The sequence below is a fragment of the Pelophylax lessonae genome (genome assembly GCF_965119305.1).
Source record: "Pelophylax lessonae genome assembly, chromosome: 8".
Classification (NCBI taxonomy): Eukaryota; Metazoa; Chordata; class Amphibia; order Anura; family Ranidae; genus Pelophylax; species Pelophylax lessonae.
In genome coordinates, this window is record NC_138775.1 from 30,050,914 (window position 1) to 30,123,002 (window position 72,089).

General features: G+C 44.5%; 1 protein-coding gene across 1 annotated transcript; it reads left to right on the forward strand.

The window, feature by feature from the left end:
- Positions 1-7,172: 7,172 nt before the first annotated feature.
- On the forward strand, positions 7,173-56,280 carry TPRA1 (transmembrane protein adipocyte associated 1; the record flags this gene model as incomplete). Its single annotated transcript, XM_082265953.1, is given in 13 exon segments — positions 7,173-7,302; positions 7,305-7,352; positions 24,867-24,890; positions 24,893-25,106; positions 27,109-27,241; positions 30,645-30,731; positions 32,414-32,486; positions 35,635-35,714; positions 43,444-43,554; positions 45,883-45,943; positions 46,504-46,606; positions 52,879-52,959; positions 55,297-56,280. Coding segments are annotated over 13 exon segments (1,374 nt in total). The 3' UTR covers positions 55,526-56,280.
- Positions 56,281-72,089: the final 15,809 nt, after the last annotated feature.

The window sequence follows — 72,089 nt, forward strand, 5'->3', positions numbered from 1 at the left end:
CTGGTCAGGAAGGGAGTAAAATCTTCCGGGGCTTAAGTGGTTAAAAAACTGCTGATCTACTGGGATTCTCACACACAACCATCTCTCGGGTTTACAGAGAATGGTCCGGAAAAAAAAAAACAGTGAGCGGCAGTTGTGTGGAAGAAAATGCCTTGTTGATGTCAGAGGTTAGAGGAGAATGAGCACACTGTTTGAGATTATAGAAAGGCAACAGTAACTCAAATAACCACTCGTTACAACTAAGGTATGGAGAATACCATCTCTGAATGCACAACACCTGGAACCTTGCAGAAGATGGGCTACAGCCAGGGCCGGACTGGCCTACCGGGATACCGGGAAATTTCCCGGTGGGCCGCTTTAAGATGCGGCCGCTTTAAGCATTGGGGCCACCCGGCCGCTTTAAGCATTGGCCGCTGTGATGGTCGCTGCAGCCCCGGCCCCGATGCGCTCCAATGACGGATGGATACACTTTCCTACATCAGCCGCTATGAGCGGCATGACGTCACATCCGGCAGGATCGGCTGCGCAGCGGTGGACCATCTGACTGCAAGCAAGATGGTCACGGCGCCGATCCCTCTCACACAGACACCACTCCAGCAGCAGCATGATCGAAGGTCACAAGTCTGTCTGAGACTGACTGAAGGAGCGGAGCAGAGCCTGACAGCAAGGCAAGAGTAAATGGGCAGGGGGGGACCTCGTCCTTTTGCATTGGGGGGGGGGGGGAATCAGCATATTATGGCCCCTACTACAATGCTAACCTACCACCTCCCCCTAATACAATGCGGACCCGCCCCCCTCATACATTGCTTATCTGCCACCCCCCCCCGGGGCCCCCTCCCCCTAATGCAATGCTGATTCCCCCCCCAAATTTAGGGGGAGGGGGGGAAACAGCATTGTATTAGGGGGAGGGGGCCGGGGGGTTAGCATTTTATTAGGGGGAGGGGGGTTAGCATTGTATTAGGAGGAGGGGAACAGCATTGTATTAGGGAGAGGGGGGATCAGTTTTGTATTAGGGGGAGGGGGCCAGGGGGGTCAGCAGTGTGTTAGGAGGAGGGGAAGGGGGCCAGCAATGTGTTAGGAGGAGGGGGGAGTCAGCATTGTATTAGGGACGGCGGGGGGGATCAGCATTGTATTGGAGGGGGTCAGCAGTATATTAGGGGGGTGGGAGGGGGATCAGCGGTGCATTAGGGGGAAGGGGCCGGGGGGGTCAGCATTGTATTAGGGGGAGAGGGCCTGGGGGGGGGACTGCATTGTATTAGGGCCCCTAATATTTCTGACATCTCCTGTACCATGTTCGCAAAGCCTCTGACATCTCCTGTACCATGTCCACACAGCCCCTGACATCTCCTGTACCATCTCCGCACAGCCCCTGACATCTCCTGTACCATGTCCACACAGCCCCTGACATCTCCTGTACCATGTCCGCACAGCCCCTGACATCTCCTGTACCATGTCCTCACAGCCCCTGACATCTCCTGTACCATGTCTGCACAGCCCCTGACATCTCCTGTACCATGTCCGCACACCCCCTGACATGTCCTGTACCATGTCCGCACAGCGTATGACATGTCCTGTACCATGTCCGCACAGCCCCTGACATGTCCTGTACCATGTCCGCACAGCCCCTGACATGTCCTGTACCATGTCCGCACAGCCCCTGACATGTCCTGTACCATGTCCGCACAGCCCCTGACAGCCCCTGACATCTCCTGTAACATGTCCACACAGCCCCTGACATCTCCTGTACCATGTCCACACAGCCTATGACATCTCCTGTACCATGTCCACACAGCCTATGACATCTCCTTTACCATGTCCGCACTTTTACCACTTTTAACTAGAATTTGCTCTTTTATACAGTATATAAAGCCCTATATGCTTTCATATCTATCCTATCTATGTACAGTACACTCTTCAAATTTGCTTTAAAATGCATGGTTTTCCCTTTTATGAACAAGAAAATAATGGCGTTATGCTGTTGGGCCGTTATAATAATGCTATGGGGCTGGTATGAAATTTTTTCCAGGGCTAAATTTTATTCCCAGTCCGGCCCTGGCTACAGCAGCAGAGGACCACAGTGGGTGCCACTCCTCTCATCTAAGAACAGGAAACTGAGGCTACCATGTACACATGCGACGTCTTTTGATGACGAAACGTTGGCGACTCCAGACGCAACGTCCACACGCCCCTTCTACGAGCCGGCTACTATTGTATGTGCTGACTAGGATACATGCGGGACGCCGCGATCGAATCCCTAGCCACTCTTTTATCCGTGCCTGTTTGTTTGCATCCATGTGAGTATTTCTTTTAATAAATCTTACCATTGTTTTATACGGAACTACGCTATGGTCCTGTGTGCTGCTTTCTTTCATACTCCCATCTGATCACTATGGAGCTGCATTGAGGAACCTTATCATTCTTTGGCACTACCTATAGTCTTTTGGAGGTCCTGAGATATATGCTCTGTCTGGCGAGGCTGTCTCATTCATTTGAGTAGCCATCGCTTTCTGGTAAGCTGCTTCTCTTACTAGTACACTGTGGTGTCCCCACTTTGCACATTTCCCGGGTGTCACAGGAAGAAAAGATCATTGTTACATCCATTTCCCTGGATTGGTTTATATTGGACTTTTCTGTGGGTTCACATTTACTTTTCTGGATTTGCTTTATATTGGACTTTTTTGGGTCACCCCCTTTTTTTCCACGTTTTTACATCTTTTTAATGAATTCCTTTTCATTGTATTCATTATTATTTATATTTAGCGCTGCACTTTTTGTTATTATTGTTAGTCTTTGATCGCTGTCTGTGGATCATGTGCTAGCTGCTTTATACACATTATCACAATTTATTCATTATTATCATTTTTTAGCGCAGAAATTACCCCCAAGTTTTTACACAGGCTCACCAAAATTGGACAATAGAAGAATGGAAAAATGTTGCCCGGTCTGATGAGTCTCCATTTCAGCTGCAACATTCAGATGGTGGGGTCAGAATTCGGTGTAAACATCATGAAAGCATGGATCCATCCTGCCTTGTATCAATGGTTCAGGCTGGTGGTGGTGGTGTAATAGTGTGGGGGATATTTTCTTTGCACACTTTGGACCCCTTAGTACCAATTGAGCATCGTTTATGCTATGGGGCTAGTATGAAATTATTTCCAGGGTTGAATTTTATTCCCAGTCCGGCCCTGGGTCTTACACCCTAGCCCAGGAGAGGCTAAAAAGCGCTTATTGACCAAACATAAATGCAAGATGACATTGTATAAGGTGAGAGGATACCCATAAGGGAGAGCACAATTATACCACAGTTTTTTTGCCGCAATTTTGTCTGGACTTGAAGCAATGCCTATTTCTATGGACCTCAAAATGCATCAAAGTCGGACCAAAGTATTGCAGGGACTACTTTGAAGTCGCTGAGACTTGAAGTCACACAGATATGACTGATACTCATTGGAAATCATGGGGTATGACTTGTCATGCAACTTTGCAGTCCCAAGTCGCAGGACAAGTTGCACAAGTGTGAAAAGGGCCTCAACATTTAATATATTTTCTATTGTAAATAAAATACACGTTAATGAGAGTTTCAAATATTTGCATTCTGTTTTTATGTAGAATTTACACAGTGACCCAACTTTTTCTTTTTGGGAAATGTAAAGTGTGAAATTGTAATATAAAAATAAGAAGAAAAACAAAACGTGTGCAATAGTATGTCTACATGGCCAAAAATATCTATATTCAGTGCTGTTTCTTGGCCCAGGCCTAGGGCGGCACTTTGCAGGGGGGGCAGCAAAAAAGCTGCACCCGCACCAAAAGGGTCCCCACAGGCTTGCGCTACACTTGTAGTATAGGGCCAGTCTTATGGGGCAAATTGGGCTGGAGGGCCGGGTCCAGGAGGCAAATCAGTCTGGTACCCCCATAAAGCGGTCGCACTACTACCTGCCGGTATGATAATACCGGTCAGTCAGGACATTCGGACAGACCGCAGGCCGCCGATCACACTTAATACAACTGGCCTGACGGCCACCAATACTAATAAGTGTGGCACTGCAGCATAATGCTCCGCCTACTTTCCTCTGCCCCCCCAGGTATGGCAGGCATCGTGTCAATAATATAATTTTATTTCTTTAACCACTTTACCACCGGAGGATTTTGCTGTCTTACGTCTGGGCCACTTTTTGCGATTCGGCACTGTGCGACTTTAACTGACAATTGCGCGGTCGTGCGATGCCGTACCCAAAGAAAATTTACATCCTTTTTTTCCCCATAAACAGAGCTTTCTTTTGGTGGTATTTGATCACCTGTGTGAATTTTACTTTTTGCGCTATAAACAAAAAAATAAAAGCGTAAATTTTTAAAAAATAACAATATTTTTCACATTTTTTTATATGAAATTCCCCCCAAAAAAATGTAAAAATCAAAATATTTTTACATTTTTGGCCAATTTGTTTTCTGCTACATATGTTTGGTAAAAAAAAAAATCACAATAAGCGTATTTTGATTGATTTGCGCAAAAGTTATTGCGTTTACTAAAGCCCCGTACACACGTACCGATCGTCGGCCGAACGATCGGCCGTCTTTTGTCCGAGGGCTGTCTTCTCTGTTGAAGACTGCACACGAATTTTGTCGGCCAACAACAGCCGCCTGCAGAAGTGATGTCATGTGATGGTTAACTTTCCTTGTCTTTTTTCTTTTCTGAGCATTCCCAGTCTTGCAAATCTGCTGTCTGTCGGCCGAAATCTGTACTGACTGGCGAACAATCGGCCGTTCTGGTGTTGGCCAACAAAAATTTTAATGCTTGCACGACAGATTCTGTTCGGCCGAAAATGCGCTGTCGGCTGTTGGAAGCATCATACTAACAAGCCTACAATCGGCCGATCGGTCGTCGGCCGAATCTTTACGGCTGACAATCGGTACGTGTGTACGGGCCTTAACTAAGGGAAAGATTTCTGTCATTTTTGGTGTTTAACGAGTAATGGCGGCGATCTGCGATTTTTTTTGCGGGACTGCTACATTGCGGTGGACAGATCGGACCCTTGACTGACATTTTTGACACTTTTGGGGGTACCAGTGACATTACTGCAGTAATCAGTGCTATAAATATGTTATTGTAAAATGACACTAGCAGGGAAGGGGTTAATTTTATTGGAGAGGGAGGGGTTAATGTATGCCTGGTGCTTACTGACGTGTGTGGGGGGGAGGTGACTGAGTGACACAGGGACAGATCGCAGGTTCAGCTATTGCTGCTATGCTGAACCCTGCAATCTGTCACTGTCTGTCACTTAGGAGATCCGCCCGCTTTGTTTACACAAGCGGGTGGATCTCCAGACTCGATTCCCCGACGATCAGGGAAGAGCAGCGGCGATCGCCGCCGCTCCTCCCCTGGCCCGACTCCCGCTCTGACTGAAAACAGCGGGAGCGAGCCTCCGGCGGCGTGCGAGCGCCGCCCACAAGGGGAGGAGTCCAGCGACGTAGGTCTACGTCGCTGGACAGAATCGAGCCACTTTGCCGCAGTACGGTCCCAGTGACTGGTCGGCAAGTGGTTAAACATCCTTGTCCGTGAGTGAGAATATTGAATTGCATCAGATACAATTAAGACTTTCATTTGTATATGATTGCAATAATATTTTGGACCTGCTCACCTCATATGTCCTATCGCAATATATCACTGGATTAGTAAGATCTCTCCGATCTTATCAGATATTTGGACTTGTGTTTCCTTCCACTGATTATTTATTTTATTTGTATAATGACTCTGGACTTCCTAATCATTAGCCAAATAAGTGAAATAATCCTAAAATTACAATCAGTGGCAGCAAACACATGTCCAAATATCTGAAAATAAAGGAGTAATCTTACTAATCCAGTGACATAAGGCTGTACTAATGGGCACTGATACAGCTGCACTGATAAGCTACACTGATAGGGCTGCACTGATATGCTGCATTGATGGGCGCTAATAGGCTGCACTGATGGGCACTAATATGCTGCTCTAATGGCCACTGATGAGGCGGCAATGGTGGGTACTGATAAATGGCACTGATGGGCACTAATGAGGCTGCACTGATAAGGCAGCACTGATATGCTGCACTGATGGGCACGAGGCAGCACTGATAAGCTTCACTGATGGGGCTGCACTGATAGGCTGCCCTGGTGGGAACTGATGGCCACTGATGAGGGGGCACCGATAAGCTGTACTGATGGGGCTGCACGGATCCGGCAGCACTGATATGATGCACTGAAAGGCTCCACTAATGGGCACTGATAGGCTGCACTGGTGGCCACTGATGGGGCTGTAAAGATGGCCACTGATGAACTGACGTTTATCAGTGCTTCTCGGCTCATTCTGTCAGAGTGTGTGGGGAGGAGATCTGGTCAGCGGCTCCTCCTTGAAGGGGTGAACAGGACAGGTAATCAGGGCACTTACAGTAAAGCCCCAGCAGTGCCAACAGTGACACCAATCAGTGCACATCAGTGACCCCAATTAATGCCCATTAGTGACACCAATTAGTGCCCATTAGTGATGCCAGTCAGCGTTCGTCAGTGCGGTGCCTGCTCATATGTGCTGCCCATCAGTGCCACCCATCAGTGCAGGATTTTAGTGCCTCCTCCTTAGTGCCACCTAATCAGTGCCCATCAGTGCCGCCTATCAGTGCTCATAGTGCTGCATATCAGTGCCACCTATCACTGCAGGATGTTAGTGCCTCCTCCTCAGTGCCACCTAATCAGTGCCGCCTCATCAGTGCCCATAAGTGCCACCTCATCAGTGCAGCCTATTAGTGCCCATCAGCGAAGGAGAAAAATTACTTATTTACAAAATTTACTGACAGAAACTAAGAAAAACTTTTTATTTTTTAAAAATTTCCAGTTTAAAAAATAGAAAATGGATTAAATACCACCAAAATAAAGCTCTATGTGTGTGAAAAAATGATAAAAATGTCATATGGGTACAGCATTGCATGACCGCGCAATTGTCATTCAAAGTGCGACATCGCTGAAAGCTGAAAATTGCTGTGGCAGGAAGGGGGTAAAAGTGCCCAGTAAGCAAGTGGTTAAATGAAAGAGACGATCTGAGATCCTCTGGCTGCCCTGTCACATGATCAGAGCTCTGGGATCGGATGGAATGAGCTCGGCGGTTACATTGTATCAGTTTGTATCCTGTCATCACCGGAGGGAGGATGTTTGTGCTGGTCACGTGTCCTGCTCTGGGTTCTGTCATCCGGAAGCGGCCTCATCCATCGGTCGGAGATCGGCAGGGCTGTTGGAGGAGCGCCGAGTCATCGATCAGCGCCGAGAGAAGATCCCAGGGATAAACAGACGAGGGGGGCGGATACCGGGGGAAGACCCCGGACTAACAGGTGGGTCAAATCGGGAATTTGGGGGATTATATGTCCACCAGGGAGAGGAAAAACGGGGACATGAGAGGGGCGGGGTGACATAGGGGAGTTCTGGGGTCTCATTGTATATTGGGGGGGGTAGAGAGGCTCTAGGAGAGGTCAGAGGGATATCTGGGGGTGGAGGGGAGGTCAGGGATATCTGGCGGTGTAGAGGGAGTCTGAGGCTGTAGAGGAGGTCAGGGATGTCAGGGGGTGTAGAGGAGATCAGGGGTTTGGGGGCTTAGAGGAGATCAGGGGGCTCTGGGGGTGTAGAAGAGATCTGGGGGTGTAGAAGAGATCAGGGGGCTCTGGGGGTGTAGAAGAGATCTGGGGGTGTAGAGGAGATCAGGGGGCTCTGGGGGTGTAGAGGAGATCTGGGGGTGTAGAAGAGATCAGGGGGCTCTGGGGATGTAGAAGAGATCAGGGGGCTCTGGGGATGTAGAAGAGATCAGGGGGCTCTGGGGATGTAGAAGAGATCAGGGGGCTCTGGGGGTGTAGAAGAGATCTGGGGGTGTAGAAGAGATCAGGGGGCTCTGGGGGTGTAGAAGAGATCTGGGGGTGTAGAGGAGATCAGGGGGCTCTGGGGGTGTAGAGGAGATCTGGGGGTGTAGAAGAGATCAGGGGGCTCTGGGGATGTAGAAGAGATCAGGGGGCTCTGGGGATGTAGAAGAGATCAGGGGGCTCTGGGGATGTAGAAGAGATCAGGGGGCTCTGGGGGTGTAGAAGAGATCAGGGGGCTCTGGGGGTGTAGAAGAGATCAGGGGGCTCTGGGGGTGTAGAAGAGATCAGGGGGCTCTGGGGGTGTAGAAGAGATCAGGGGGCTCTGGGGGTGTAGAAGAGATCAGGGGGCTCTGGGGGTGTAGAAGAGATCTGGGGGTGTAGAGGAGATCAGAAAAAAAAGAAAATATCAGGGGGCTCTGGGGGTGTAGAAGAGATCTGGGGGTGTAGAAGAGATCAGGGGGCTCTGGGGGTGTAGAAGATATCAGGGGGCTCTGGGGGTGTAGAAGAGATCAGGGGGTGTAGAGGAGATCAGGGGGTGTAGAGGAGATCAGGGGGCTCTGGGGGTGTAGAGGAGATCTGGGGGTGTAGAAGAGATCAGGGGGCTCTGGGGATGTAGAAGAGATCAGGGGGCTCTGGGGATGTAGAAGAGATCAGGGGGCTCTGGGGGTGTAGAAGAGATCAGGGGGCTCTGGGGGTGTAGAAGAGATCAGGGGGCTCTGGGGGTGTAGAAGAGATCAGGGGGCTCTGGGGGTGTAGAAGAGATCAGGGGGCTCTGGGGGTGTAGAAGAGATCAGGGGGCTCTGGGGGTGTAGAGGGGATCTTGGGGTGTAGAGGAGGTCTGAGGGGAATAGAGGAGGTGGGGGGGTGTGTCTGGGGGCTTAGATTAGGTCAGGGATATCTGGGGGTGTAGAGGGGATCAGGGGGGTGTAGAGGAGGTCAGGGGGATCTGGGGGTGTAGAGTAGATCAGGGGTGTCTGGGCAGTAGAGGTACAGCATAGACTAGTGAGGGACTGAGAAGAGGGGAAAAGAAGAAAAGGCTGTGGGACTGAGTGGGCCATGGATCAGACTAGTGAGGGACTGGGGGAAGATATAGAGAAGACTAGTGTGGGAATAGTCTATTAGGCTGCCCTTTCATTAATTTTTTCATTCAACCAGCAGATCGATCTTCCAATCCACACATTCGATGTGTTATTGTATTCTGCGGGCAGGGAGCCTTCCTCGCCGCCATAATACAACGATCAGTGCTGCTGGCTATAGCCAGCGGGATGGATTGATCGGGAAAAACCCAACAAGCTGATTGTACAGATTACAGAAATCTATTGATAGATCGACTTTTGTACAACCTGGGCACCCATACATGGATGGAAAGGAACCAGCTGAATTTTGATCCATGTATGGCCGGTTATAGAGCGTAGAGAAGTGTAATGTAGAGGAGTGGAGGTCTGGTGGCCCCCCTATAAAGTATATTGTCTATGGGGTGGGGGGATGGGAGTGTAGGAGGAGAATCTTGTGTCTCCGGGATTCTAGGTGAGATGATTTATATTTCATTCTCTTCCTGGTTATCATCCACCTTGTATCCAGCCCTCATCATTCCAGGTTATGGTGTGCTATTATATCAGTGATGGATGTGTTGTCAGACAATGGAACGTTGTTTTTCTTATTTCCTGTTTACTTGAATTACCTGTTTTATATGAAAGGGGGTTTTCACGACACAAAGCCGTTTCTCTTTCAGTTCTCTGATGACTTCTGCTTTCACTCTTCATCCCAGACTAAAGTACAATAATAACGGAGGGGAATCCCATCATCTGCATATGGAAGTTCTAAGTTTAGAAATCAGTCCCCATGTAAAATAGTTTTATTTTTATCCTGAGAAAAACCTATTTATAATTGTTTTCACATACGATTTACACCGTTTTCCAGTTAATAAAATGTGTGAATCCTGGGTGAACACCGAAACTTGTGTGAAAACATTAATAAATAGACAGCACAGTGTCAGTTGATGTGTATTTGGATTTCAAAAGTTGAAGAGCAACTCCTGATTTTTAAATGCTTTCTGCAGTCAGTGAGATTTGCTCTGACTTCCTGTCATATGATTATGGTCAGTAGAACAGGAAATTATAAATCCCCCCCCCCCCCAGCGAGGTCACAGACAATGAAATAGAAACCATTCCAGTGTACATCGCCTGATGACTGTTTACTGCCATGTTTTATCTCAACTGAAACGTAAAACCCAGGAGCCTGCATTCACTATATCTGGTCTCCCCAGGAGCCTGCATTCACTATATCTGGTCTCCCCAGGAGCCTGCATTCACTATATCTGGTCTCCCCAGGAGCCTGCATTCACTATATCTGCTCTCCCCAGGAGCCTGCATTCACTATATCTGCTCTCCCCAGGAGCCTGCATTTACTATATCTGGTCTCCCCAGGAGCCTGCATTCACTATATCTGCTCTCCCCAGGAGCCTGCATTCACTATATCTGCTCTCCCCAGGAGCCTGCATTCACTATATCTGCTCTCCCCAGGAGCCTGCATTCACTATATCTGCTCTCCCCAGGAGCCTGCATTCACTATATCTGCTCTCCCCAGGAGCCTGCATTCACTATATCTGCTCTCCCCAGGAGCCTGCATTCACTATATCTGCTCTCCCCAGGAGCCTGCATTCACTATATCTGCTCTCCCCAGGAGCCTGCATTCACTATATCTGCTCTCCCCAGGAGCCTGCATTCACTATATCTGCTCTCCCCAGGAGCCTGCATTCACTATATCTGCTCTCCCCAGGAGCCTGCATTCACTATATCTGCTCTCCCCAGGAGCCTGCAGTCACTATATCTGCTCTCCCCAGGAGCCTGCATTCACTATATCTGCTCTCCCCAGGAGCCTGCATTCACTATATCTGCTCTCCCCAGGAGCCTGCATTCACTATATCTGCTCTCCCCAGGAGCCTGCATTCACTATATCTGCTCTCCCCAGGAGCCTGCATTCACTATATCTGCTCTCGCCAGGAGACTGCAGTCACTATATCTGGTCTTCCCAGGAGCCTGCATTCACTATATCTGCTCTCCCCAGGAGACTGCAGTCACTATATCTGGTCTTCCCAGGAGACTGCAGTCACTATATCTGGTCTCCCCAGGAGCCAGCAGTCACTATATCTGGTCTCCCCAGGACTCTGCATTCACTATATCTGGTCTCCCCAGGACTCTGCATTCATTATATCTGGTCTCCCCAGGAGCCTGCATTCATTATATCTGGTCTCCTCAGGAGCCAGCATTCACTATATCTGGTCTCCCCAGGAGCCAGCATTCACTATATCTGGTCTCCCCAGGAGCCAGCATTCACTATATCTGGTCTCCCCAGGAGCCAGCATTCACTATATCTGGTCTCCCCAGGAGCCTGCATTCACTATATCTGGTCTCCCCAGGAGCCTGCATTCACTATATCTGGTCTCCCCAGGAGCCTGCATTCACTATATCTGCTCTCCCCAGGAGCCTGCATTCACTATATCTGCTCTCCCACAGTACACAGAACATGGAAATGCAATTATTTTAGCAAATCAAAGCTGCTTTAGTATATAGCAGTCTTGTGACTTCTATCAGTGTCTGGTTAAAGCTTGTAGGAGGAGTTTTTTCATTCTCCTCTGACTGTCCTTTGAGGCTACATGACCCCTGACCCTCTGTCTGGACAGTGCTGATTGCCCTGTGCTGATCACAAGCACTTTCACATGAAAAAAAAAAAAAAAAAACTCTTTATTAATACACACCAAACTGAGCATGTGCAGCCTGACTCTACTAACTCTGCCTTATCTGGGCATGTTATGGGGACAGTGAAAGAAGGGGAGGATCAGAGGAGACAGGATTAATCAGCCTTTTTTTTTACACTATGCAGAGGATTAACCCCTTGGGTTCCACAGCGAGGTATAACAAGCATGCTTTACTGCATATACGCACTGATTTTACTATGGTGGGTTTAGTCACACTTTATAGCTGAACTCTAAAGGCCAAAAATGAATTCAGTTCTGTCATTATTATGTCATTAAGGCTAAGTTCACATGTAGGCGTTTTGGGGCGTTTTTCTGCTCTAGGATCAGCTCAAAATACGCCCAACAAGATAAATCCTAATCATTTCAATGGCCCCTGTTCACATCTGAGCGTTTTGACGTTTTAAGCAAAACGCCCAACGCTCAAAAAAGTACATGAGCTTCTTTTTGGGCAGATTACAGGCGTTTTTCTTTTTTTCCATTGGTCACTTGTCAACCTAAAAACTCCTGAAAAACGCCTAAAAAACGCCTGTAAATAGCAACGCCAAGATGTGAACGTAGCCTAAATGTATTTTTACAAGCAGTGTAAGTACCTGAATCGGACCTGGTATCAGCTCCTGTACAAAAAACAGTATCTCTCCTGCGCTCAAGTGGTGTGCGGAAAGGTAAACGATCTGGGTGGTTTTTGGGACAAATGGAGCGGTCTTTGGGGGGCGGGGTGGTGTGGGCGGTGCATACTGGCTGTATAACTTCCTGAGAGAGTATGGTGGGTCAGTGGCAACTTTGGCTCTGAGGAAGAGGGTCCTCCCTCGAAACGCGTAAGCCATACAAGGTTGTGAGGGCGCCATCACACTACCCAACAGTAGAGAAGTGTCCTGGAAGCGAGCAGTTCCCATTTCCTACATGCTTGTACATATCCTATGTTTGTGAGTATATTGTACGCTACCTTCTTTGATTGTAATAAACTTTTTTAGTAGTAATGCACAAGGTCGGTGCGCCCTTCTCTTGTCGTTTTCTTCATCAGCTCCTGTACAGCAGGGCTGGAGTGTGAGAAAAAGAAGCAGGACAAGCTGCCAATCAGATCATGTGCTGTCAAGAAGTATGCTGTTAGGAGAGAGTAGTGTGACAAAGAGGTTTATAAGGAGCGCACTGCTCCTAAATGACATGTGATCTCTGTGCGGTACAAATTCAGCCATACAGTTTGTATGGCTGAATTCGCACCACAATCACACTAAAAGACGCACGGGACCCTTTTTTTGGTCCGCAGCAGAATCAGATCGCATGGTGGTTCACACTAGTGCGATCTGCTTCTGTGCGAACTTTTAGATCGCACTGCGATATGCGATCTGATCTGGGGGTGTCCACTTTCAATTGACACCCCCAGCGTATCACTTATGGCAGTGTGAACTGCCAGGGGTGCGGATGCGATGCGGGAACACGCTGTATATTTGCAGCGTTCCTGCATTGCACAAATGTGAACCGGCACTTAGAGCTTTTTACATCCTTTGCATCTTGACACTGTGATACCCTGCAGTCTCTTTGCCACCACTTCAGCCAGGGCCAGGACAAGGGGTGGGCAGGAGGGTCGGCTTCCTTGGGTGCAATGATTTTTTGCAGGGATGTGGGCGCCCTGACCTTAACTCTTAGGTAAGGGGGGTGAGTGCAGTTTGGCATCTTTGCCCTGGGCGCTGGATGGCCTTGTCCCAGCACCGATTTTAGCGATGGCTGCATGACCATTCTAAGGTTTCCTAATAGTGAAAACAGTGGACCATGGCTGCATACTGTTTTTTTGGAAACCCCTGTGACAGGATGACAACACAGGCGCAGAATTGGGAGACAGAGACTGGACGTTGTCAGCCTTTACCAGGAAGTGCCTAAACAAGGACCTCCATGGTGGGATCACCAAGGATTACTTAAAGCGGAGTTCCAGCCTTTTCACTCACCTGTCCCACGGTCCAGCGATGCGGCCGCCCGAAGCCTCGATCCTCTTCCCTCTGGTCTCGGCGGCGCCGGCATCACTGGTGTGGGCACTGGCTGTGACAGTTTGCGGCTTCACAGCCGGGTACGCACTGCGCATGCGCGAGTTGCGCTGCGTGTCTTGATTGGCCGGCAATCTTCTGGGACCTCTGACATGTCCCAGAAGACTGCAGGGAGGGAGGGGGAGAGGAGAACTTCCGTTCAGGGTGCTGCGGCGATCCGAGCGGAAGTGGGAGGAGCGGGTACCTGTCAAAACTAGGTACCCGCTCCCCCCCCCTCCCCAAAAAAAATGACATGCCAAATGTGGCATGTCAGGGGGTTATTAGTACCTAAAACGGAAGTTCCACTTTTGGGTGGAACTCCACTTTAAAATATTGCAAATATTAAAAACACAGATTTTAGTGATTTTAGTTTACATCTACATTAAAGTTGAGCTCGACCCAAAAGGGGAAGCTCCGCTTGATTGCACCCTACACTTCCTGTTCCCCTTAGTGAAGATGCCGGAGCGCCCGGAGCCAATGGACGGATCAGCTAGGGGTGCTGACATCGACATCGCAGGATCCCTGGACTTATATTAAAAGTCAATAGCTACGGTATTTGTAGCTTCTGACTTTTAATTTTCTTTTTTACAGACTTTAAGGTGTATTTTCAGAATACAGTAAAACCTTGGTTTGAGAGTAACTTGGTTTAAGAGCGCTTTGCAAGACAAGCAAAATTTTCAAATAAATTTTGACTTGATATACAAGCGATGTCTTGATATACAAGTAGCCTCAAGTCACAGCTGAGTATAAAATAGAAGAGAGGCGCCTCTAAGTGTAGCAATATGGTTACATTTAATGAAGGTACAACATTTAGCAACTCACATGGTTGATGATTGGAACAGGCACATCTAAGGATGCCGGCATCAGGGGTAAAGCTGTCCACATAGACCATCCTCTGCACAGCCATCTACGTCATCCCTTCCATGCTGCCCCTCGCTTTCAGATCGCTTTACTGCAGGGTGGTCTTCCCGGTCAGGATTACAGATTGGCAGCCGGCGGTGCAGAAGATAGTCTTTGTGGACAGCTTTACCCCGGATGCCTGCATACTTAGATGTGCCTGTTTTATTCATCAACCATGTGAGTTGCTAAATGTTGTACCTTCATTAAATGGAACCATTTTGCTACACTTAGAGGCGCCTCTCTTCTCTTTGATACTCTATAGCTCCTGCTGGATTTTGCTTCTAATCCCCTTATGGAAGCGGCTATTTATGGATGGACGTTTTATGGTTACACAACCTATCGCAATGCTATAATCTTTTTATATGGACTATAAACTGAAGGACTTATGAATAAATTGTTGTGGAACGAATCATCTGAGTTTCCATGATTTCTTATGGGGAAATTTGCTTTGATATAAGAGTGCTTTGGATTACAAGCATGTTTCCGGAACGAATTATGCTCGCAATCCAAGGTTTTACTGTATTATATAATTATGCGTAAATTTTTGTTTTACGTGTAACGAGCCGTCTCATCATTCTAGGACCTCGATAATATTTGTAACTGTTTGGGAACCAACCCAGAATGCAATGCACCCATACATTATGCATGTGAGGGTGACATCAAGCCTACTGTTATCACGAAGAAGCTCCTGCTTCCTTTCCTATCTGTTGGTATTGCCCTTTGGGGTTCTGGCAGACTTCCACCCCTCTGCACCTGATCCTATCCGGCTCTGGGATGACTACAACGAATACAACCTTTGTTTATTCAAATCATGAGGATGTGGATCTCTTTCCTCCCGTTGGAAGAGCTATAAACTTTGTACCCTTCTTCTTTGTTACTCTAAAGCTGGATACATACTATACAACTTTTGTTGGTAGATTTCCTTTAGATTTACCTTCAGCTGTAGAGCAAGGGCATGTCTGATTGCATACAGATTGAAAGTTGTTCAGATTTGACCTCATATTCTATGGTTTTGGTAAATCTAAAGAAAATTGTATAGTGTGTATCCAGCTTAAGGCTGGGACGGGAGACCCAGGCGAGGCGCCGAAGGCTGTGGGGGGGGGGGACGTCCCCTCCCACTCCTTGTAATGACAGCCGAGCGGCTTCTCATAGAAACATAGAATGTGTCGGCAGATAAGAACCATTTGGCCCATCTAGTCTGCCCAATATATCTGAATCCTATGAATAGTCCCTGGCCCTATCTTATATGAAGGATAGCCTTATGCCTATCCCATGCATGCTTAAACTCCTTCACTGTGTTTGCAGCTACCACTTCTGCAGGAAGGTTATTCCATGCATCCACTACTCTCTCAGTAAAGTAATACTTCCTCATATTACTTTTAAACCTTTGCCCCTCTAATTTAAAACGGTGTCCTCTTGTGGTAGTTTTTCTTCTTTTAAATATGCTCTCCTCCTTTACCCAGTTGATTCCCTTTATGTATTTAAAAGTTTCTATCAGCCACATTGGTTGTCATTACAAGACAGCCAACCATCGGCTATGGACGCCGGTACCGGGGTGATGCCTCTAGCTGCAGCCATCACTCCGGTACAAGCACTTTCCGCAATATCGGTAACTTTAGAGGCCGATTCCGATATTTTGGGGAAAGTGCATATCGCCCCCCCCCCCCCCCAATATATCAGTGTTGCCGATATTCGGTCGATCTCTACAATATACACTTATTGTTTTTTTTTACCAAAAATATGTAGCAGAATACACATTGGCCTAAATTGATAAAAACAATTCATTTTTTCCATTTTTTTTATTGGATATATTTTATAGCAAAAAGTAAAAAAAAAACTTTGTTTTCAGTATTATCGTTCTTCTTTTTTTGTTTTATAGCACAAAAATAAAATAAAAAACAGAGGTGATCAAATACCACCAAAAGAAAGCTCTATTTGTGAGGAAAAAAGGGCATCAATTTAATTTGGGTACAGCGTTGCAAAACTGCACATTTGTCAGTTAAAATAGGGTATATTTTCCGGAGGTTAAGTGGTTAATAGAGTTAAAAATAAAAATGTGAAAAAGTGTGGAAAATTTTTTTTTGTTTTTTTATACCCTCGTATATTGTTTTCTGTAAGGGCTCTTTCACACGGTCCGCCTCTGTAGGCGGATCCGTGCTGCTCAGCGGGGATCGATCTACGATCCCTGCTGAGCCGGCGGATGACAGCAGTGCGGAAAGGGAGTTGTCACAGCCCCCGCTGCTCTCTATGGGGGATCGGATGAGAGCGGACCACCTGTCCGCTCTCATCCAATCCCATCCCATCCGATCCGATCCCCAGGACGGATGGAAAATAGGGTTTCCATCCGTCCGGATTTCACGGACAGGATCGGATGCGGATGGCAGCGGGTGTCAGCGGACATGTCACCGCTGATATCCGCTGCTCCATAGGGCTGAATGAGGCATCCGATCAGATTCTCCTAAAAAACTGACAGGCGGATCTGATGGGACCGCCCGTGTGAAAGAGCCCTAAGTCACCTTAGTAATTTGTGCTTAGCGACTTGTAAGATAATTACTAAACCAAGAGCGAAGAGATGTATAAAAAGATCTAAAATTTGCTACTTTTTACATAAATCCTCAAACCTCTCCCTGACTTTTGCCTCACTGTGCTCTGCAGCCTGTTGCTGTTATCTTTGGCAGACAGTGGCACAAGAATGGCAGTTGTCAGCTTTGATCGGTGTGATCAGGAAAGGAAGTCGGCTGAGTACTGGAGAATATACATTCCTCTCCTCTCTGCCAACTATGCAGCTTCATTGTGATGTTAAACTGCAGGCAAACGGCTAAATACACCGATAAAATATACATGAGAGCTGTTTACCTGCCATTGAGCTGTATTTCTGTCCATCCTGTCCTGAAATTGAAATTGCTTTGCTCCACAGCACAGTTCTGTTTGGCATTGCATTGGGACCTGATTTTTTTTTTTTTTTTTTTTCTTTCTACTGAAACTAAAGATGAAGTTCTGGTTTAAAAAAAAAACAAAAACATTTATGCTCACCTAAGTGGGTGCACCATTGGTGTGATTCTGCATCTGTCCTCCTCTACCTGTACACTGAGAACTGACTGATCAAAGACTGCTGATCGATCAGGTATCTGTCTGGTGAGCAGAGAGCCGATGATTGTCAGTCATTACCTCTCTGCTTTGCCCCTCCAGCGCTCACTGGAGTGCTGGGCTGTGGAGGGGAGGGAGTGGCTGACTCAGGCTCTTAGAAGCTTGCTGACAGGCTGAGCCATCTACCGATCCAGGCATCTGGGGGGATCGTTCCTGACATGAAAGTCTGGATCTCTCCAGAGCCTGGACTGGGGAGTGATGCTGCTTTAGCCCGCTGTCGGCTGAATACACGTCACAGGAGTGCAGAGTGAAGTGCACTCCTTTCATATCCTCCTATCGTAAATAACTTTTTTTTTTCTCCTTTTTTAATAAGTGATCACAAAACCTCTGTTCTCAGGTGCATAAGGTGTCTAGAGAGCTAGGGGTGAAGAAACACAGTACACTAATCTTCCTAGTAAATGGCAATGCTTTTGGGTGGGGAGGGGGGGGGGGATGATAATTTCAGCACAAGTCTGACCATTGGAGGACAGGCAAGCTGTTCTCCAAGCAAAACCAGAAAACTGACCACACTGGCATGGATGTGCTTTCATGCCTAACGTGGTCAGTTTGCAAAAACAATGAGCACAGGATACTTTTTAACACAGGTACATAGTACAACAAACACATATCAAGAATATGAAATTCAGATAGTTCAGGGTAGTTACTGTTACTCTATATTGGGCTGTAGCGTGTAAAACCAGTAACTTGCTGGAGCAGTTTAGCCTTGTTCCAAATTTTATGAATGAGATTTAGAGTGGGTAATAAGTGATTAGATTAATTAGATGTAGCGAAGGCTCCTACCTCCAAGCCCATACAGTGCCTTGCAAAAGTATTCTGGCATTTTCCGTGTTTTGTTGCCTCACAATCTGGAATTACCATGGATTGTTATAGGATTTGCATCATTTCATTTACAAAGCATGCCCACAACTTTGTAGATTTTTTTTTTTTATTGTGAAGCAAACAAATAGGACAACATAACAGAAAACGTCAATGTTCATAACTATTCACCCCCCTGAAGTCAATACTTTGTAGAGCCACCTTTTGCGAAAATCGCAGCTCCAAGTCGCTTTAGATAAGCCTCTATGAGCTTGCCAAATCTTACCACTGGGATTTTTGCCCATTCCTCCTTTCAAAACTGCTCCAGCTCCTTCAAGTTGGATGGTTTGCGCTTGTGAACAGCAATTTTTAAGTCTGACCACAGATTTTCTATTGGATTGAGGTCTGGGCTTTGATTAGGCCATTGCAACACATTTACATGTTTTGCCTTAAATCACTAAAGTGTTGCTTTAGCAGTGTTTTTGGGGTTCCTGCTGGAAGGTGAGCATCCATCCTTGCCTCAAATCACGCACAGAGTGGTACAGGTTTTGCTCAAGAATATCCCTGTATTTAGCACCATCCATCTTTCCCTCAACTCTGACCAGTTTCCCAGTCCCGGCTGCTGAAAAACATCCCAACAGCATGATGCTACTGCCACTACCATGTTTCACTGTGGGGATGGTGTTCTTCGGGTGATGTGATGTGTTGGGTTTGCGACCGACATAGCGTTTTCTTTAATGGCCGAAAAGTTCAATTTTAGTCTCATCAGACCAGAGCACCTTCCTCCATACATTTTGGGAGTCTCCCACATGCCTTTTCGCAAACTCAAAACGTGCCATTTTGTTTTTTGCTGAAAGTAATGGCTTTCTTCTGGCCACTCTGCCATAAAGCCCAACTCTATGGAGCGTACGGCTTATTTGCGTCCTATGTACAGATACTCCAGTCTCTGCTATGGAACTCTGCAGCTCCTCCAGGGTTACCTTAGGTATCTGTGCTGCCTCTCTGATTAATGCCCTCCTTGCCCGGTCCGTGGGTTTTGGTGGGCAGCCGTCTCTTGGCAGGTTTGCTGTTGTGCCATGTTCTTTCCATTTGGTTATGATAGATTCGATGGTTCTCCTGGGGATCATCAAAGATTTGGATATTTTTTTTTTGTAACGAAACCCTGACTTGTAATTCTCAACAATATTGTCCCTTACTTGTTTGGAGAGTTCCTTGGTCTTCATGGCAGTGTTTGGTTAGTGGTGCCTCTTGGTTAGGTGTTGCAGCCTCTGGGGCCTTTCAAAAAAGGTGTGTGTATATGTAATGACAGATCATGTGACACTTAGATTGCACAGGTGGACATCATTTCACTAATTATGTGACTTCTGAAGGTAATTGGTTGCACCAGAGCTTTTTATGGGCTTCATAACAAAGGGGGTGAATACATAAGCACATGGCAATTTTCTGTTTTCTATTTCTAAAAAATTGTTTTATGCGTACATTTTTCTCATTTCACTTCACCAATTTCGACTATTGTGTTCTGATCCATCACATAAAATTCAGATTAACAAAACATTGAATTTAAGGCTGTAATGTAACAAAATAGGTAAAAAGTCAAGGGGGGGTGAATACTTTTTCAAGGCACTGTAGGTAGGTCCTGCACCTCAGCAGCATGCAAAAGCATACATAAAGAAGAGTCTATATTAAGTGAAGGGGAAGTAGCAGCAGGCCCCAAACCCAAACATTAGTGTTGCAGCTGTGAGGCCAGGTAGTACAGCCAGGGGTTGGGCATGGCCAGCCCTCCACCAACCCAGTAGCAGCATGGTGTCATCTGCGTAGAGCATGATGTTTTCCTGTAAGTCTCCAAATTGATATTGCATTATTTTAGGGTTTTTCCCTAATAGAAGCAGCCAGAGGTTCTATCGCTAACACAAATAATAGTGGGGATAATGGGCACCCCTGGCAACGTACCTCTACCTAGAGAGAATGGGTCAGAGATCTGTCCTACTGCTCTTATGGGCTGCCAGTGGGTGACTGTACAATAATTGAACCCATGATGTAAATATGGGTCCAAAGCCAAACTTTGCAAGGACTGCCCAAAAGGCTGTGGCTTCATCTAAGGACAGCAAAGCCCTGTTGCCCTGTTACCTCCTCAAGTTAACAGCTGTGGTCTTCTGAGACATGAAACTGGATTGAGCCGGGTGTATTATTGAGGCAATGGCCTTATTAAGATGGATGGCAAGTACCTTAGCTAAGTATTTTATATCACTTTAAAGTAGCGAGATCGGCCTATAAGAGCCCGGGTCAGTGGGATCCTTGCCCGGCTTCAGTAACAGAATATTAGCTTTTGTCATAGAAAATGGCAAAGTGCCACATTCCCTAGCCTTATTAACACCTTTAGCAGGTAGGGCAGTATTTTCTCTCCATATTGTTTATATACCGCTATAGGCACTAGGCAGGCCATCATCCCCCGGTGCCTTGCAATTGGGAAATGCAGCAACCACCAGTTGCATCTCCTCCAATGTAATTGGGTAGTCGCGCATGCTCCTATTTAGAGCTGGTAATGTCGGTAGTTGAATGCTGCTCAGATAGGACTGGATATCCGCAAATGTGAAGATATGTTTCGATTGATAAAGGGTATGGTAGAAGGATACTAATTTATTCATAATAGAATCAGTTGTAGTAGCAAGTCCCCCCACCTCCCTTTTGCAAGGCACCAATGGATCCCCCCAGAGTTTGCGATTTTAGCTATCCTTGGCAGTAGTCTCCCTGTTTGTTCACCCGCCTCATAAAATGCAAGTTTGGAAAAAAAACGTTTCTTATCTGCTGAAGATGTCACTACACGGTCCACTGTGCAGACAACCAGGCACCTCTGTTGGAATCTGTGGGATCATCAATGTATGACTGCTCCAAACGACGCACCTGCTGCTCCAGTTCCACCCGCATGCCCCGAGAGTTTCGTTTAACGGCGTTCATCTGGCCAATAAATATACCACATAGAAACGCTTTAAATTCATCCCATGTGTGCAGTAAGTCCTCCTGGCCTGGATGGGCCAACAGAAATTATGTGAACTAGACCTTTAAAGGGGTTGTAAAGTCAGACGTTTTGTTAACTTATTGCAGTCTATGCATTAGGATAAAAATCCTTCTGTGCGCAGAAGTCCCCCCAGCACCCCCTAATACTTTACCTGAGGTTTCTCTTTGTCCAGCGATGTCCATGAGTGTCTCAGTAGTCCAAGAGCCTCCCTTCTGATTGGAGACACCGCAGCAGCGCCATTGGCTCCCGCTGCTGTCAATTAAAGTCAGCTAGCCAATCAGGAAAGAGAGGGAGCTGTGGCTTGTCTCAGGTGCCCCCATAGCAAGCTGCTTGCTGTGGGGGCACCCAGCAGGAGGGAGGGGCTAGGATCATAGAAGAGGGACCCGAGAGGAGGATCCAGGCTTCTCTATGCAAAACCATTACAACAGACGAGGTAAGTTTAACATGTTTGTTATTTTTGTAGGGAAAAAAACGAGACTTTACAATCACTTTAAAATGCTTGCTTAAAAAAAAAAAAAGATATATTAATGAGAAGGTAGCTGCTTTAATTTGTGCATTTTATATCTGCCAGCTTTAAATCTTCTCTCTGATTTGAATTCTACCCCCATGAAAGTTATAAGAAACTCTTTTTATGTCCAGCTGCTTGTATGTTTGGCCGGCCTTTTGAGTGGCAAAAAGAACGTCAAACACTTAACAATTGAGCAATGAGTCAAACCTTGGAATATTGCACCTACCTTGTGTCATTCTTATGTGTACACAGAGTGAGTATTGCTGGATAGAAGCCATAGACAAGGTTTTAGTGTTTTATTTCAAACTTTGAAAAATATGAGCGCACGCGTCATGTTTTGGACTGTACTGGGGAGTCCTGCCCAACACCGTCCGAATGCAAAGCCTTGAGTCCTAGGTGTTACGTTTGAACATGCAGTGTTTTTTTTTTTGCGCCTGTTACGGCACATACCAACTGCCGCTGTAGAAACTGCAGTCAGCCAGTCATTTATAATTAGTGTGTGTGTGTGTGTGTGTGTGTGTGTGTGTGTGTGTGTGTGTGTGTGTGTGTGTGTGTGTGTGTGTGTGCATATACACTATATTACCAAAAGTATTGGGACACCTGCCTTTACACGCACATAAAATTTAATGACATCCCAGTCTTAGTCCGTAGGGTTCAATATTGAGTTGGCCCACCCTTTGCTGCTATAACAGCTTCAACTCTTCTGGGAAGGCTATCTACAAGGTTTAGGAGTGTGTCTATGGGAATGTTTGAATATTCTTCCAGAAGCACATTTGTGAGGTCAGGCACTGATGCCATTAAAGTTCATGTGGGTGTAAAGGAAGGTGTCCCAATACTTTTGTTAATATAGGGTGTGTATGTATATGTGTGCGTGTGTGTAATATATATTGTGCACAATTAGCCATTTTCCTTCCCTGATGTCATGTGACTTGTTAGTGTTACAAGGTCTCAGGTGTGAATGGGGAGCAGGTGTGTTAAATTTGGTGTTATCGGTCTCACTCTCTCATACTGGTCACTGGAAGTTTAACATGGCAAAGAACTCTCTGAGGATCTGAAAAAAAAAGAATTGTTGCTCTACATAAAGATGACCTAAGTTTTATAAGAAGAAAGCCAAGACCCTGAAACTGAGCTGCAGCATGGTGGCCAAGACCATACAGCAGTTTAACGGGACAGGTTCCACTCAGAACAGGCCTCACCATGGTCGACCAAAGAAGTTGAGTGCACGTGCTCAGTGTCATATCTGGAGGTTGTCTTTGGGAAATAGACGTATGAGTGCTGCCAGCATTGCTGCAGAGGTTGAAGGGGGGGTCAGCCTGCCAGTGATCAGAGGATATGCCGCACACTGCATCAAATTGGTCTGCATGGCTGTCGTCCCAGAAAAAAAATCATCTTCTAAAGATGATGCACAAGAAAGCACGCAAACAGTTTGCTGAAGACAAGCAGATTAAGGACATGGATTACTGGAACCATGTCCTGTGGTCTGATGAGATTAGGATAAATTTATTGGGTTCAGTTGGTGTCAAGAATGTGTGACGGCAACAAGATGAAGAGTACAAAGACAAGTGTGTCTTGCCTACAGTCAAGCATGGTGGTGGGGGTGTCATGGTCTGGGGCTGTATGAGTGCTGCCGGCACTGGGGAGCTACAGTTCATTGAGGGAACCATGAATGCCAACATGTACTGTGACATACTGAAGCAGAGCATGATCCCCTCCCTTCGGAGACTGGGCCACAGGGCAGTATTCCAACATAACGACCCCCAAACATGAAAAGATATAATACCTCTCCATTTATCCTTATCCATTTAAATCTTTTATTAAAAATATTTAATAACATATTTACAAAAATGTGAGGGGTGTAATCACTTTTGTGAGATTGTGTGTGTGTGTGTGTGTCAACTTCGGGGCAACATATTCACTTGCTGCCTAATACATCTAACCCCCTTTCAGGTTATGTCTGCTTCTATATTGCAGTCCCGCTATAAGTCACTGATCGCGTGCAATTACTAGTATAAAAAACAAAAAAAAACGTAATTATTATATACCATAGTTTGTAGACGCTATAACATCTGCACAAACCAATCTATTTTACCAAAAAAGTAGCAGAACACATATTGACCTAAATTTTGAAGAAATCTGACTTTTTATTTATTTATTCATTTTTTTATATGTTTTATAGCAGAAAGTAAAAAAATATATATATATTTTTTCAGAGTGGTCGGTCTTTTTTGTTTTAGAGTGCAAATAATTAAAAATCCAGAGGTGATCAAATATCAGCAAAAAAATGGCATCAATTTTTATTTGGGTACGGCGTTGCATGACCGCGCAATTGTCAAAGAAATTAAAGCGGAGTTCCAGCCTAAAAATAAACTTTGCACCATCAAGTATTTATGTTTATTTAGTAAATGTAATGCACTGTAATGTGGGGTTAGTGTTAGGGTAATTGGGGATAGCTTAGGATTAGGGGGGTATTTTTAGCTCAAAAATGTGTATGATCCCCGAACTCCACTTTAACACTGTGCCGTATCACAAAAAATGGCCTGGTCATAAAAATGGGGGGGGGGGGGGGGCGATAAATCTTCCTGAGGTCAAGAAGATACATTAAAAAAAAAAAAAAAATTTGAAAGAGTTTTTATTTTAGATACACTTTGGACTGTAGGAATCTCAGTATCTAGAGAGGAAAAAAAAAGGATGTGTAGTGGAGCTTCTTGAAATGTATAGTGAAAGGCAGAGCGAAGTCATTGTGGCTTTGAAGACCGTTGCTAGCACCCGAAGAAGTCCACAGTGGTTGCGGTGAAGGGTTAACTGTCTTGTGATTGGTCAGCTTATCTCTTGTGCATTGAATCTTATATCTCCCCAGGAAGTGAAGACCAGCAGATCTCTCTGTTTATGCCTATACAGCGTGTCCTGCTCCTATCAATATCAGGATGTCCTCCGTTACCGAGAACAGCTCGTCCTTTTTCAACGTGACCTCCGCCTCCTCTACGCTATCCTTCAGCACATCCATACACCCAACATCGGACTCTGGGATCATCAGCCCCAATGTCACCATTCCACATGTGTGCCTGGTCATCTTATATGAAGATATCCGAAGTTCCAGGTATGTGACTTTTAAAGAGCGAGAGACCAGCATAAAGGCTAAGAATGTAGTTATATATTTTTGGATGCGCTCTGTGTGCGACTTCTGCTGATCTGTGCTGTGATTGGCCAAAGCAATGATTTTGATTTTTTTTTTTTTTTTTTTGTTTCTTCCCTGAGCTCCTTTCTTTCATTGAGAGAAGCTAGCCAGATTCTGTGTGAGCACAAGCAGCACATTTACACTTGCATACACTTGCTAGGCACATTGATTGCCATTTACAATTACCCTTTGATTGCCCTGTCACCCAGCCAGTGTCATAAGTACAGTGACAGTGAACAGTATTATCACTGATCACTCTATTAGAGTCACTAGCAACTTCAGTTTCAGTGTCCCTCACAGGCAGTGTTAGTTAGTGGCAGATTGTCCGCCACCCTATCATAGTCCCATTATAAGTTGCTGATCACCGCAATTACTAATATAGTGTCTCTACAGATCAGTATCTTGATCATGATCAGAATTACACTAGTGTCCTCAAAAACGCAGTTTGGTTTTTACCAAAGACATACCAGATTACATTTTGGGCTAAATATATGAAGAAATTGGATTGAAATTGGATGAAGAAAGGGGACACCCCCCCTCCTGCCGCCTTCCACGGCTCTCCCGTCCCACCGGGAGACCCGGGCAACCCGCCTGCACAGCCACCGAAGACCCGATCAAACCGGCATTCGGCTCTGATCGGGTCTCCATGCAAAAACCCGGAAGTGGTGTCATGACATCACTTCCGGGTACTGTCTGGCGCCAGATTAAAAAAAATGACAGCATTCAAAACAGCCAAACTTGGTGTTTTGAATGCTTTTAAGTGTAGAGGAGGGTTTTGGGGTCTTTTAGACCCCCAGTTCCCTCCATAAGAGTACCTGTCAAGTAAAAAAAATAAAAACATTTTAAATGTTCGAAAATATCGACCGATACGCGATGACCAAAATATCGGTATCCGCAATGAAAAAACGATATTGGTCGATCACTAGTGCAAAGGGCTACATTAAATTCCCTGGAGGGCCAGATTCGGCCCGCGTGCCTTGTGTTTGACACATGTGACTTAGACAGTGGGATGTGTCCCTTCTTGTGCTGCCAGCTGTCCCTCCTCTCCCCTGAAGCTGGCACTGGGAGCTAATCACATGAACAGGCCAGAGTGCCCTGAGAATAGGTAAATAGACATCTTTCCTCTATGGGCTAGTTATTATAGGATTTAGAATGGGGGTGGGAGCTGATTTAAGATTATGTTTAGCATGAACTTCCACTTTAATAATCAAACAGGATTTATATAGTGTAACGGAACCTCAACCCACACTGCACTTGTGGACTTCCGTCAGTATACAGCTTCCTCCCAGTCCTGAACATAGATATCAGATTTTCCAGCCACCCCCATAAAAAGCTAGCCGTCAACTTAGCTTGTACCGGAATCTTCTTCTTTTTATTGAACAGTTTCACACTCAATTTATACACACATGAGCACAATCCCCTCCTGATCAGATTACCACACACAGGTCAGGGGTTGCCTGATTACATTATCATATGCAGATGAAATTGTATACAGAAATGGAATTAACCTGAACTAATTATCTAGCCATCTGGACAGAAACAATGTGAGTTCACTAACATTTAACAATGGAACAGACAGACTTAACAGACTACACGTCTCATCTCAATACACAAACAATAGGGAGAGCCTGTCTCTGACATTGAAGTTCAATACACATTATCACAATTAAACACAGAACCCATTTGAAGCAATCCAAACCATTAAGTATCTGTCTTTCACTTCCAGTGACGGTGAGTACCGTCACATATAGTGTCGATAGTTTGCACAGCACTTTACAAAATAAAGGGAGACGGTTCATTTACAATGGAGTTCAATATAAGAGGACTCAGAGGCATTCTCACATTATCCATTTTGATGCATTTCCTTCATAATGAAGTACCGGTGTTCTGATCATGTTCCATTTATTTCCTCCTCCTGTGGTAGGGTACGGTATTGGGATCTGATGCTTCTAATTCCCAATGTTCTGTTCTTTGCCTTCCTGCTGTGGAAACTGCCGTCTGCAAGAGCCAAAATCCGCGTCACATCAAGTCCCATCTTCACCACATTCTACATCCTAGTAAGTCTGTTGTTCACGTCTGTGTTGTTTGAGAGTGACTGATCTCTGCATTAAGTAATTTCTTCAACAACCACAGTAGAGTCTTATTAAAACATAAGGTATCTACATATCTCGCTTCCATCACAAATGCCAAAAACGAAAGGGTTACTCCTTATCCTGTCATAGGACAGTGGCAGAGCTGTGCAAATCATTCGTTCTATGACTCTGAGCCAATTGTGCAGATTTAGGCCTCTTTCACACAGGGTGGACCGTATTGCGATCCGCTCCGGCACTTTTTTTTTTACGGACACGGATGACACTTGTGTCCGCATATCATCCCATCCGCTTGCGGATGATATACGGACATAATGTATGTCTATGGGATTGCGGATGTCAGCGGATGACACCGCTGACATCCGATTTTGCGTCCTTTCCATTTTTTAAACGGAAGAAAAAATAGGGTTCTGTTCCATTCCAAATATGGAACAGAACTGAAAGGACGCAAATCGGATGTCAGCGGATTGATCATCCGCTGACATCCGCAATCCCATTGACACGCATTATGTCCGTATATCACCCGCAAACGGATGGGGTGATATACGGACATACGGAACGCCCGTGTGAAAGAGGCCTTACTAAAACTGGAGCACTTCTAATCAGGAGCAGCTGTGCATAGTAACCAATCAGCTTCTAACTTCAGCTTGTTCAATTAAAGCGGTAGTAAACTCAGACAACCTTACTCCAAATCTGCAATATGCAACTTCTTGTTGCCCTTTATAATCATTGTGCCGCATACAGTATGCAAATAAAACGTTCTTACTTGCTCCAATACACTTTTTCTGAACGCTCCAGCTTGTATGCAGCCATCACTATTATAAGTCCTGTCTTCCGTGTCCCAACAGTAATTTATTTCCGCCCTCACTCTTCCTCCGTGTCCGTAATCCCGCGCATGCGCCCCATTCCCCGAAGCCAAGCCTCGTTTTCGATTCCGGTTACATTGTAAACTATGTCCAGCGAATAGGAGCCAATCCTGCTGCTGCCCAGCTTCTTAATGGGGAAGGAGTGTCACGGGATCTCGGGGCTGATGCCAACATTAGGAAATGACGCGGCCCCGGCATGTAGACAGCATTTTTCCGGCAGCATAAGCTTGCCGGAAAAATAGGGCTAACAGCGCATGCGCCGGTGAAGTCATTGAAAGGAAACAGAAGGATTACACTGAAAGCAGGCAGGTAAGAAGCGATAAAGACAGAGCACGCAGTACTATAGGCTGCACGATATAATTTCAAAGAAACTGGTTTGAATGGGTATACAACCGCTTTTAAGCTTTGAAAAGAAAACCTGGAAGCTGATTGGTTTCTATGCAGAGCTGCACCAGATTCTTTGTGTACCAGTTTTAGTAAATCTCTCCCCTAGTATTATAGAGCCATTTGTTGTTAATTGCATACAGCTTTTTTTTTTTTTTTTTAATCTGTGGTGGTAAAAAAAAAAAACCTAGAAAGGAAAAACCATTAAGTGATCAAAAAGCGTAGATGTGAAACACACACTTAGGAGTGTGCTTTTGTCCACCCCCCAAAGGGGTAGGACCTCTCCCTCATCCCCCGGGGCGCAAGGCTCCTCACAGGGGCAAATGGTATGACATGGTCTGCCTAGCCAGAAGGTCTGGCAGACCCATTTCCTCATGGTCAACAGAAGCCAACCACCAAGTACTAGGTTGAGGGGTTCTCCTGAAGAGAGACCCCCCCCCCAGGGTCAGAGGAGGAGGGAGCCTGAGGGCCACACATCCCCCCCCCTCCCCCCCCAGATGTCAGGGCAAGCCTGAGGACTCACACCCTCCATCCCAGTGAGGGAAAAAGAACACACACACACAAAAGTGAAGGTGACAAACAGTGGAGAAAAAAATAAAATAATAAGTGACCATGCAATGTGCACTTGTTAGCCTTGAGGCATACTCACAGCTTGTTGGTAATCATCAGTGTAGTGCAGTGTATGCAGGGCTGCTGATTGAGGGGGACCACCAATCCTCCTGTAGGGGTCCCGGGCACACAGGGGGGGCCCTAACAGCACAGGGAATCAGTGCGGTTGGGCGGAGGGGCAAATACAGGAGGAAGCCCTGTGCAGCTCTCTGCAGCAGCTGAAAGCCAGTTTCTCCCCTCCTGCCAGCTTTCACCTGCTGCAGGGAGAGACACAGAAACAGGGCATCAGTCCTGTAATTGCTTCTCCGTCACCGACACCCCCCCTCCCTGTTCTGCCTGCTTCTGAGCCCCCCTTTCACTGTGCTGCCCCCCTCCGGCAGCGCTGCAGGCTTCCTTGTCCTGGAAAAACCTATTAAATTAAAAATAAATAAATGAATAAACATCTTAATAAATAATTTAAACAAACTGTAGAGTAAAAGAATTGTTGTTTTTTTTTTTTTTTTTTACATTTAAAAAAAAAAAAAGAGGGAAAAAAACAATTAAAAAGGGCTAATTCACACAGGTTCTCTGTTATGTTTGTGTCCGCTAATAATGATTTTAGTGTATATTTAGTGAAAATATTGTCTTGATAAATTTGGGTAGGCTGTGTGGGGCCCCGTGATTTCTGACAGCAGCCCTGAGTGTATGGAAACAGCTTCTATGTAGGTAAGGCTTGGTGTGCAATGAAAAGTCCTAACCAGACAGGGTAGGCTGAGGTGAGCCAATAGGATCCAGTGTCCTGCACTTTTGCCTTTACATACACTTTTAAGTACTTATGCTAGTTTTCGGTCAATATGAAATATTTATATTGGATATATAACTGGGTTATATAGAACTGTTATATATAAACCCACTGTAACCTATGTGCAAAGTGAACCATGTAAACCAATGTCTAGATTGCTTTCCAAAAATATTTAAAAATACCCCTTTCCTGGCGCCAACATGGCAGCATACATGTGGTAGTATGATCCCAGGAAAGGAATATATGGTAATTTTTTTTTTTTTTTTTAAATCCTGGTATATACCATGGTCATATGATCCCAACATCACTGTGAGATCAGTGGGTGGAGCTTTTAAGCAACCTTTCATGCTACCTAATGCACAGGGTTAAACCAGAGCATACGCTCTGGGAGTGGAAGTAAAAGACAGGAGATTAGCTGCAATAGTGCTGCCACACTAAATAAAGAAGTCCTGGGAAATAATCGGATCAACCAGGAATTTAAAATCAAAAGGTAGAGTAATGAAGGAAAGGTAAACCACACTGATAGAGAAAGCTTGTCAATTCAGAGACAATGACACACAAAAATGTTTGGGTTTACTGACACTAAATAGTTTTTTGGAGTTATATAATGTATATAATGTAATAAAAGTCTGGATATTCTACATTCTTTTTCATTGTGTCCGTAAACCTAATACAGGGAAATCTGTGGTCAGTGATGATCTAAACTCCTGTTTATTCCTTTTTTTTGCAGGTGTTTGTGGTGGCATTAGTAGGGATCACTCGAGCTGTTGTGTCTATGACTGTGAGCTCCTCCAGTGTCGCCACTGTTACGGACAAGGTGAGATGCGGTCAGCTGGCGGGAAAAATGGTTGGAGTTGGTAACCTGCTATATTGGTAGGGAAAGAAAATTTTCACAAAAGAGTGAAGGGGTGGGGGGAGGGGGCTTTAACCTATTTGTCAGGTTGTCTTCCGATGGCACCGGGGTCAGAAATTCAGATATGACCGGTGCTGCCCTGCCAAATGTGTGTGTATAAGACCTAACATAAAAAAACTCAGATTTCAAGTTATTGTAAAGAAAAAAAAAAAATAACAAACCTGTCATACTTACCTTCCCTGTGTAATGGTTTTGCACAAAGCAGCCCCAATTCTCCTTTTCTCAGGTCCCCCGCTGGCACCCTGGGCCCCTCCCCCTTGCCCAATGCCCCTATAGAAAACCACTTGCTGTGGGGCCATTCATGCGTGCTTGCTCCTGAGCCTGCTCTCTGCATTCATAAGACACAGAGCATGGCTCAACCCTGCCCCTGCCCCCCCCCCCCCTCACTGGCTGTGATTGACAGAGCCAATTGCTGCTACTGCATCTTAGCCAATGAGGAGGTAGAGACCCGGGTCTCATGTACATTGCTGGATCGAGATCAGGCTTAGGTAAGTATTAGGAGAGACTGAGGGGGGAGCTGCACACTAAAGGTTAAAAAATCATTCAGCCTTTAAAACAACTTTAAAAAGAATATAAGCCACCGCTGACTTTATTTTAAACTGTTATGTATTATAGGTACTTGCACAGCGCTGTCAATTTAGGCAGCGCTTTACGTATATATTGTACATTAGCATCAGTCCCTACCATCAAGGAGCTTACAATCTAAGGTCCCCAACTTCCATTCATACATATTCTAGGGCCAATTTAGGCAGGAGCCAATGAACCTACCAGCAGCGTCTTTGGAGTGTGGCGGGAAAGCGGACTACCAAGAGGAAGCCCACGCAGGCACAGGATGAACATACAACCTCCATGCAGGCAGTGCCGTAATTGGGATTAAAGCCTTATGGCACTTTTCCACTGCAAGTACCGGCTCGGCTCTACTCGGCCCTGCTTGGCCCGGTTTGCTTTTCCACTGCTGGTACCGCATGGTACGGTGTTGGAACGGTTTGGTACGGTACGGTATGGTTTGCTTTTCCACTAAAGTAGTACTAAAGTTAAGTGGGTGGGATAACAACGGGGTGGGTGGGATTCTCTGACCAATCAGTGGCTAGTAGTGACTGCATGCAAAGGATTGTGGGATATGGTACCGGGTATGGTACCTCTTGGAACCACAATCGAGGTGGTACTGTTTTTGAGAGCCGTACCGTTCGGTTCCATTTAGTGGAAAAGCGCCGCCGTACCGAACCGTTCCTACACCATACCATGCGGTACCAGCAGTGGAAAAGGACAAAAGCGAGCCGAACCGTTCGGTTCCATGCAGTGGAAAAGCGCCATTAGTGCTGCTAGGCAGAAGTGCTAACCACTTAGCCACTGTGCTTTGTACATAAGTACTGTGTGTGTTATTTCAGCATAAGGTCAGGTAGTTAAAGGGGTAGCAATTATCAGACCTCAGGGAGGCTCTTCCTTTAGATTGTCGGTCAATATAAATCTGTCATAAATGAGTCTGCACAATTAAAGTTCTGAAATATGACCGGTCCTGACTGGCTCTTTGCGGTTGCTTGTACAATATTAAATGCCTTTTGTATATTTTTTTTGCTGTTTTTTAGGTTTTGTGGGAGATCACCAGGTTTTTCCTGCTGGCTATTGAGCTCAGCGTCATTATTCTAGGCTTGGCATTCGGTGAGGTTATTTTGTTTTTGATTTATGTAATCTATAGCATGTTATTATGAAGAAAATCTATAATGATAGAAGAATGCAGGCTGTTGTTGCTGACCCCTCCTGAAACTGCTAATTACCTAGATTCTGGTTTTAGCCTGTCCATGGTTTCAAGCTGAACCCCAACCTTCCCTTCCATCTTGCAGAGTTGTACAGGCTCCTCTCCTGTACTAAAATTGCTTTCTCTAAATTCACTGCACACTGTGAGATTCTCACAGTGTACTAAGCTGCCTTTTCCCATTCAAATTAAAGTGGAAAAAAGAGGGGGAGGTTGGTGTGAACCACCAACCAACCTGCGCTAATGAATGTGATAATTATATTAATGAATTATTAAATAAGGATTCATGTGTTTTGTGAAATTGCTTTCAACCTTGTGAGCTGCAACATTAACGTGGTACACGTGGATAAATACAAAAAAGGTACGGCGCTCAACAAGAAATTAATGAAATTATGTTAATTATATAAACCACAACGTGCTTAATAGTGAACAGTGAAGTAAAATTAAATGTGTCAAACTCCAGTGCTCAATCAATAGGGAGTGACAATAAATCAATTAAATATATCAAGTCTCTAGTGCTCAAAACATCAAACAGATAATCCAAATATCAGCAGCTGATAGGAAATCTAAAGTCCCGTACACACGATCAGATTATCGAACGATCTGTCGTCCGTTTTTTGTGGCATGCTAGTCTGATGTGGAAAGTGAAGAGGTTATTTTCATACGAATTTTCCCGTACGACAGAATTCAATTCTACTTCAGAAGTGATGTCATGTGTTGGGTTGCTTTCTATGTGTTCTTTCGTCTCTGAGCATGCCTAGTCTTGCTCATAAGATTTTTCCCTGTCGAAATCTGTACTAATGAGACGAAAATCGGACGTGTGTTGACGGAGGACAAAAATTTTATAGCCTGCACATCAGGATTTTGTCAGCCGAAAAGTCGCAGTTGGCTGTCGAAAGCACCATACTAACAATCCGAAAATCGACAGATTGGTCGTCGGACGAAATTTCCCCTCTGAATTTCTTATCGTGTGTACAGGGCTTTAAACTTGATAGGAGTGTGTATTCCTTTAAGCCTCCACCTTCATTCGTTCACCCAGTGCAAGCAAATCTTACTGCTTACCGGAAATATGGGACCCTTTGATTATAGGGGGGTCACGTAAGCGTAATCCTTTCAGCATATACTCGGACCAGACCGTATAACTCTCACACCGATATATATCCACATATAAATTGGCACTTGATGTAGAATACACTTTCTTAGCAGGAAGAGTGTGTAGCCAAACCGTGGTTTTAATCAGGACCGTGACATAAGTGGAGAAAGAAAGAGGCTCTCATGGTGCAGTACCTCATATTAAATCGTTTAATAGATTTAAAAATGTACTTACTACATCCAGATAAAAGAAAAGCCTTTAGCTGTAGGAATCGCGGTGACAAGGGATGGGAACGCCGCTTCCGCGTTCCACCTTGACCGGAAGTTCCTCTGTGGTTACGATCTCACGTTCCCGACGTACGTTTCATCAGTCCGTACTGACGTCATCAGGGGATCATGGGTGGACCTGTACTCAAAAGGGGAATATTTTCTGAGTTATAGAGGACATTAATAAATGTTAATGTCATCAATACCCTAAAGAGTTTACTTTTTTTTCCTGGGTTCCTTCTTAGAAATCGCAGTGTTCTTCCTGCATAGCTGTATAATCTGCACTGTGAGATCATCTAAGGCACTACTGCCTCTGACTGCTAGTCTCACCAGATTTGGAGTGAGATTTCGTGATGCCTATGCTGTTCTTGCTGAAGAGGAAGCTGAATCAAAGGATCTGCAGTATAGAGCTGAATACACACTATACAATTTTCTTTAGATTTTTCCTTTAGATTTACCAAAACCATATAATATGAGGTCAAACCTAAACACTTTAATTTGTATGCAATTAGGCAGGCCCTTCCACTACATAGTTGAAGGTAAATCTAAAGGAAATCTAACAACAAAACTTGTATAGTGTGTATCTAGCCTTATGCCTCTTACACACGTTCAGATAATCGTACGAACAAAATCGCTTTCAACTTGATCGCACGATAATCTGATCGTTAGTACACAGCTTTCGACATTTGATCACAACATTTCATCCAACAAAATCTGAAGGGGCAAACATGAAAACTTCTGTCGTACGATAGCCTAGCGAATGACAAACGTTTAATCAGTACACTATGCGTCCGCTAAAAATCGATAGACAAAGACCGCGCATGATCAGAAACACAAAAATAACCCGGAAATAGCCTGGCTGCCATTGTTTTTGTTTTGCACTATCTGATAAATAGATACACAACCTGGAAGCTTTTCCAGAATTGTACGAAAAAAAACATACGCTAAGTACGCATTGTTGAATTCGATACTAGTATCATGCAACAAAATGCGAACGATAAGTCGTCCGATTATCTGAACGTGTGTACGAGGTATAACGCTGGATACACACTATACAACTTTTGTTGTTCGATTTTCCTTTAGATTTACCTTCAACTATGTAGTGCAAGGGCCTGCCTGATTGCATAAAAATTAAAGTGTTTAGATATGACCTCATATTATATGGTTTTGGTAAATCTAAACGAAAAAAAAAATAAAGAAAATTGTATAGTGTGTATCCAACTTTAGGCTCTCCCTACTTCTGCATTTTCCAATTGTATATGCTGTATGCCTGGAGTGGAGCTCTAAAGCTAGATACACACTATACAACTTTTGTTGTTAGATTTCCTTTAGATTTACCTTAACTATGTAGTGCAAGGGGCTGCCTGGTTGCATGCAAATTGAAAGTGTTTAGATATGTTTTGGTTAATCTAAAGGGAAAAAATCTAAAGACAATTGTATAGTGTGTATGGCCCATTAGAGTTAGCCACAAGTATTGATATGAGTAAAGAATACATTTGCTGTCCTGTTTAATACATTGTTCAGTGTCATCCAATCAAATTCCTTTAAACCTGTGAAAGGTGGCTGCTGATACGTTGCTACAGACTTCTGCACCCCCTTTTTTATTTGTCTTGAAGGATAAGCCATGAAATGAGAATCAATGTCATGTCTATGGGCAGTCCAGTAATTTCACGCTGTTTTTTTTTTTTATCTCAGGTCACCTTGAAAGCAAATCCAGTGTGAAGAGGGTACTGGCCATTACTGCTGTGCTGTCACTTGGGTATTCCGTCACACAGGTAACATACAAGTGCTATTACCTACAAATGATAAACGAACAACCATTAGCAATGCTCTACAGCAGGGGTCTTCAAACTTTTGGCCCTCCGGTTGTTCGGGAACTACAATTCCCATCATGCCTAGTCATGTCTGTGATTGTCAGAGTTTTACAATGCCTCATGGGATGTGTAGTTCTGCAACAGCTGGAGAGCCGTAGTTTGAGGATCCCTGATCTACAGCCTTTGCAAGGGCTGTCTGACATTCCAGTGTCATGTTCCGATTTGCAGAAAGCAGGCTTTAGTTTAGTTTTACCAGCCTGTTGACCCTTTCCACCCACAGTCTCTCGATTCCCATTCCTCATCATCTTGGAGGAACTAGTCTACGGTCCATTATGGTAATGGAAGTCCGTGGCAGTGGCAGTTCTGTTCAGAGACAGCATTGTCCCAGCGCTAGTAGCTGAAGAAAAGGGCTTGTCCATAGAAACCCGTCAGCTGGCAAGTCAGGATAGTTCCGTCTCCAATTGGACCATCTTCCCACCTGGGTTTATAAGTACATTTTTTAACTTCCCAACCACTTCAGCCCCAGAAGGTTTTACCCCCATAATGACCAGGCCATTTTTTTGCGATTTAGTACTGCGTTGCTTTAACCACTTGCCGACCGCCGCAAGTACATATACTGCGGCGGTCAGCCCCTCACAGGCAAAGTAACATACGTCACTAGCCTGTGAGGCTCTGGGGAGCGAGCGCGCGCCGCCGGAGGCGCGGTCACGGACCCCCCCCCCCCCGCGTGTTTGACCGGCGGACCCGATGTCCGCCGCTCACTCACGATCGTCCGTGACAGCGGGACAAAGGCAGGCGGCTAGTGTAAACAAGCCGCCTGTCATTCTCCCCTGTGTAGGAACAGTGATCATACGGTTCTACTATGTAGGACCGTTGATCATTGTTCCTACACCTCAAGCCACAGCCAATCACAGTTAGAATCACACCCCTAGGGACACACACAGCCCCTCCCTCTCAAATAAAGTTAACCCCTTCACTACCAGTGTCATTTTACAGTAACAGTGCATATGTATAGCACTGATTACTGCAGTAATGTCACTGGTACCCCCAAAAGTGTCAAAAATGTCAGTCAAGGGTCCGATCTGTCCGCCCCAATGTCGCAGTCCCGCAAAAAAAATCGCAGATCGCCGCCATTACGTGTTAAAAAAAAAATGACAAAAATATTTCCCTTTGTTAGTAAACGCGATAACTTTTGCGCAAACCAATCAAAATACGCTTTTTGCGATTTTTTTTTTTTTTTATTTTACCAAACATATGTAGCATTAAAAGAAATGGCCGAAAATGTTAAAACATTTTGATTTTTACAATTTTTTTGGGGGAATTTCATATAAAGAAATGTGAAAAATATTGTTATTTTTGCAAAATTGACGCGCTTTTTTTGTTTATAGCGCATGATCAAAAAATCGCACAGGTGATCAAATACCACCAAAAGAAAGCTCTGTTTGTGGGAAAAAAAGTATGTCAAATTCGTTTAGGTACAGCGTCGCACGACCGCACAATTGTCCGTTAAAGTCACGCAGTGCCGAATCGCAAAATACCCCCTGGTCAGGAAGGGGGTAAAATCTTCCGGGGCTTAATTGGTTAACTGACAATTGGTGCAATGCCTTACCCAAATACAATTGATGCCCTTTTTTCCCCCCCACAAATAGAGCTTTCTTTTGGTGGTATTTGATCACCTCTGTGGTTTTCCGTTTTTTGCGCTATAAATAAAAAAAGAGCGTCAATTTTGAAAAAACACCAATATTTTCTACTTTCTGCTATAAAACATTCCCAATAAAAAAATTTATTAAATCTAACTTTTTTTTATCAGTTTAGGTCAATTTGTATTCTGCTACATATTTTTGGTAAAAAAAAAAATCCCAAAAAGCGTATAATAATTGGTTTGCGCAAAAGTTATAGCGTTTACAAATTACGGGAGAGATTTATGGACCTTTTTTTTTATTTTTTACGTTTTTTTTATTAGTAATGGCGGCGATCAGTGATTTTTATCGGGACTGCGACATTACGGCGGACAAATCTAAAACTAAGTGACTGACTTTTTGGGGACCAGTAACATCAATACAGTAATTAGTGCTAAATAATATACACTGTTGCTGTATAAATGACATTGGCAGGGAAGGGGTTAACACTGGGGGTGATTAAGGGATTAAATGTGTTCCCTAGATGTGCTTACTAACTGGGGGGGGGGGGATTAAACAGAGGCAGAGAGATTGATGATTCAGCTTAGCTGAATCACACAATCTTTCCTTGCCTCTCTGACAGGAGAGCCGTCTTACAATGTTTACATACCAGACGGCTCTCCTGTCAGTTATGCAGAAGATCGCGGGAGGCCCGCGGCAATTGAGCCTGCTCCTCCCGCGGTCTGCCTCCCGCTGTGGCTAATCACAGTGGGAGTGCGATTCGGGCGCTGCGCTTGCACATAATCGCGTAGATCTATGTGGGTATGCGCAGCGAGCCGCCCTGCCGCAGTAAATCTGCGTGGGGCGGTCGGCAAGTGGTTAAGAAAGTGTTGTTGGTAATGCATTAGACCTTTACAACCTTTTGGTTTGTCCATGCCATTTCAAGTTTCCCTGATCTTAGGGGAGAAAAGTGGCATAGGATATCCCTTTGCATATACCCAGTGAAGTGATTGGCCTTCGGTGATGAATAGAAATGAAACAAATCATCCTACGTAAGTTGTACCTGTTTATCTGCAATCTTCTCTTCTCTACAGCCGTTCAAAGCCGACAATTTATATGCTTGGCTGAGAGTTCAGAAAAAAGGAGGCGAAAAGCTGAAGTTACACTCTGCAGAGCTTCTTGAGGAGGGTTCTGAGAGTTGATTGGAGGGAAGGGTTCCCCCCTTCACACAGAACACAGGAACAGAGCCGAGGCTGTCAATCTGCTGGAGCTCCCTTCCCCTGTCACCATTTTTCTCTTGGTGTCAGGAAAACTTGTCTAAAGTGACTCATGCTGATTGCAGAGGAGCAAAGCAGCAGACAAAAATAACACTAAGGCCCCTTTCACACGGGCGATCCAATCGGATCCGCCTTTTCAGGCGGACTGGATCGGATGCTCCATGCATCCCCATGAGACAGCGGATTTCAGCGGAGACATCTCCGCTGACACCTGCTGCTATCCTATACCGATCCTGCCCATGCAATCTGGACGGATGGAAACCCTATTTTATATCCGTCTGGGGATCGGATGGGATCGGATGAGAATGGACAGGCGGTCCATTCTCATCCGATTTCCCCATAGAGGAGAGTGGGTATATGACGGCTCCATCTCCGCACACAGAGCAGAAATGGAGCTGTCATCCGCCTGCTCAGCGGGGATCGGCGGATCAATCCCTCACTGAGCAGAACGGACTCCGTTCCGTGTGAAAGGACCCTTGGGGATTTCTTAACTGCAGCTGGAGAGTGCAAAATCAGGCTCACTTCTGCATAAAACTAATCAGCGTCCAGGTTTTATTGCCAAGGCTTAATTGAACAATAGAAGCTGATTGGTTTCTATGCAGAAGTGAGCCTGATTTTATACACTCTGATTTTAGTAAATAAACCCCTTAGTGCTTTTAATTGAGATAAGTGCACCCTATAGAGGGATATGCTTTGTTCATATTTCATGTCTAAGGTTTACAACCACTTTAGGCATTTAACTGCTTGCCGACCGCCGCAAGTAGATTTACTGCGGCGGTCAGCCCCTGCCAGGCAGAGTGACGTTAATTAACGTCACTAGCCTGGGAGGGTCTGGGGAGCGAGCGCGCGCCCGCTCCCGCGCGGTCACGCACCCCCCCGCGCGTGTGACCAGCGGACCCGATGTCCGCCGGCCACTCGGCGATCGTCGGGGGAAGAGGGAGAATGTCAGGCAGCTTGTGTAAACAAGCTGCCTGTCATTCTCCTCGCTGTAAAGACACTGATTACACGGATCTAGTCTGTAGATCCGTTGATCAGTGTCCTTACAGCTAGAGCCACAGCCAATCACAGTAAGAATCACGCCCCTAGGGACACACACAGCCCCTCCCTCCCAAATAAAGTTAACCCCTTCACTGCCAGTGTATTTTTACAGTAACAGTGCATATATATAGCACTGATTACTGTAGAAATGTCACTGGTAACCCCAAAAGTGTCAAAAATGTCAGTCAAGGGTCCGATCTGTCCGCCGCAATGTCGCAGTACCGCAAAAAAAATCGCAGATCGCCGTCATTACGCGTTAAAAAAAAAAAACAACCAAAATGACAAAAATCTTTCCCTTTGTTAGTAAACGCGATAACTTTTGCGCAAACCAATCAAAATACGCTTTTTGCGATTTTTTTTTTTTTTTTTACCAAACATAGGTAGGATAAAACAAATTGGCCAAAAATGTTAAAAATTTTGATTTTTACATTTTTTTTTTGGGGAATTTCATATAAAAAAATGTGAAAAATATTGTTATTTTTGCAAAATTGTCGCTCTTTTTTTGTTTATAGCGCGTGATCAAAAAATCGCACAGGTGATCAAATACCACCAAAAGAAAGCTCTGTTTGTGGGAAAAAAAGGACGTCAAATTCGTTTAGGTACAGCGTCGCACGACCGCGCAATTGTCCGTTAAAGTCACGCAGTGCCGAATCGCAAAATACCCCCTGGTCTTTTAGCAGGAAAATCCTCCGGGGCTTAAGTGGTTAAAACCAGAAGTAGGGCATTTATTAAGAGTGTATCAAATAAAAGTATTTTATGTACGGTACTTTAAAAAGCAATGCACAATTGTCAAGTTAACAGACACATTGGGGTTTATTTACTAAAGCTAGAGAGGGCAAAATTAGTGACAACTCTGCAGAGAAATAGTGAAAGAAATATTCACTCAGATAGCAGCAGTCTGAGCATATAGGAAATATACTGATGGTGCCAAATCCTTAACCGGTTGCCGACCGCCGCACGACTATATACTGCGGCGGTCAGCCCCGGCCAGGCAGAGTGACGTATCGGTACGTCACTCGCCTGTCACTGACTTGCGAGCCTATCGCGGGTGGGCGCGCGCCCGCCGAGGCGCGCGCCCGCCGCGGCTCGTTCACAGGCAAGTCAGTGCGTGTGACCGGCGGACTCGATGTCCGCCAGTCACACTGCGATCGCTCCTGTGAAGGGAGAAAGACAGAGCAGCTTGTGTAAACAAGCTGCCTGTCAGTTCTCCCTGTGTAAAAGTGAAGATCTGTCCGTTCTACTATGTAGAACGGTTGATCTTTGCTTTTACACCAATAGGAATGTCCCTACACAGTTAGAATCACGCCCCTAGGACACACTTAACCCCTCCCTGTCCAATAAAGTTAACCCCTTCCCTGCCAGTGTCATTTTTGCAGTAACAGTGCATATGTATAGCACTGATTACTGCAGTAATGTCACTGGTAACCCCAAAAGTGTCAAAAATGTCAGTCAAGGGTCCGATCTGTCCGCCGCAATGTCGCAGTACCGAAAAAAAAATCGCAGATCGCCGCCATTACGCGTTAAAAAAAAAAACACCAAAAATGACAGAAATCTTTCCCTTTGTTAGTAAACGCGATAACTTTTGCGCAAACCAATCAAAATACGCTTTTTGCGATTTTTTTTTTTACCAAACATAGGTAGCATAAAACAAATTGGCCGAAAAATGTTAAAAAATTTTGATTTTTACTTTTTTTTTTGGGGAATTTCATATAAAAAAATGTGAAAAATATTGATATTTTTGCAAAATTTACGCTCTTTTTTTGTTTATAGCGCGTGATCAAAAAATCGCACAGGTGATCAAATACCACCAAAAGAAAGCTCTGTTTGTGGGAAAAAAAGGACGTCAAATTCGTTTAGGTACAGCGTCGCACGACCGCGCAATTGTCCGTTAAAGTCACGCAGTAAAAAATCGCAAAAAAACCCCTGGTCCTTTAGCAGCCAAATCCTCCGGGGCTTAAGTGGTTAATTAACTTGAATAAGGAAGGATTGGGAGGCAAGGATTTTTTGGCACAAAAAGTTTCTAAAATTAATTTTTATTGATAAATTCATATAAAAACCAGGGAATACAATGAATTCTAAAAATGACCTTAACTAAGGCCCAAATGCGTTTTTGTAACAGTTTACTTGATACTTGCTTCATACAGAATATCCGATTATATATATATATGACAAAGGATTTTGAAAACTACATATGAGTAGATACTTCACATCAAGGAGATCTTAACGAAGGGTGACAGAAGATGAGACTGCCGTCCAACCAGATCAGTTGATGTTGTATTAAATTATTCACTGTATAAACATTCACATTGCTCGACATGTTTCGCCTATTACAGCTTCATCTGGAGCGTTCTGATAAAGTATTCTGGGGAGCCGCCGCCCCCATCCGGGGAGGGATCTGTGGATATTCAACTAGGAATACATGGATGTACCCATTCTATGAGGATACAGTCTGATTTAAGCCACAGTAACTATGTTTACTTGGGCTTGTTGACGCCAGCCAGGTTTTCATTAACCCTTGGTTGTTACGATTCCAATGGCTTATATCTCCTACTAATTATATGCTTCATCCACTCCTTCTGAAATCCACAATACCCTCCTCGTTAGCTACAAGTGACGCTAGCGTGCGTTTCCTCTTTTTACAGCATTATACAGAATACTTTATCAGAACGCTCCAGATGAAGCTGTAATAGGCGAAACATGTCGAGCAATGTGAATGTTTATACAGTGAATAATTGAATACAACATCAACTGATCTGGTTGGACGGCAGTCTCATCTTCTGTCACCCTTCGTTAAGATCTCCTTGATGTGAAGTATCTACTCATATGTAGTTTTCAAAATCCTTTGTCATATATATAATCGGATATTCTGTATGAAGCAAGTATCAAGTAAACTGTTACAAAAACGCATTTGGGCCTTAGTTAAGGTCATTTTTAGAATTCATTGTATTCCCTGGTTTTTATATGAATTTATCAATAAAAATTTATTTTAGAAACTTTTTGTGCCAAAAAATCCTTGCCTCCCAATCCTTCCTTATTGAACTCTGCAGAGAAACCAATACGCTTCCAAGTTTTATTGCTAAAGCTTTATTAAACAAGCTGAGGTTCGAAGCTGATTGGTTTCTTTGCAGAATTGTGACTGATTTTGCCCTTCCCAACTTTAGTAAAAAAAACACATGCTGACATTGCTAAATTTGATCTGGACATTCATGGGTCAATGGTCCCCGGTCACAAGAAAGTGAGAAAACCCACCAGGCAGCTTTGAATATAGTTGCTCCATATATATTGGAAATGTTCTACCTGGCAAAGAGAGACTCTGTGCTACTGCCCACCTCCTGCTTGTTTTCAGGATTATTAGTAAATGTCACCACGCCGGTGATGCCCATGGTAAGCGCTGTTTTTCCTGTAAGGGCCACAGACTTCCAGAAGATACACTGACTTGCACCTTTAGAAGGGATACAACAAAGTGAAATAAAGCGTATTTTCATATAGAGGTTGATTTACTAAAACTGGAGAGTGCAACGTCTGGTGCAGTTATGCATGGTAACCAATCAGCTTCCATCTTCTGCTTGTTTAATTCAACTTGGACAAAAAAATTTCTGGAAGCTGATTGGTTTTTATGCAGAGCTGCACCACAATTTGCACTGTCCAGCTTTAGTAAATCAACTCCATCATAATTTACATTTATGTAATGTATCATTTATCGTGAATGAACAGCTCTCATTGAGTATTCTTGAATTAATGTATTTCTTCCAATAGGGCACCTTAGAAATCCTATACCCGGACTCTCACCTCTCGGCACAGGACTTTAATATTTATGGACATGGAGGCCGGCATTTTTGGCTTGCAAGCTCCTGTTTCTTCTGTTTGGTAAGCAAAGTAAATGCATTGATGCAACTCTGTGTTGTCCTAAAAGAAAATGTGCTGGAAGCACTGTCCACCACCCCCCCCCCACTCTTATATCACTGTCCACCCCCCCCCACCCTTATATACTGTCCACCCCCCACTCTTATATCACTGTCCACCCCCCACTCTTGTATCACTGTCCACCCCCCCCCTTATATCACTGTCCACCCCCCCCCCCCACTCTTATATCACTGTCCACCCCCCCCCACCCTTATATCACTGTCCACCCCCCCCCCACTCTTATATCACTGTCCACCCCCCCCCACTCTTATATCACTGTCCACCCCCCCCACCCTTATATCACTGTCCACCCCCCCCACCCTTATATCACTGTCCACCCCCCCCACTCTTATATCACTGTCCACCCCCCCCCCCCACTCTTATATCACTGTCCACCCCCCCCCACTCTTATATCACTTTCCACCCCCCCCCACTCTTATATCACTGTCCACCCCCCCCCCCACTCTTATATCACTGTCCACCCCCCCCCCCCCCACTCTTATATCACTGTCCACCCCCCCCACTCTTATATCACTGTCCACCCCCCCACTCTTATATTACTGTCCACCCCCCCCCACTCTTATATCACTGTCCACCCCCCCCCCACTCTTATATCACTGTCCACCCCCCCCCCCACTCTTATATCACTGTCCACCCCCCCCCCCCCACTCTTATATCACTGTCCACCCCCCCCACTCTTATATCACTGTCCACCCCCCCCCCCCCACTCTTATATCACTGTCCACCCCCCCACTCTTATATCACTGTCCACCCCCCCACTCTTATATCACTGTCCACCCCCCCACTCTTATATCACTGTCCACCCCCCCCCCCACTCTTATATCACTGTCCACACCCCCCCCCCACTCTTATATCACTGTCCACACCCCCCCCCACTCTTATATCACTGTCCACACCCCCCCCCACTCTTATATCACTGTCCACACCCCCCCACTCTTATATCACTGTCCACACCCCCCCACTCTTATATTACTGTCCACACCCCCCCCCACCCTTATATCACTGTCCACACCCCCCCCCCCTTATATCACTGCCCTCACCCCCACCCTTATATCCTTGTTCACCCCCCCCCCCACCCTTATATCACTGTCCACCCCCACCCTTTATGTCACTGTCCTCTTCTTGCATCATTGTCCTGAGCCCCCCTCGTGCACATCATAGTTCCCCTCCCCCCCCCCTGCACATCACAGCCCCTCCCCTATACATCACAGTCCCCCTTCACCCCCCTTTACATCACAGTCCCCCCGTCACAGTATTGTCCTCCGCCCCTTTCACATCTCACCCCCTCCCTTTACTTCACCCTGCGTCCTAGCAATCATTAGTCCTACCCCTGGGTTCTAGCAAGCAGTCTCTTGCTTGTTAATTTGGGCAGCTTCCGTCCTCTGTCTAGAACTGTCCTCTCTTCTACCCTCCTGTGAGGTTGACGGTGGCTGAGGGGTAGTACTGGCAGAGGGCACCATCCAAGAGTGGTACTAGGCTCCTTAGTGGCACGACTATGGCGCTCCGGATGGGACAGTCTGTCGGTACAGATCAAGACTGCAGTCTTCCATTTAGTTTTTCCTGCTCTACAGTATTCCATTTCGCTCTTCCTTTTGGCAACTACATTAAGTATTATGCAGGGAGGTTTTATTAGACACTTCCAAAGGAGGAGAGGGCTGTGAAGTGCAAAGGAATAAAGCGATGTGCTAAGTACCATGTTTCCCCGAAAATAAGACTTTTATTACTTGGCTACAAAAAACATATTAGGGCTTATTTTTTAGGGGATATCTTATTTATTTACGGAGTAGGGCTTATATATATATTGCAGCCATCCCAGGAACTCACGCTAGGTCTGTTTTTCAGGTTAGGGTGTTTTTTCTGGGAAACACGGTAATTAAGGTCCCATTTTCATCCCAAATGAACGTTTCCTTTTTCCATTTTTTTTTTTTTTTTTAGCGAGATTTACCTGCGTTTCTTGTCGCACATAGGGCAGCCTATTCTCTTCAATGGGCTTGCCTTTTCACTGCAAAACTGCATTGCGTTTGGGGTGCCATTAGTATTGAATGGCACCCAAACGCGCATCTCATGTTTTACTGCCATTTTACCATGATTTGGAATCCTGGGTAGAATTTTAAGGCGATTCCAAGTCGCCAAGCGTGAATGGGGCCCAAGGAAAAACATTGCAAATAAGCATTTAAAAGACTTGATTTTTTTCAGCTCTTTTATCTCCAATGTTTTATGTTGGTGACAGGGTCTCTTTAAGGCTTCACCATGTGTTTTTATTTTCTGCAGGTATACACACTAGTCTCTATACTACCGAAAACCCCCCTGAAAGATCGCATCTCTCTTCCATGTAAGTGTAATGAGCGTATTGATTTTCTCAATAATGTTATATCAGAAATCGGGGATATTTGGGGGGGTAATACTGGTCACGCATGTTGCAGTCTAATTTGTACAATCCCCCCTCGTGTTTACCACCAACTACGTAGCTGCAAGAGCCCTTCTAATTGGTTACATATCGAATGGACTGTTTCGGTAGATCCTCACTTGATATAGCCGATAAATCTAAAGTTGATTGTACAAGCAGATTTGAATGTGAGTGGGCAGCTTTAGTCGGAGCCATGTGTAGAATTCATCGATGAAGATGACCGGTTCAGAGAGGCATGCTGACAATAGAGGCATTGCTGGCCTGACGGGGACAGCCAAAGTGCTGCAATTTGCTCAGGTCTGATTTAAAGGGACATTAAACTTGGAGTAAGGCATTAATTGTTGTTTTTTTTTTTTTGTTTTTAATCCTATGTCACTTCATCCCATGTGAAACAAAATTGCTCCATTCATGTGGTTTTAGCCACCTTGATTTTCTTCTTACATAAAAGTGTAATGTAATGTCATATTTACCTTTTCTGTCTGCAGCTAGGAAGAGTTTCTACATCTACGCCATTATCCTGGCTGCACTGAACTTAATACAAGGTATAGGCAGCGCTCTCCTGTGTGCCAATATTAGCAATGGACTCTGGTAAGTTCAAGTTAGTCCCTAATAAAGACCAACTGCACCCCAATACTAATTCTTCTTCTTTTTTTTTATTCTTTTTAACCACTTAAGCCCCGGAGGATTTGGCTGCTAAAGGACCAGGGTTTTTTTTGCGATTTTTTACTGCGTGACTTTAACGGACAATTGCGCGGTCGTGCGACGCTGTACCTAAACGAATTTGACGTCCTTTTTTTCCCACAAACAGAGCTTTCTTTTGGTGGTATTTGATCACCTGTGCGATTTTTTGATCACGCGCTATAAACAAAAAAAGAGCGTAAATTTTGCAAAAATAACAATATTTTTCACATTTTTTTATATGAAATTCCCCAAAAAAAAAAGTAAAAATCAAAATTTTTTAACATTTTTCGGCCAATTTGTTTTATGCTACATATGTTCGGTAAAAAAAATCGCAAAAAGCGTATTTTGATTGGTTTGCGCAAAAGTTATCGCGTTTACTAACAAAGGGAAAGATTTTTGTCATTTTTGGTGGTTTTTTTTTTAACGCGTAATGGCGGCGATCTGCGATTTTTTTTTTTCGGTACTGCGACATTGCGGCGGACAGATCGGACCCTTGACTGACATTTTTGACACTTTTGGGGTCACCAGTGACATTACTGCAGTAATCAGTGCTATACATATGCACTGTTACTGCAAAAATGGCACTGGCGGGGAAGGGGTTAACTTTATTGGACAGGGAGGGGTTAAGTGTGTCCTAGGGGCGTGATTCTAACTGTGTAGGGACATTCCTATTGGTGTAAAAGCAAATATCAACCGTTCTACATAGTAGAACGGACAGATCTTCACTTTTACACAGGGAGAACTGACAGGCAGCTTGTTTACACAAGCTGCTCTGTCTTTCTCCCTTCACAGGAGCGATCGCAGTGTGACTGGCGGACATCGAGTCCGCCGGTCACACGCACTGACTTGCCTGTGAAGGAGCCGCGGCGGGCGCGCGCCCGCCCGCGATAGGCTCGCAAGTCAGTGACAGGCGAGTGACGTACCGATACGTCACTCTGCCTGGCCGGGGCTGACCGCCGCAGTATATAGTCGTGCGGCGGTCGGCAACCGGTTAACAAAGAATTGGCATGACCATATACAAAAAAAGTACAATAATGCTTCCATCAATTGCATAGATTCCACAGTAGAACCCAATACGGATTCTTGCATTTGACAAACTTCCTACTTGTCTCCTTGGACTCCAGTGCCCAAATTTCCCAATATCAAAGCAAACCTGTGCTTTACCCATTCAGAGCAAAGCAACAGATTTTCTGACACCCCCCACCGTAGTACCTTTTCTTCACTCCACCACCCAGGCAACTTCTGTTCAGTGCCCAGGAGCTAAAGGAGACACCCAGATTGTTCCTAGTATGGAGGAGCATGTGAGTATTCTGTCTGCCAGAACTGGATTCACACTCCCTCTATAATTTGGCTTTAATTTTAGTCTACACTGGATTTTTGTTCGATCCCAGTGGATGAACAGAGAGGCAGGGAATGAAAGGAACATGCTGGGAAGGATGAAAGTATGGGCTACTGAAGGGGGGCTTACTTAAAATGAATCTGTTGCTTGCATAGACAAAGCACAGGTTCACTTTAAAAAGCAACTAAAGGCTTCTATATGAGATTCTAAACAAGTACTAGATCCAGTTAATATGTGATGCACTAGCCTCATAAAGTAAGCAAAAGAGTTCCAGCTCCGGCCGCCTTGTAATTGAGTCTTTATGCCCGGGGGGGGGGGGGGGGGAATTAATCAGCGATTTTGTGACCATTGTCATTGGCTGTCACAGTGATCACATGATGTGTTCCTGACGGCTACCGATCGTTCATGGAGATCGAGAGATGTCTATGACCGCTCAATATCTGTGCAGGGTGCGCACAGTGAGTGTGCTCTCTGCATAAAAACATTGGCTGCCTAGTGACGCATGCGGGCGGTAAAGCCAACCCTTTTACTGCTGCACATACTGTATATGGTACATGGGTGGCAGTAGGTTAACGTCCCTGACTGAGCCAAATCCTCTCTTTGTGTTTCACATGCTCCCCCCCCCCTCCCAGATACTGCAGCTCACAGTAGAGGGTTTTACCAAAATATGCAGTGCTTTCAATGCAGAAAGCAGTAGGCAGAACTAGGTGTGGCCAGGTGCTGATTGACAAGCTACGGGGTTGTAAATTATCAGTGACAATGCCATTCCCCCTGCAACATCTTCTCCTTTCAATATAGTTCAAGCAGGTGTGACCTACATGATGGTGGCAACCATTTATAGCCAAAAATATTTTCCCCCTGCTGTGTGGTCAATACCTATAATGATAGTATCTAATGTTTGAGTCTTGGATTAATGCTTGTATTAATGTTTTTTTCTTAACCTTTATATGCAGACCAAGCTACAAAAAAAAGAAAAGTGCTTAAAAATAAATTAAAATGAAATAAACTCTTACATTGTTGCGCTGTGTTTTGAAAATGACAAATCCACATTGTCATTGTGCACAAGACATATAATATACAAAACCTATTGTAAATTCCACCATCATCACTATCAGGGCTCAAAATTTCAAGTCCTGAGCTACTAGCCAGGCTTTAAGGGTTATTCGCCACCAGTTGCCCCACCCAACCCCTACCCTGCCACGCCCCTAAATACGCCCTCATAAATTTTCTCATAAAATGACACTGTTAAACGTTTTTGTATGAATGCAGAAGTTACCAAAATAAATATTAACAACTTTATCAGTGCAGCCTCATCAGTGCCCATCAATGCAGCCTATCAGCGCAGCATCATCTGTGAAGCTTATCAGTGCCGCCTCACCAGTGCCCATCGATGCAGCCTCCCTATTGCCCATTGATGTAGCCTCCCCTGTGCCCATCAATGCCCATCAATTCATCCTCATTTGTGCCCATCAGTGCAGCCTCACCTGTGCCCGTCAGTGCAGCCTGACTAGTGCAGGGAAAGAAAGAGGAGAGGAAGAGGAAAGCCGGCCAGATAATCAGAACGGGAATCGCCCCACTGTAACAGCTTTCATTTGAATTGCCGGGCCGTCGCCAACACACACAGTCCCGCCTCTTGGATCTGCTCCTATGATAGACGTCACACATCCCGGCATTGGACTGGTGTTCTGTCTATCAAAGGAGTCGGGCCAGGAGGCGGTGCTGTGTGTGACGGCGAGCATCCGGCAATTCAAATGTTACAGTGGGGCATCCCCTCTCTTCCCCTGGGAGAATGGTTCCCGAGGCAGCCCCACACTCGGTGTCAATCATTTTCCACTCACAAAATGCGAGCAGGCGAGTAGAAAATTTGAGGGCTGATCACTATAATACACTGTAAACACTGTGGTGCTATACACAATCAAATAAAATTCAAATGGATAATTAAAAGGGATGAATGCAAATTGAGTTCAAACATCACTCCACAACCACACTGAACTTTTTTTTTTCCTTCTCTTAAGATTTATCTATACAAATACTTTATACATTGTGCTTCACCACCACTGACGCATGCAACCTTTTACTAATTGGATAGACCCCAAATTATAGGTGGTTTAAACGGTGCTCTATATCAGGAATCCTCTACCAAAAGCTTTGTTACCATGGGGAGCATCTGGAAGGATCACAGCAGCGGAATGTTTCAGAAGCATTTGGAAACCACAGGGAACATCAGCAGAGAGTCCGTATTAACACTTCACCTCTGGCATGCCTGGTATTCCGGCAGAAGAAACAAACCGCATTCCATAGTGCAACCTGTTGTTTTCCTTCTTGCATAGAAAAATCAAGCAATAGCATGTAGTGAATCCAGCCACCCCCACAACCTCCAGCAGTATTGACGTCATCACGCCCACCAGAGGTCACGGCAGTGCTAGATGGATTCACTACATGCCATTGCTTGATTTTCTCCTATGTAAGTTGAACACGTTGTTTATTAGCACAAATAAAAACAACAGGTTGCACTATGGAATTCAGTTTGTTTCTTTTGCCAGAATAACATGCATGCTGGAGGTGAAGTGTTCATACTGAGTCTCTGCTGATGTTCTCTATGGTTTCCAAGTGCCTCTGAAACATCCTGATTCCCCCCATGGTCTCATAGTTTTGGGTAGAGGATTCCTGAAATAGAACACGGTTTAGACCACCTATAATTTGGGGTATATCCAATTGGTAAGAGGCTGTATGTTTCGGTGGTGGTGAAGCACACTAAATGTATAGATAAATATGAAAAAAAAAAGGTTCACTGCAGTTGTGGTGTGATGTTGGAACTCTTTATACGTTTTACTTCTACATTTGAACTCTTTTTGATCGTGTATAGCACCATCTCACCGTGTCTTTTTTATATTGTATATTAGAGCTGCATGAATCCCGGAAAAAATGAGAATCCCAATTTTTTTTCTTAGAATAAAGATCACGGGTTCTCTCAAAATTCACGGTGTAACATCTTTCACATTATACTAAAAAAATTGGGCTAACTTTACTGTTTTATTAATTTTTTTTTTTTTTTTTAATTCATTGAAGTGTATTTTTTCCAGACAATTAGGTTTAAAAGACCACTGCGCAAATACAGTGTGACATAAAATATTGCAACGACCGCCATTTTATTCTCCAGGGTCTCTGCTAAAAATATATAAATAATGTTCTGGGGTTCTAAGAAAATTTCTAGCAAAAAATAGTGATTTTAAGTTGTAGGCAACAAGTGTCAGAAAAAGGCTTAGTCTTTAAAGTGTTACTAAACCTAAAAATGTTTTTTACCTTAATGCGTTGTTTGCATTAAGGTAAAAAAAATGCTTTCAATTTCCCTGTGTGAAGAGTAAGAGAGGGGAAAAGAGATCAGCGCTGTGCACGGCTTCATCTATTCTCCCCTTACTTCCTCTTCACAGGTTATGTTGTCTGTTGCAACATTTACGCCCTGAAGATGGGGGAGTCTCTGTTCCCCCGAAACGCGTTGGCTTTAACATGTTCTGCTACCAATAAAACAGAGATCTTTTGATCCAAGTGGGATTCTTATTGCTGATTTTGGGCGCTCCTTTAACCGACTACCACTAGTTCCTTTTCACACAGCATTCAAGAAGCTGCAGGAGCCATTGGTCTTTTGCTGCTGTCAATCAAATGCAGTGAAGAGGAAGTAGGGGTCGGGCCTAAGGCTCGGTTCACATTTATGCGATGCGGGAAGGCTGCGAATTCGCAGCCTGTTCCCGCATCGCACACGCACCCCCGGCAGTTCACACTGCCATATGCGATACGCTGGGGGTGTCAATGTAATCTTAATGACACCCCCAGTTTGATCGCATATCGCAGTGCGATCGTGCAGTTCGCACAGGATCGGATCGCACAAGTGTGAACCGCTGTGCGATCCGATCCTGATGCGGCAGCAAAAATGCCTCCTGTGCGTGTTTGCTGCGGGTGCGATGCGAATTTAGCCATACAAACTGTATGGCTAAACTCGCACCGCACAGCTGATCGCATGTAATGTCGGAGCAGTGCGCTCCGACATTACATGCGAACCCCGCACACGCAGAAGTGTGAACCGGGGCTAAGTCCCGCTGTGTAAGTCTATGGAGAGCGGCTCAACAGACGCACAAAAAAAAATGATGACTTTAGTAACACTTTAAGGTGGTTAAACTGACCTCATTTGCAAACCGAAGTTCATCCCTTTGATCCCTAAAAGAACAGAAGAATACAATGTTTATTTTTTCTCTCTTTCAGGCTCCGTTCACATCTAGGCATTTTGGGGCGTTTTTGGGGAGTTTTTCTGCTCTAGGATCAGCTCTCAAAAGGCCCAACAAGACAAATCCTATTCATTTTAATGGCCCCTGTTCACATCTGAGCGTTTTGACGCTGTAAGCAAAACGCCCAACGCTCAAAAAAGTACATGAGCTTCTTTTTGGGCAGATTACAGGCGTTTTCCATTGGTTTATATTCAATCTAAAAACGCCTGCATAAAAATCGCGGTAGAAAACGCTACGCTCAGGTGTGAATGTAGCCTCAGTGGCTAAGCAGTGTTGTTGATAAACATTTCCAGCTACTTTTTTTTTTTTGACAGCTGTGAGCAGGAGAACTGCTCTGCACTTGTTACATTAATCGTGGAAATGCCGGATTAAGATCGTGGGGGGGTTGAATCCAAATCACGCCCCCCTCTGTGAAAAGGGGCCTTTTAAGATTTGGGATTCCCACCAGATTTGTTAATTCATGACCTATTTGCAGCATAGTCATGCAGATTGCTACTCTACTTTAGGTTGGAGTCTTTTATGTAGACTGTTATCTAACTACTGTACCTTTCTTTTGACAGTTTGGTGGATGTCACTACATTTTTATACTTCAGCCTCTTTGCTCCGCTCATGTATGTGGCTTTCTTGAAAGGCTTCTTTGGGTAAGTTATACTGATTAAAGCTACAAAGGGGTATCTCTATTTTTATTTTTACCTACTCTTGGTAGCAGTGTTGCCTTGTTGTGGATTTGTGTAAGTGATTTCACTATTTGTTACGAATGATAAACGATTTCGGCTGCGCAAAACCACATAGCACTATGTGACTTTGTGCACGAGGTCTTGGCAGCGCGTGCCGCCAGAGCCGTGCTCCTGCTGTGTTGAGACACAGCGGGAGGCTGGCCGTGGGAGGAGCGCCGGCGACTTCCGCCGGCCTCCCGCGATCGCTGGATAAACTGACAGAAGACCCGCCTGCTTATGTAAACAAAGCAGGCGAGTCTTCTGTCAGACAGGCAGGGAGAGATCAGAAGTTTCAGCTAAGCTGAAACTGCAATCTCTCTGTGGCTGTCACAGAACCCCCCCCCCCCCCCCCCACAGCGAGCAAGCATATTTAGGCATACATTAACCCCTTTGATCACCCCCAGTATTAACCCCTTCCCTGCCCAGTGTCATTTATACAGTAACAGTGCATATTAATTAGCAATGATTACTGTATTAATGTCACTGGTCCCCAAAAAGTGTAAAAAATGTCAGTTAGGGGTCCAATCTGTCCGCTGCAATGTCGCATTCCCGCTAAAAAACGCTGATCGCCACCATTACTAATAAAAATAAATAAAAAGTCCAAAAATCGATCCCGTAGTTTGTAAACGCTATAACTTTTGTGCAAACCAATTAAAATACGCTTTTTGGCATTTTTTTTTTTTTTTTATCGAAAATATGTAGCAGAATACAAATTGGCCTAAAATGATGAAAAATTTTAATTTTTAAATTTTTTTTTTATTTATTGGGAATGTTTTATAGCAGAAAGTAAAAAATATGGCATTTTTTTTCAAAATTGGCACTATTTTTCATTTATAGCGCAAAATCTAGAAACCGCAGAGGTGATCAAATACCACCAAAAGAAAGTTCTATTTGTGGGGGAAAAAAGGACGTCAAAAGAAAGCTCTATTTATGGGGGAAAAAAGGATGTCAATTGTATTTGGGTACAGCGTCGCACAACCATGCAATTTTTCGTTAAAGTGTCGAATTGCAAAAAATGGCCTGGTCATTAAGGGGGTAAAACCTTCCGGGGCTGAAGTGCGTAATGACATCATTGGGTCTAAAAGAAAGTATGTCAGAAAATTGGAAAGGTTTTATTTAAAAATGTAATTCTCATGTTGATGAGAGGAATAGGCAAAATATAAGCAGATTAAACTTTAGGTTTAAACTGTTTTATGTTGCGCTTTAACACCTCTATTGTGCGGTCCTCTGGATGTGTCGGGGGCCCCGCTCGAGGCCCTCTATTTTCAATTTCACGGGGCTAGGTAATGCTGGATGTCCTCCAGCCAAGAAGTTGGATGGACTCTGTCTGATTTTCTGCAGCTTCTAATGCACACTGTAAGAATCTCACAGTGTGCAGTGAATTCGGAGTAGGCGATTTCAGCACTTTAGAGGAGCCTGTCCAACTGTGCAAGACTGAAAAGGGATAAGTCTGAAGATTAGCTTTAATGTATTGAAGCAAGAGGGTCAGTAACAGGGAGGCCTCAGCGGGGTGTTGATGATCCTATAGTCAAATGAACAGTGAGGGGAAACAGGAGGTTGCAGTGCTGCAATACTAATAAATAGTTGTCACCTTTTTAGTTGAGCTCTTTTCCACATGCAAAAATATATATTGCTATATATATATATATATATATATATATATATATATATATATATATATATATATATATATGGCAAGATATATAATATGCATGTATGTAGACATATATATATATGTGTGTGTGTGTGTGTGTAGAGATGGATAGATATAGCTAGACAGATAGATAGATGTGTGTGTATATATATATATATGTATATATATATATATATATATATATATATATATATATATACATCTATCTCAAGATATATAATATGCATGTATGTAGATATATCTATATATATAATGTGTGTGTGTAGAGACAGACAGATATATATATATATATATATAGATATATATATATATATATATATATATATATATATATATATATATATATATATATAATATGCATGTATGTAGACATAGATATATATATAGATATATATATGTATGTGTGTGTGTGTATGTGTATGTATGTATGTATGTGTATATACATATATAGCTAGACAGATATATAGAGAGATGGATATATAGCTATAGATAGATATATGTATGTATAATATATGTAGATATATATATATATATTCAATAAATGCTGTAGGATTGTATCTCTTTGTGTTTGAATAGCTCTCATGTTACATTTTTTTTATTCCTTCCAGGTCAGAGCCCAAGATCCTCTTCTCCTACAAGTCTCAGGTGGACGAGCCGGAAGATGCAGACGTCCACCTCCCGCATCCCTACGCCGTAGCAAGGAAAGATGGCGTTGATTCGGGATACTACAACACTCAGATTGACACGGCTGCTTACCTAGACGACGTGGCTTCCATGCCCCACATCGGGAGCATAAATAGCATAGACAGTGATCGCTGGAAAGCCATCAACACCTAAGTGTAAGCAGCTCTGTACAGACGCACTGAACTGTACAAAACGTATTTGAAACTCTCCTATTTCCATGAGGGGTTTCCTAAATTTTCTAACCCCCCCCCCCTTCCCCCAAAAAAAGTGCAAATTTCTATAAAAAGTTATTTTTTACTTAAAGCTGGGTCTTAGAAACTCCCATGGAAATAGGACAGAAAGAAGTCTTCTTTAATGCTGCTACACCCTGAAAACTTCTTAAGGAAGAAGCAATTAATGGGTATGAAGCCCAGAGGATTGTGGGTCCAGACAGCTCCTCTGTCGGCCCACAGGTCTAGGCCAGGATATAAGAGGTCTGCATGGCACTGATTGCATTCTATGCTGGCATTGACTTTATTCAGTCTCCACTGCAGACTTGTCGATCTTATATAACTGCCCCGTGCTCCATTTTGCCGGTCTAAATTGTGCATGCGCAGTGCCCTCGCTGTTTCCTAGTCCCAGAGCTTTAGGCACCAATAACGGCTGATATCTATAAAGGCGTCAAGGCTTTATTGTATGCCAAGGAATCTATAAAAGTGTGCCGCGAGCAGTGACAGGGGCTTTCCTGTGCCTGGCTGTACTTGGTAAATTCAATCAAATTTTTTTGCTGAAATCAATCCTAATAGAGGTCGGTTAGAGTTCAGATAAAATAATTTACATAAGGATTATATCACAGACTGACTTTAAAGCTGGTAAAAAGATTCTTCACTGCTCCCAAGCCCCCTGGCTAGCTAAATGCTAAAAGGTGGCTCATCCTCGCCCCGAGTTTTGATGCGAGAGAGCCCAACATCACACTGTAAAATCCCATGTATGCATAACTTTATTGTAACGGACGAGCAACACGTAGCCCCACCTGGTACCTCCTCTAATGGGATTCACACAAAATTGGGCTTAACTTTTACAATTAAAGTGGTTGTAAACCTCAGACATGAAATAAGAACAAAGCAAATTCCTCTATAGTGTGTACTCCTGTCTGCTGCCTCGTTACTGTATCTGCATGAGTCACTTCTGACAAGTTTTCCTGACGACAAGAAAAAAAAGGTGACATGAGGGACCTCCAGCACACAGTCTGTGCTTGATAGCCTCAGCTCTGTTGCTTTGTAAAGGGGGGTGTGTCTCTTCCCTCCAATCAGCTCTCAGACCTCTCCTCACCAATCAGCTCTCAGACCTCTCCTCACTGAGCTCTGCAGAGTGTAACTTCAGCTCTCCACCACCTTTTTTCTGAACTTTCAGACAAACTTTATAAATTCATTGGATCTAGAGAAGAGAAGGCAGCAGATAAGGAACAACCTATGTAGGAGAATTTGTTTCATCTCTGTATCATCTAAGGCCAGTCACTTCACTGGAAATTTTGTAAGGGTTTACAACCACTTTAAGCACAATTTTGGATGACATGCAGCACAGCAGGAAGTTGTTCGAACATTACAAATAATGTTTTATGCACAAAGGATTTTACGGTGTCTTGCCAGCTTTGTTCTCTTGGCTGTTAGGTATGGCAAGCGTGTCCATGCTAGGACAGTACAACGGTGGACCAAGGTGGTTTTAGAGTATAAAAGTTTGCCATGTTTGTGCTTTTTAAGCATTATCTATTAATTAAAGTGTATGTGTAAGCCATCTATGGCCCTCCAGTTGTTCAGGAACTACATTTCCCATCATGCCTAGTCATGTCTGAATGTCAGAGTTTTACAATGCCTCATGGGATGTGTAGTTCCGCAACAGCTGGAGGGCCATAGTTTGAGGATCCCTGGTGTAAGCAAAGTAAAATAAACATATTTAGTACATCTCTACTAGAAATCCATTGAGTTCCTAACTTTCTATCAAGGCTGACAACACTGCCTCTGCTGCGCTCAAATCCCCAGGAGTGTTCTCAGTCCTGCCTGAGTTCTTCCTTGCTGGACTACAGGGCACCTCCTCTTCTCCTTATTTATATTGGTGTTCTGCAGAGGTGGACTAGGCATGGCTGACAACACTATTTGGGATTTCTTTGCAGCAAAGGCAGCAATGCCTGCCCACTATAGGAAGTTAGGATCTCCGTGGATTTCTGGCAAATCAGATATTTTTCTTTATTTGGAGAATTTGTCCAATGCATGGGGAAATGTGCATGTATTGCAGAGATGTACTGAATGTGTTGCCCAAACATCCATACTTATAACAGCATGGTAAGACCAGCTGAGTTTTTGCCAAGATTTAAAGTTCACCCGTGCACTGCAAGGTCATCCTGTTTTGAGTGGAAATGACAATCGTTTGCTTATATCTTATCAAGTAAAGCCCAGTTCCGGCCCAAACGTATCTTTATAGTTATCGATCGACTTGGAGGGAATACATACTTCCCTAAATTATTTTGGAATGTGCCCATGACCACGTTGGGGAGGTTTCATCTCACTTCCTGTCCTTGTCAAAATAAATCGAGATATAAGGGGAGCAGTTTTATTGGCACAGTATTATCAACCAGTAATTATAACCTGACAGAGGATTTAACTGTTTCTCATTTTCCTGGGGAAAAAGCCCCTCTTCCATTCATTAAAGGACACAGCCAGATCTTTAGATAGTGACCAATGGGTTATTTTGCCACCTGTAGGAGTAGGATATAAGGCACAACAAAGAAAGTACAAAACCTAGGGACAGCCCCTGCTGGTCGCCAGACACCGCTATCTGCAACACACAGCTCGGCTTTTTTGCCCTAGCACTTAGAACTTAGGACCTAGAAAATTTGGTTGATTAAAAAACAAACACGAGAGTGCCTCCATCTAATTGTAGATTTAGATGTTTGTTAAAAATAGGGTTAAAAATATTATTGCACTCACTGCATGAGAAGGAATAACGATAAAAGGGGTGTTCCCAGCAGAAAATTACTCTGATATATTGTGCCACATCCCTGTATACAACAATGGAAGAAAAAGACTTCCCCTAAGGGGTTGGGACTTTGAAGGCACTAAAAATGTCCAAGAAAATTTAGATTTCAATAGATTTTTATTTGGTTTCAAGTGCAAGTCAAAGATACTGAATGAAACAACAGAATATTAGCTGTCATATAGCATTACAATACAGTAAGAAAAGAGAATCCGGGGACGCAGCCCCCTAGGGAACACATAACAATAACCCATCCTGCTAAACAACTTGTAGCCCACTATGTCCCATGTCGAGGCGGCCCGAGCCAGAATCGCCCCCCCGACGCCCCGAAAAGGGAACACACTGCGCCGAGCCTGCGGGGGGTGACCACCCAGGCCCCAACCCACCACCTCACAGTCGGCAGCAAAATGACCGCAGGGACATGTCTAATGCAACCCATTACAATGCAAAAACATTAAGGCCACAGTAAGCGGTGTTAATAGAGCTTAAAGAGGTCCCCAGGGGGCCGAGCCCGTCGGGTGACAGAGCCCCAAGGGAGAAGAGGGGCCACGAAAGAAGTGGAGAAGAGAAGAAAAAAGATAGAAAGAAGCGGAAAATGGAAAAGGGAATGGTGGGAGAAGGTGGGGTCCAGGATCAGTAAGGGGGGAATTGGCGTCCAGGTCGTACACAGGGGAGCATAGCAGTCGTGGCCTCCTGCTAAGGTATGAGTCATCAGGGGAAGTCCAAGAAAATTTAGTAAAAAATTTTACATTTTATTAACACATAATAAAAATATGAAAAAATGACAAAAAAACACTCAATGTACTGCTTCCTCTGTGTATTGATACACTATGATCAACTGTATGCTATACATTAAGTGTTTTTTGTCATTTTTTCATATTTTTATTATGTGTTAATAAAATGTACAATTTTTTACTTAATTTTCTTGGCCATTTTTAGTGCCTTCAAAGTCCCAAACCCTTAGGGGAAGTCTTTTTCTTCCATTAGTGCTTGTCATACCATCACAGAAGGATCTCCATGCTGCACTTAGACTGAAGTGTTCGGCAGGCTAGCGGCTGGCCAATGCAGAGCTTGGCTAGGAAGCTGCAGGTGAGAGGGAGAAGGAACGTTACTCGGCTGAAGGGTGAAATGCAAGCTCCTTCGAAGCTTCGGGATATGTTTGGGTTGCGCTGGCTGGGATCAGCTAATATCGGCTGTGGTCGGAGACCTTCGGCAGACAGAATGGTGACGGCGAGGCATTAAAGGGGGTGACTACATGTTTCAGAGCTTTAGGACTGTTCTTTTCTCTTGTCTTTGTTATATAATATGTACATTAGGTAACACAAGACCTGATATCTGAGGAGCAGAATCCATCTTTCAAAGTGACCTTTTATGTTTGTGTCCCCACATGGTGATCACGTAGGCCTGTCAGTGCAGTAGTATTTCAGCTTGTGTTTAGGTTTGGTTGATGAACTCTGAGTTCACCCTCCTTGCTTCTGCCGCTGCTTTGGGCTCTCCCATTGGTCATGATCTACAGATCTGGCTGTGTCCTCCAATGGATGAAAGAGAAACTGGAATTTTTTTACTCGCCATAAAATCTTATTCTCTGCATCCAATAAAGGACATGGAGCCCACCTTTTTAGGGTTTTTTTTATGATTAGTTGGGTGTTGCAGCACACCATTCCACTTACTAGCACTTTTGATCTACATATCCCTAGTTGCATTGTGATTCTATGACATTGCTAGTTCCTGCTGAATCAGAATACAATATGGCTTCCACATCTGTATGTTATAAACCTCGGCATATCTTCTGAAAATGGCAATAAGATGTCTTCTGCAATACCTAACACCAGTACTGCCTCACCTCATTAGTCGGCGTGCTGGGCCTATTTTAGTTAGTTTTTTGTTTCGATCTTTTTTTTTTTTTTTAATGTGTATGAAAGCCCTCACAATGAACTTCTCTCATTTGCTCCCCTTTGGACTCTTTAATTATACCATTGGAAGCATTTCATTATACCCACTTTGCAAGTGCAAAAAAAAAAAGTTGATCCTGCCAGAAATCAGGAGTTGTCCTGTTCACTCTATGGTGTTCTCTCAAGCACTCTTATTAGCCTTGCCCAGTTCTTTCTGTGGACTACAGAACACCTCTAATCTAGTCTAATGTGTCTGCCTCCATGGACCAGACAATCCTCAGGTGGGATCCTTGAGCCTATCCATGTGTCTGGGATGCCATTGTCTTCTCGTATTCAGGAGTCTTTGCTTATTAGAGAATTATTATTCCCTGGGCTGCTGTCTTGCCCTTAAACTGGTTGTAAAGGCTGAAGTTTTTTTTTTTTTTAACCTTAATGCATTCTATGCATTAAGGTAAGAAATATTTTGCATGCCGCCCCCCTTATACTCTCCTGAGCCCAATCTCAATCCAGTGCTGTGCACAAGAGCAGAGGCTCTATCCACTCTCTCCATCCTCATTGACTAAGAGACAGCAGTGAGAGCCATTGTCAACCAGAGCCAGTTACAAAGGAGTAGGGGATGGGGCTGACCGAACTCTGTGTGTCTATGGACACACACAGCTGGCCAGGGAGCGAGCCCACACGACTGCCCCCATAGCAAGCAGCTTGCTTTGGTAAACACTTAGTGGAGGGAGGAGCCAGGAGCCCCGGCAAGGGACCCGAGAAAAGGAGGATCGGGGCTGCTCTGTGCAAAAGCACTGCACAGCGCAGGTAAGTATAACATTTTTATTATTTTATTTTAAAAAAATGGATCCTTTACAATTACTTTAATAAGACCTGGTTCTTTCTACACTAGGGATTCTTGCCCTGGGCAGGTCTCCTGGTTTGGACTCTATTGGACTGTATCTTGGTGCTTTTGTGCCCCCTGCACCAAGGAATGGGTGTCCTCCCTGCAACAGGAGGAGTAGTTCAGTTCTTGCGCTGAATGCCACCCCTAATGTCAACCTGATACCCTTCCATTGGAAGCTAGTTGCTCTTCACTGGTAGCCTTTGGACATGGTGGAGAGGTTCACACTCCTAGGTGCGTCTTAAATCCTGCGTGGTAGATGTGGATTGTTGCTAGAAGCCTCGGTATAAACATCTCCCCCTCTCAATATGTGATGGAAATGAGGAGAGGGGGAGGTGTTTGTAGTCCAGGAAAGCAGCCTAGAGTGACAAAGCTGCTCCTGCATAGGTACACTACAGCACATGAGCATTGTTACTCTAGAGTAGGAAGTGCGTTTCTGGCAGGATCACCAGGTGAAACAAATGGGGGGGGGGGGGGGCTTGAAAAAAAAAAACAAATGCAGCCACCACATCTAAGGACTGGTAAGCTGCAATATATAATACATTTTTGTTTTTGGGAATACACTTTAAAGCCAAACTGTGGGCTGTTGTTAAATTTTGACATGCAGTGGGGTTCCCTCTGCACTGTTTGGGTTCAATGCTCGTTTGGTGGGGGGAAGAAATTAGTATAATTACCTTAATTTCTTGTTCAACAAACCAATACTTCTCCGTTTTCTGTCTCCAGCAGCTGGCACTCTCTGCTGTCCAATGCTCTAGAATGGGCCCCCCGCTGTCCTTCCTCTCATATGAACCAGGACTGCTGGTCCTGCATTGTAATTGATGATGTAGAAGACATTTAACCAGTTGGGCAGCAAAGTGAGTCGCTTATAGGGGACTGATTGCACAGAAACAAGGAAGTCTGTGGGAGGGAGGAGTATGTAATAGTCCTTTTTGAGCGCAGCAAGTTATTGGTAGTCTCATAGACAGATGCAAAATCACCATGAAAGACAAAATGTCAATAGCTGCTACAGAGAGGACAGATCCTTTCCAGATAGAAGGGTTACCTGCAATACATAGAGAAGACACAGGAGGGCGCCTCAAAGTGCAGCATAAACTATTTATTAATTAAAAAATGTTAACATTCACATTTAGCAAATAGTGTGAATGCATATCATGTACATCAAAGAGGCATGCAGGTCACAGACAACAGAGGGTTAACCCAAATACAAAGTGCTGAGCCTCTGGTAGATTTGATGGTGAAGGAAGCATTGATACACAGGCAGTACACTCCAATAGTGCCGAGGTGTCAGAATCTGACAGCGTGGGGACCCTCTGTGTGACGTCAGATGGAAAGGGGCCTGGCTACTAGTTTTGAGGCAGTACCACCTCTTTTTCAAGCCTTTTTTATGCTTTGAAAAAGAGGCAATACTGCCTCGAAAAAGTGGTAGCCATGCCACCTTCATGCCCTTGGTGTCTGACGTCACACAGAAGATTCGGATTCTGACAGCTTGGCCCTATTGGAAGGTACTGCCTGTGCATCAAGACTGTCTCTGCATTAGACATCACATCTGTTAGCAACTCAGCACTTCGTATTTGGGTTACCCCTTTGTTGTCTGTGACCAGGATGCCCCTTTGATGTACATGACATGCCTTTGCTAAATGTGGGTGTTTTTCTCTTTTTTTTTTTTTTTTTTTTTTTTTTTTTTTTTTAACCTTAATAAATGGTTTATGCTGCACTTGGAGGCACCCTCTTATGTGAGGAATAACCAAAGTATTTATTTGTACTTCTTTCTTTCCCCATTAGGCAAACCAGCAACATAAATTTAAATGCAGCCTGGAATGAAACTTTGTTTAATGCTTTATCTTTGGCTTTTTTGACTTTGTGCTGCTGGGCTGTTCATTTTAAGGGTGATGCCTATGACATAAAGAAGCAATATATTGTCTGGTTTGGCTGGTGAAGAGCAGGCGCTAGACAAACCTTATTTATTGGTGCAGTATTCCCCAATTACACAAGCATTTCATACTGCCAGTCATTGTTTCCCACCTCGTTTTACTTTTATTAGGTTTCAAGTCATTTTTTAATTTTTTTTTTTTTTTAATATGTCTAGTTAGTAGCAGACAATGTGGACAAAGAGGGTCTTTTGTGTTTTTTGTTGTCTTATGATTTTATTCTGCACTATGGAAATGCAGAGTGATTGCGTTAGCTTTGATTTAGGAAGCTATTTTGTTTTAGATGAAGAATTACAAATGATAGACATGGTAAATGAAATATGCCTGTGTTAATATATGGTATGGGTGGCACTGGTCGAATGACCTGCCGGCCTCTTAAAGGGTTAGTTCACCTTTGCAAAAAAAAAACTGTCTATTCAGGGTAAGGGGTGTCTGTAGATAAAACAAACTGTGCAGCTTTGATTAAAGTCATATAAAGTCCTTGCTGGAGGTATAGGCCATTACATACCCCCCTAATTCCTAGTTAAAATCCCAGTGAGGCATCCCCCTGTTTTGCCTTGTTGCTAGGAGGTTGCTAAGACACTCCCAGCCATTACTGCTCATCCCCACCAAATCCCCTGCATGTGTATGGTCCATTATCTCCTCTGTCGCAACTTCGCTGAGCTCAGGGCTACTGCGACAGGGGAGAGAGAGGGCACACAAGGGGTTTTGAATCAGCTAGGGATTGTCTTGGCAACTTCCTAGCAACAAGGCAGGATGGGATGATCCCATCTCTGGAAGTTTTTCAGTCCGGCTTGGAGGTACGGTATGTAAATGGACTTCAGGAGGTACAGTATGTAAATAGGCTTCAGGAGGTACAGTATGTAATTGGGCTTCAGGAGGTACAGTCAGGGCCGTCTTTAGTATTGATTGGACCCTGGGCAAATATTTCTTGGGCCCTAACAAATGCACTTATCAACTATTTGTGGGCAGTGCGGGCTCAAGGGGAAGCTGCTTTGGGCCCCACGACAATGGCTCGGCCCAGGGCAGCTGCCCCTTTTGCCCTGTGGTAAAGACTGCCCTGGGTACAGTATATAAATGGTTAACACCTGTAACAAGGGCAATCCTTTAAAGCGGAGTTCCACTCATTTTTGTGTTTATTAATAGTCAGCAGCTACAAAAAGTGTGGCTGCTAACTTTTAAAAAAAACACACACTCGCCTGTCCCACGGTCCAGCGATTCGGCCGCCCGAAGCCTTACTCCTTTCCCTCTCCTCTCGGTGGCGCCGGCATCTCTAGTGTGGGCACCCGGCTGTGACTGCTTGTGGCTTCACAGCCGGGTGCGCACTGCGCATGCTTGAGTCGCGCATGCGCGTCGCGAATGGCCAGGCAATCTTCTGGGACCTGTGACATGTCCCAGAAGATTGCAGGGAGGGAGGGAGGGGGAGAGGCACCCGGCTGTGACTGATTGTGGCTTCACAGCCGGGTGCGCACTGCGCATGCTTGAGTCGCGCATGCGCGTCGCGAATGGCAAGGCAATCTTCTGGGACCTGTGACATGTCCCAGAAGATTGCAGGGAGGGAGGGGGAGAGGAGGACTTCCGCTACCAGCTGCCTAAGCGGCCCGAGCGGAAGTGGGAGCGCATACCTGTCAAATCTAAGTACCCGCTCCCCCCCTCCAAAAAAAAAAATGACATGCCAATTGTGGCATGTCAGGGGGTCAGGAGTATTTTAAAGCGGAAGTTCCACTTATGGGTGGAACTCGGCTTTAACTTTGGACAAAGCTGCACAGTTTGTATTTATCCACAGGCGCCCCTTACCTGCATAGGAAGTTTTTTGATTTAGGTGAACTAACCCTTTGAAGTGTATTTATTCATTAAAAATTAAACTTCTCAGATTTGCTGCCTTTTTTTGGTCTGGTAAATACAACCTTAAGTAGAACTTTAGGAATCGGCTTGGGAGAGTCAGGCTGTATTTGTATTACTATAAATCAAACAGTATGCAAACTTTGAAATGCACAGCAGGAAATCAAAGCACTTATCTGAAAAAAATATATATATTTTCATGGCGCTCCATATTCATAATTTTATGTCAGTACAATTTACACTAAAGTGTGACAGTTGAGGCATTCTAATCAGTCTCTTCTGAAAATATATTTTCTTCCTTTGCTTGTAAAGACAAATCTAAAATTCTTCTTCAATCCCCAGAAATGTGATTTCCAGAGTGTGTGAATTTGTAGGCTATGCTGGTATTGTGGCTTTAAAGAGAACCGGTCATGGATGAAGTATAGGAAGGATCTGAGCAATTATTTATGTAGGTAATTTACGTATTTCATAAAGCCTGAATGGAAAACTCCTAGGATGTTGCTAAGGCTCCGCTCACCTATAGACTTGCTTACAGAGGTCATGTGATCGTCTTGATTTTGCTTTACATTGTGTTGAGAGCCAGGGGGTCAGAGGTCACCTCATCCAAAATAATTTGAAAACGTGGAGCCAGATTCAGATTTTACCAATGTTTAGGGCAGTATGTGTTCGGGGACAAATACCCGAAATGCAAGCAGTGTTCTGGGAATTCATCCCTGGTCGCTTACTGCCTTCAAGGGTTAGTTCACTTTCACCAAAAAGCTGCCAATTCAGATAAGGGGCGTCTGTAGATAAAAACAAACTGTGCAGCTTTGACCAAAGTTTTTAATAAAGTCTTTGCTATCGGTGTAGGCCATTTAAGTATTTTAAGAAGGCTGACTGAAAAACTCCTAGGATAGTGATGGCGAACCTTTGCACCCCAGATGTTTTGGAACTACATTTCCCATGATGCTCTTGCACTCTGCAGTGTAGTTGAGCATCATGGGAACTGTAGTTCCAAAACAAACATCTGGGGTGCCAAGGTTCACCATCACTGGCCTAGGATTTTGCTAAGAGACTCCTAGCTGTTATGTTCACCTCCACCATCACAGGAGCGAGCTTTCAAATGGTGACCTCCGAGCTACTGCATTAGGGGAGAGAAAGTGTAGGTGAGGGCGTTTGATTTGGAGAAAGAGCTCGCTCCTGTGATGGTGGAGGTGAACAAACAGTACAGGCTAGACGTCTCTTAACAGCATCCCAGGAGTTTTCATGAGGTACATAAATAGCATACACCTATAGCAAGGACGTTCTTCAGCTTTGGTCAATACTGCCCAGTTTGTTTATATCTTGAGGTGTCCCTAATCTGCATAGTAGGGATCGACCGAATCGAGGGCCGATATTGACTTTTGCCAATATATCTGTATCGGCCCTGGAACTGGCCAATATTGCTGATATTCCAAATATTGCTCATGTAAGTGTAAAATGATGTCACATAGCATAATTCAGCTTGCAAATGTTATTTAATATGCCACTCACATATGTACAAATTAAAGATATAAGCAATTCCACATTAGCAGATCTGCTGGCAGATCGGTATCGCTCACCCACTTGCCGTAAGTGATACCCCGGGTGATACCGCTCCGTTCGGCATCCACTCAATACTGCTCTGTCTCTCACCCGCTCCATCTCCCACCCACCCAATACCGATCCGTCTCTCGCCCACTTGCCGTAAGTGACACCCGGTTGATGCCGCTCCATCCGGCATACAATGACGATCTCAGAGGTCACGTGGTCACTCCGGGCGTGACCACACACACGTGATCTTCGAGATCGTATGTCGGACGGAGCGGTATCAACCTGGGTGTGACTTACGGCAAGTGGGTGAGAGACGGATCATTATTGGGTGGGTGGGAGATGGAGTGGGTGAGAGACAGAGCAGTATTGAGTGAATGTCGAACGGAGCGGTATCACCCGGGGTATCACTTACGGCAAGTGGGTGAGAGATACCGATCTGCCAGCAGATCTGCTAATGTGGAATTGCTTATATCTTTAATTTGTACATATGTGAGGGGCATATTCAATAACATTTGTAAACGGAATTATGCAATGTGACATCATTTTACCCTTACATGAGCATCACCACCTAATGGTTGGAGGAGAAGACTAGTCTCGGACCCTGACATAGGATGTACAAAATATCGGCCCATATCGGTCGATACCGATATGTGATGGGCAAAATATAGGTATCGGCATGACGAAAAACCGATATCGGTCGATCCCTACTGCATAGGCAGTTTATTTGTAAAGGTGAGCTATGCTTGGTGCATAGTCCAGCCGCAGCAACTTTCGCCCTCTCATACAGCTGAACAAACTGCCGGTATCTGGGCTGGATGGTGCGCCTTTGGCTAACTACCGCACCTAAATGCCGGGGTCTCATGCATGGGGGGGGGGGGGGGGGGCTAAGCCCAGAGTGAATGAGGCCTTTATGCAAGGACTGGTATATATCTACGCTAAAAAACAAAAAAATTTATGCATTTGGGCGTACGCAACCCTGGGTGCTGGAATATGGCTATATACACCTATGTGCATGAGCCCTTAGCCTGCACAAGTATTACAACATCTTACATAAGCCTAAATGTGACTGGTTCTCTTTAAGGCCTTGAAATACTAGGGGATGTGTTGTAGCACAAATATACTACACCCCACCCCTTCCTTATCCATACAGGGGCTGATACCAAAATGCTAGAGCTGTGGAAAGTGTTGCCCATAGCAACCTATCAGCTGTCAAATGATTGGTTGCTATCGGCAACCAGCATATTTATGTTCTGTTTTTGGCACACAAGGCCCAATTATTTACTTGCATTATCAGGCTGAGAGGTGCCGCCCCCCCATGTAAACATTTGCTGGGCTCAGACCAGACATTCTCGCTAAATTATATGCATTCGCCAGCAAAGCTTTCTCCTTGTTTTTATAATTGTTTTTGCTCTTTGGGGCGATGTCAAGGGAAGGATCTGACGCACTTTACATTTCTTGCTAATGTCAACTAGTCACTAGAACTTAAGTGCTCATGAAAAAAGTGCCAATGAGAAAATTACTTGTTGTCCATAGCAACCAGTCGTAATCTTTAGCAACCAGTCGTAATCTTTAGCAACCAGTCGTAATCTTTAGCAACCAATCATAATCCATAGCAACCAGTCTTAATCCATAGCAACCAGTCTTAATCCATAGCAACCCGTCATAATATATAGCAAAAAGTCATAATTCTTGTTTTTATTTCCAACCTTGTACTGCGGAATGGATAGTTGGAAGCTGATTGGTTGATATGGGCCATTAGAATTGGTGTTGGCACGTTTGTACTACATAGGCCTTTTAGGCCTTTTCTGCACTTGTTTTTGGGATGGGGAGGCGTTAAGAACACGTGGTTGAGCCTCTTGTTACCTGTTAACACTGGGCATTCTAGTGCCAGGTACCCTTTACACTCACTGTGCCACCCCCTAAAGAGCTGTATCATCCGGTCATTATAAGCAAGGACTTTTCTCCACCTTTTATATGACCATGATGAAGACATAGCTATTCACACATTATATGCCAGGGTGATGCTAAGACTTTCTATGAGGAAATCGAAGTGCGTTGGAGCGCTTGGCTGATGTTGCCCCAAAGAACATCCCTGGCTCGTTCACTTCCACAAAATCAGGTGGATTTATTTTGAAGAAGATGATTCTAGAAATTGCAGAATAATCTATAAATGTGTGTGTATATAAAGAAACCTTAAATGTAAATATTCTATTTTTATGGTTGTAAGAAAAAAAATAAAAGCTGCTTTGATGAATGATGAAATTGTGCTCTTTTTTTTGCAAACATTTTTAAATGGGTCATTGTGATACTTGTGATCCACACACAAGGTTCATCAGGATTATACATTAGACATGCTTTGTGTTTAGGCAGGGCGTTCATTTTGAATAAACTCCTAACCCATAAACAATCATACCTATACGGTCATTGGAAATGCATGATAAAGCACGCAAAGTTCAGATCAAATTATGGTTTGGTAAAATTGCACATAATCTATTATGGGCAGGACAGCTGCTATTTGATACATTATTTCCTGATCTGTAGCCTCATTCTGAGAACCAGGGAACACCTTGAGAACCCAGAGCAGTGATTCTCAATCTTTTTTCAGTCCAGGCACCCCTTACAATTCCACACAATCTCGAGGTACCCCATTATAAAGTTTAAAAAACTAAACTGATAGTTTTGCATAATGCATCAACATCCACACACGTAGGACACCCATTATTAGCGGTGATTTATTCTTCCAAAGCAAATACACCTTTGCACACTGGTACTGATCAGTATTCCAATGTTTCTCCCCCTCACTCAGCTAATGTGACCCAGGTGCTGAAGGGGAGGGGAAGGTGCCTGAGGTCCTCCTTATTAACTGATGACATCATAGGTTGTTAGCACACTGGCGGTTAGAAGGTTGTAATGGTGCACAATGAAAACCTGTGGCTTTGTGTAACGAATAGGCAGCCTTGATCCACCGGCTGGCTTGTATACAGTTTTTCAGCAATATCTAGGTATTTTGCCAAGGCACCCTGGTTGAAAAAGGCTGACTTAGAGGGTGGTACTTGAACCAGAGAAATTGAGAACCCGGAAGGTGGTGCTGGAACCAGGGAATACCTCCCTGAGAACCTAGAGGCTGGTACTGGAACCAGGGAACACCTCACTAAGAACCAAGAAAGTGGAGCTGAAACTAGGGAGGGGCACCTAATAATGAACCCAGGGGGTGGTGATGGAACCAGGGAACTCCTCACTAAGAACCCAGAGAGTGGAGCTGGAACAAAGGAGGGGCACAGAATAACCCAGAGAATGGTGCTGGAATCAGGGAACACCTTACTAGGAACCCAAAGAGTGGTGCTGGAACCAGGGAGCCCCTTCTTCAGAACCTAGAGGTTGGTGCTATAACTAGGGAACACCTTACTAAGAAGCTAGAGGGTAGTGTTAGAGGCAGCAAAAATGCTTCACTAAGAACCCAGAGGATGGAACTGGAACCAGGGAACACCTCGCTAATCGGGCTTTTCCACTGCATGGTATGGCTCGCTTTGGCGCTTTTCCACTCCATGGTACGTGTTTGAACGGTGCGTTACGGTTTGGTACAGCGGCGCTTTTCCACGACACGGTACGGCTCGCTTAACCACTTAAGCCCCGGAATATTTTACCCCCTTCCTGACCAGGGCCTATTTTTGCGATTCGGCACTGCGTGACTTTAACGGACAATTGCGCGGTCGTGCGACGCTGTACCCAAACGAATTTGACGTCCTTTTTTTCCCACAAACAGAGCTTTCTTTTGGTGGGATTTGATCACCTGTGCGATTTTTACTTTTTGCGCTATAAACAAAAAAGAGCGTCAATTTTGCAAAAATAACAATATTTTTCACATTTTTTTATATGAAATTCCCCCAAAAAAATGTGAAAATCAAAATTTTTTAACATTTTAGGCCAATTTGTTTTCTGCTACATATGTTTGGTAAAAAAAATCGCAAAAAGCGTATTTTGATCGGTTTGCGCAAAAGTTATTGCGTTTACTAACTAAGGGAAAGATTTTTGTAATTTTTGTTGTTTTTTTTTTTAACGCGTAATGGCGGCGATCTGCGATTTTTTTTTTTTTCTTTTTGCGGTACTGCGACATTGCGGCGGACAGATCGGACCCTTGACTGACATTTTTGACACTTTTGGGGTTACCAGTGACATTACTGCAGTAATCAGTGCTATACATATGCACTGTTACTGTAAAATTACACTGGCAGTAAAGGGGTTAACTTTTTTTGAGAGGGAGGGGTTATGTGTGTCCCTAGGGGCGTGATTCTAACTTTGATTGGCTGTGGCTTGAGGTGTAGGAACAATGATCAACGGTCCTACATAGTAGAACCGTATGATCACCATTCATACACAGGGGAGAATGACAGGTGGCTTTGTTTACATTAGCCGCCTGCTGTCTCCCGCTCTAACGGACGATCGCGAGTGACCGGCGGACATCGGGTCCACCGGTCACACGCGCGGGGGGGGTCCGTGACCGCGCGGGAGCGCGCTCGCTCCCTAGACCTTCACAGGCTAGCGACGTAGTACTACGTCGCTCTGCCTGTGAGGGGCTGACTGCCAACGTAAATAGTCGTGCGGCAGTCGGCAAGTGGTTAAACAGTACCACCTCGGTTGGGGTTCCAAGCGGGCCGTACCTATACCATATCCCACAATCCTTCGCATGCAGCCTTGATTGTTTGTCACTACTAGCCACTGATTGGTCAGAGAATCGTTGTAATCCCACCCACTTACTACTATAGTGGAAAAGCAAACCGAGCCGAGTAGCGCCTATATAGTGCCGAAAGGTGCCGACTCGTACCACGCAGTGGAAAAGCAAACCGAGCCGAGCAGGGCCAAGCAGTGTAGAGTGGAGCTGGAGCCAAACCGGTACTTGCAGTGGAAAAGTGCCATAAGAACTCATAGTGGTGCTGAAATCAGGGAACTACTCACTAAAAGCCCAGGGGGCAGTGCTGGATTCAGGTAATGCCTCTTAAGACCTAGAGGATAGTGCTGGAATCAGGGAACACCTCTTGGAGAACATAGGGGACAGTGATTCAACCAGGGAATTACTCTTTTAGAACTTAGAGCAGGGATTCTCATACTACGGCCCTCCAGCTGTTGCGGAACGACACGTCCCATGAGGCATTGTAAAACTCTTGCATTCACAGACATGACTAGGCATGATGGCAATTGTAGTTCCTGAACAACTGGAGGGCCATAGTTTGAAAACCCTTGACTAAAGCCCTGTACACACGTACCGATCGTCGGCCGAACGATCGGCCGTCTTTTGTCGGAGGACTGTTGTGTCTGTTGAAAACTGCAAAAGACTGCACACGAATTTTGTCGGCCAACAACAGCCGACTGCAGAAGTGATGTCATGTGATGGTTAACTTTCCCTGTCTTTTTTTCTTTTCTGAGCATGCCCAGTCTTGCAAATCTGCTGTCTGTCGGCCGAATTCTGTACTGACTGGCGAACAATCGGCCGTTCTGGTGTCGGCATACAAAAGTTTTAATGCTTGCACGACAGATTCTGTTCGGCCGAAAGTGCGCTGTCGGCTGTCGGAAGCATCATACTAACAAGCCGAAAATCGGCCGACAATTGGTACTTG